Below are 72,089 nucleotides of genomic sequence, written 5' to 3' on the forward strand. Positions count from 1 at the left end.
CGTTTTATTTCGAATTAAATAAATCGCAATATATACCAAATATCAAGATTGGGTATAAACCATTAGGCTTAAAAGTAAGACGACTTAGATTTGCGAACTCTAATTGTGTAACTGTAAAACGGAACAACCATGGTGACAACATGTATCTCTCACAGCAAGCGGGCTTGACAGAAATTACATGATTTACATTTTCACCTAGAGTGTCTCTGATCGATTCAATGAACTTGAGGGGGATACATGCTTAACGATATCATTTCAGACAGAACAACTGCTTATAAATCAGAAATAGATATCAAATACACGTCTAACGTATTACGTGCAAACTTTGAACATTTAGTACGATGCCACTTAAGGTGGACGTTTCGTACAAATTATCAACAATAGTTCGTGACATTTCTTACAAATTCTTACGCTTTTTAATAGTGTTTTTACTTAGAGCAATTCGTATATTTAATAAAAAAACATCACAAGCTCTAAAACTTTTCTGCTGAGCCCCGTTTCACTAAAGGCTGTAAGGTTTAAGATAGTAACTATCTAGTCGTCACCTCGTTTCTGGAGTAAGCTGCGCTTAATATCGCATAGAGTCGCCCGTAGCTTAACGGTTGAGCCCGATCACTCTTAACGTAAGGTTTGCGACAAAGATGTCTTATTGAAACGGGGCACAGACCATGCAAACATTTACTGCTGCCTCTTTAGACAGCAAGACAGCGTAAAGATCATCTTGCAAACCGTCCCTGTGTACTTTCAGCACTTTTAACTTTTTATATACATGTATTTTAGTTGTCGAATCAGAAACTTTAAAGGTAACAAAATATATTTTTCACAATGCTGCCTTTTAAATTCCGAAAGCACCTTTAGGCTAAGCAATTTAGTTTTAACTTTTATATTAAACTCAGTATATGGCCTGAAAGAGTATTTACCATCATTCTCATGTCTTTATCTCTAGATAATCCCTACACCCGATCATTTGAAAAGTTCGTATAGGACTGTTGGCGATAAGTAGATTACGAAATACAATTAAAGACACATACAGAAATACATGTATTTTAAATAATACATCAGGAGTAATCACAAATCCCCGTGGCTTGCATTTAAAAGGCGTTGAGTATTTAGATGAGATAGATGTCGTGAGGTGCCTACAAATTTATCTTTGCAGCGATTTATATTAATCGGAATTTCCCTTGTCTAACATACATTCTAATCAAGATATATTATCCCTAAATCATCAGTGTTAACATACTGCTTTCCTAAGTGAAGTGCGGATAAGAAAAGCATCATGATTTGAGCATGAGTGTATTTAATGTGATGAAATAGCTGTGTTTTATACAGTTATTCAAACTATGAAATGTATTTGCTACATGTTGAGATTTTATATTTACTAAATAGCGATCCATCAATTTTAAATGTAGATCTGCTTTGAAATTAACTGTCACCCAAAGTCTGTTTAAGTCAATTACAAGCATGAAATAAAAAGAACAATTTTATATCAACAAAATATAATTAGCTATATTAATCCTTTTAGGTCAATATGGAATAATCAAATACTCTTTTAAAAATGCACTCTTACTCCCCAATAAGACTTAACAAAAATAATGCAATTGTTTAAATTTACCAAAAGGATGAATAAATGTCGAAAAAAAATCTTTTATGAAGGATACGGTGTTCAATTTGAATATAAGGTGCCTAAAACACGATATTTAAACCTTATGAATCGATCGTAGATCACAGTACATCTTTTAGCATTCATCAAACATTTAATATTTGTGCGTTTTCAGCTATTAATTACAATGTTACAATCTTGTTATCAGTAATTAGTATTTTCCATATGCATTTTTTATGAAGTAGTTAAAGGTTCATCACTCAAATTTTATGTTTTTCATACATGTTTATGTAGTGATTTTGAATGAGAGTGTCACTTGACTTTAATGAAAGTTATTATATGTTAACCCTTTAATATATAGATACTTACATTTGTCAAAGACCTTGCCCTCACAAATCATCATAAATCTCCCAGTGCTCTTGTCAATTCGAATGTATCTCAATACGGATGGTGTTGGCAAAGATAGTTTGTATGAGTATCTGATGTCCGTCGGTGTGTCTGGCAAAACATCCAGAGAAACAGAATCATTTCCTAATTTGATTATCAAAGGCCCATTCTGACTCTCCCAGGCCCCTGTAAATCAAGAGGAATAAGAAAATAAAACACATTAGAAATATGATAAACGCGGTTAGCATTTGTTTTTAAACTGATAGGAAGAATGTTGAACATTAATGGTAGTTATTAAATTTGTGTTTGCTTCAAACATGTAGCCATAATTTCTGTTTCAATATTTTGATAAAGGCGTTTATGCGTATTAGAAAAGCAAAACCGGAAGGAATATTTTTTAAGTTCAAACCCCGTTTATTTGTTATCGCTTTTGCTTAATTTACAAGTGTATTTCTGAAAATATAGTAGAATCATGAAAGTACTTGAAAAAATGAAAAATAAACAATTACCGTCTGTTCTTCCATAAATCTGGATTTCCTGTATCAGGTACATCTTCCCGAGATCAATCTGCCACCAGTTGTCATTATCTGTTCCACTACAGCATCCACAAGCGTCAGGAGAAGTTGAGTTATTGTTGTCGATAGCATTCATCTTCGTGTAATCAAATCCTTTGGAATCAATAGCCGCACCCATTGTTACATGAACTTCATTTTTTATACGTTGGATTAGGTTCGGTTCTGAAACTTGAAATACTGATAAAGAATCAATAAATAAACACAAGTGTACATTCTGCTTATTTCAAGGTAAAAGTTGTACCCACGGTGATTTATAAACATTATTCTTATTCTTAACTTATTAGGTACTTTACAGTCATATAACAGTACCAACACAGAGAGCTTTGCTGAGGCCCTAGTCCAAGAGATTGCGTCATCGCGGGAAATCGCGGCGATATAGAAAATTGGCAGCTACCTTAATTAGCGCTAGTTAACACTTCACATCTCAGCGTAGCGCGGTGGCCCGACGCGATGGAAGAACGCGGTGGACAGTATGCTTCATTCGCCCCTTAAAGTGAAAATAAGTTAAAAAAAAACGTCCGCGGTAAGGACAAAAAAACATGGCAATGTGTGAAATGTGCAAACAAACGCATGGTTGGTTATGCAACCGCTACTAGCATATCATAATTGTTAACACGCCATACCTGTTGTCAAGTGCATTCTCTCTTTGATAAAATAGTTCGTTAATTTTCTACAGAACAATTAATTATACAGCAAAATATGCAATACGTAATGGGTTATTGCTAAAATGACCTAGTTGTATCACAAAGGATTTATTAATTGTAACACAATGGCCCCCGCCAATATTAATTCATCGCTGTTAAGGTCATCATTCCTTTAGCTACTAAGTGGTCAAAATACCAATGCGTTTATTTTTATTGGAGCTTCATTACCGTTACCGGCAGGTGTCGTTTAGATATTCTGAGAATAGATGGAACAGTTAATCGCTTTAGCATATGCTAAGAATGGCCCTACGACTTGAATAATACTTATCAAAGGATCTGCCTTTTGCTAAACTCATACGTTACTTGGTACCATCGAAGATCAATTGGCTACGACTAAGGTCAACCGCTATTGGCTATTTTAAGTACTGTCCAGAAATAAGTTAAGTTACCCTGTTAAATCCTATTAAAGGGGTTTGGTCAAGTTAATTTTGACGTCACTGAAACTATTGATTGACAAGCTCCTTTTTGTGGCGATAGCCAGTAAAATACTTTGGTTATTGTCACATAATATCAATAAACTATATAGGGGAATTAGGAAACACTTCTGAATGTAAACTACAATTGGGGCCAATGAGGGAGACTAAAAATAAATAAGAGTATAAAACCTTAGTTTGCGAGTTCGAGAGGGGGTCTGCTTCTGGTTAGAATTCTGATAGTCTTCTTGATTAAGACCTGAGAGTCAGCTTTCTAACGTGTAATAGTACAAAATAATTGACAATAATTAATAAATAATTGCTAACAATAAACGTTGTTTCATCGGTCGAGGTTGTTTTGACACGGTTTTTGTTTTGTAAGGACGCGGTTTAGAGTAAAGGTGCTACATAATAGCTCACCTTGAACTTCGCTGTAAAATATCGCAAAATGAGAGATTAATGAACTATATTAAATTGTGAGTCAACCTTTCCGTTCCAATTATAAACAAGCATAAAATAAGGTATTTATTTTTGTGATGCTGAGGCCAGATCTGTCTATATACATCACGTTTGTCAGGGAGTATACCAGGATAATTAAAACGTAATAGACACACAGTATACCAACTATTGAAAAACCCTGATTAGACTATAGCAACGACATACTATTAATTATTGTAAAATTAAGAAATCGTATCCCGTACTTAGGAGACAATAACGTATTTCAATGTAAGTTCGCAATATAATTCAAGAAGTGAGCACGAAAAGCAATATTTGAAGATTGGCAGATAAAAGAAATGAACGATATTATTTTAAATGAGAATTTGTGGCCCTGTAGCTTCAAATGAACAAAAAATAAAATATATTATGTTTCATCTGTTCACAATCATATTCTTCTTTTGCTTTGGTCATTTGAGTCAATTGAGTGAAACGTTATCATGCATTAAAAACTATATTGTGCGCCTTGAACTGTTTAAGCGAAGTAAGTTGTGGAATAAATACACATACATACCTATGTCTGATTCTCTTGAAAACGATAAAAAATTTGAGTCGCAAAACTCACCAGCCCGATTATATGCTGTAAGAAATAAGACACATGTAAATGTGACAATATTTTATTATAAATTGTATATGAAAACACATACAACGATAATGCCTTATATAATAGCGCGACTTTACAATGATTGAAATTAGCCCGTCAGTCCTTTTTTATCGATATCTCCTAATTCAGTTATGCTTTTTACTATCAAATTCTAATTGTACAATTGAAGTTACCAAAACAGAACAGAGTAGTACTTTGCTTTGACCCAATTTTATCATCGTATTATCTAACTGCGTTTTTATATTAAGATGTTTTCTAATAGGTCAGAAATGTTCACTATCTACCGTAGAGCTCTCTGATACAACATTATACAAATTAAATAGCAACTATATAGAAAATAACTCATACCATGTAGTATATGAAATGTATTTTATGACAACATAGGAATTATTAAAATAATGCCCTTTCGGTGCAAAGAAAACACAGTTGATAAACAGTTATGTTCAAGAATTCGAGTTTAGAAAAACAATCGACACATTATATAATATTGTTTTATAAAACGGAAGAGAATATGTTTCATAAACGAAACACCTTATGACCAATATCGCGCTGTTTAAGAATTTCGCTCGGAGTATTGTACTGTTAGGAAAACGAACCTCAACTCGAACCGATTTATAATTTGGCAGAATACATAAAAGGCGGGGGAGCGAGGGGATGGCTAAAATAGTATGGCCTGTTGGGGGAGTCCACCCCTTTAATTCACAAGTGCTCATCACTTTTGTATGTTTCTTTTTAACAGCTAGTTCCTTGTTTTTCAGTTATGACCGATTAAAAGTTAATATCAAGGTTCGTATCTTTATGCATTAACCATAGTAATTGAATATTTTATGAATTTAGGAAAAGTCCATGAGGGCTTAAATGCTACTTGCATGGCTTATGTGATCATTTCCTATCCCGAGCATGTACATATGGGTAAAAGGCAACATACTGCCAGTTCATTTAGAACATTCTATGTTATTCAATGGGAGCCACCATTACGGTTATCTAACATATAACATGCAATGTGAAGATATGGGCTGGAATGATTCGAGACATATTGCCAATATCAAGGGCCATACATTGAGGCTTAGGCTTTTTCGAAAGAATCTCTTTAATATTTAACAACTATCAAAGATTGGTGTTGCAATTTCGATAGACGAAATCTAGTAATACAAGGGTGAATTGGGCTTGTTTTGGTTTAAACATATTTCCAAAAAAAATATTTTAAGGAACCACAAAGTTAAAGCAAAATCAATAATTAAGGATTTTTTCAGGTTATAATACATGAAAGATAAACAATTGATGTATGCACAAATCAAAATAATTTCGACCGAATTGAGAAGGTAACTTGTTAGCTAATAATATGTTTGCTTCTGTCACTCTTTCAAGCTATTTGTTATAGTGTAAATATCGTTAGAATTTGATGGATAATGCTAAAGGTATTTGACAAATTTATAAAGTAGTAGGTGGTAAAATGCGTAGTAGTCAAAGAGAGAAAAACATAAAGAAACGAGCAGCAACGTGGTAGGGCAAGGATAGGTCAGGTTTGTTGTCGAATTGATTTTGTTCTTATCTATTTTAAAGATATCAAGAGCGTTTAGTTTGGCTAATGTAGTCCTGAACGTGATTGAATATTGTTGATTTGTTTTTTTCAGGGACGTTTTTGGATCCAAAAACAAGTACTTAAAATGACAAAGGCCTAGTAGCGGTCAGTTGATCGAAAAGGCTATGCCTTTTTGTATGATATGGGAGTTAGTGAAAAAGGAATGGTAGGTGTTCACTATTTCACCGCATTGGCAAGTCGGCTATGAAAATGTTTTATGTTTTAATGATTATGATAATATCATTTAGATTACTACGGTGCATCCGCAACCTTGCATGGGTGACGATCATTTTGCGTTCACCCTCATAGTAGTAGAAATGAGGAACTGATTGTTTATTTTAGTCAAGGTTGAACTTGAAGGAGGGCAAGGATGGATATTCAACCATTCTAATATGCAATATGCATTTCAATTTAAGATAAAATCTCTCTGCCCTATTTACTCTATGAAACCTAAGTACCGGTTTAAATGATTTACGTTTTAAACCATTTTACAAAAAGTATCATGCCTATTGAGCTTTAGAACCATAATTTAAAACAGATAACACGTACGTGCCAAAGATATTTAACACCATAAGTTTGAAACTTAAGTGTTGAGATTTAAAGCCATGAAAGAGTGAAGAACAAGTTGTCTTTGTGTCCTGTATATAAGAACCTTCACTGGTTAATACAATTCAATAACTCAAACAGTTGTTTTGACATAGAATGATGAAATCCACCCCACCTCTGTGCTTGAGTTTCAGCATTGACATTATTTGTCTTCAATAATAACATTTTTTATCAATATGGTTATGTCACTGTCGTTATTACTAAAAGCTTATTAATAAAAAACATCAAGAACAGAAAATGTGACATAACAACGGTACATTTCGCAAAACTATATAAATAACAACACTTATTCGACACTCAGTCAAAATGTTTCAGCTTAACATTGTCATAATTGATACAATTTAATTACTCACGTTTAAACTGAGAAACATTGGACATGTAATTTGGAAAATCATCGAAAACGCACAACCACAAATGGGACACAATTTCAAATATGGTGATTATTTTTGCGAACCTTAACCAAATTTACCAAGTGAGAATCCGTTCTTTATTAATGGTGTTTTGCTCAATAAATTTATGAAATAGTTGCGCTGAAATGTGAAATACTTTCGTAATTCATATACACGCCGAACCACTTGATAAGAAAACATCAAGAACAAAAGAGAGCATTCACATAGAAATATATTTTATTCCCAAATTATGTCCTTTTTTGAAAATAGAAGACAAAATAACATCATAATGCATTTGCATTAAGGTGCAATATATTAAAACAAACATTTTAATACATTTAAATGTAAGGGTGTTGAGGTTGGGGTGACTTTTGTAAATGATGACCCAGATTTGATATAGCTATCGCAATAGTAAACATACGTAGTATACATTTGTAATACCCATGTTACTATATAAAGTAATATTTTATTGTAGAAATTAGTTTCCGGAAAAAGTATTAACGTTTCCACCGCTGAGATTATCACGGCCTGCGAGGGCGGTTATGGCATGATTCTCCGACAGAGACAAACACGTGCATCCCTTACGTCAATTTGAAATATAAATACAGCCGACAGATACCTGTCAGCCAAAGATTTACACAAGCAAAACTTGTTAAGGGTTTAAACAGAAATACCGGTGCAAGGAAGGTGAAATCTGTTTTACCGTAAGTGACATGTTCAGTGTTATAGTAACGAGTACTTCCGAAACATACCGCATGTTTATTTTAGGTGTATAGACAAGGAAGTGTTTTGTTAAAAAGTTTTGTTCAATGTATTCTGTTGAGAAATGTAATTCATTTCACCGAAAGGGCTAGGGTCTTTCAAACCCAGATTTGGATAAACTAGTCCTAGGCTTCCTCGACCCTAGCTGTGCTCACATATTGAAATGAATGTCAAAATCAGCCGATATAAAAATAAGATATATTTGATGAATTGAAATATTTCCCTTGAATTCCGAGAACAGATGAGAAAGGTTTTCTTTTGAATTTTCAATTACTCATTATTGTTATTAGCTTATGCCATTCAAAAGTATGTCGTTAAGTCTCATGTTTTTCCTTTCAGACTACTTGCTAATGAAATCCGATATTGTAATTTCAAAACCCGGTTAAAATCATTGACAAATGACTAAACATATGGATTATACAAGGTAAGGTATGTTTGACCATGGCTTTCTGTTGATAATTGCCCCTTCAGTGAACAATAATTGCCCTAAATAATTATAACATTTACTACGATAATATGCTCGTTATCTTTCTTCTATATTTTGACATTTATTTGATTTTGCAAAACATCAGATGTAATAAGCATGGATCTAATTAGTGCAAGCATGAAAACGTCGCTGATACTGATCCCGATGCAGAAAATACAGAACCTCAGTCTAAAGCGATGGAGTAAGATCATGTTTTTGTTTAATTATATCAATATTTTTTGGACATTGACATATTTCAAATAAAACGACCACACATTCAGTCAGCTCCAGTAATGCTCTTATACGAATGAAAACATTTCATCAATCTGATGAACATCGGTCAGGTTTCAGATAAGTTTTAGTCAACAATTGGGCTATAAATAATGGTCCGTTTCAGTACTACTCTTTCAAATAAAGCCGATTTATGATTTATATCATAAATTAAAAATGTAATAAAGGTGGAATAAATCTTAAGTCTATTTCATTTAAAACTGGAATTTCTTAGATACATTTAATATCGATTAGTGTTTTGATATAAAATTGAAAGAAGGAAAATGTTTTTTCTTTAATGACAAGAACACTAAACATGATGGTATGTAAAGCTATAACATGGATAAATGTAAATATATCATATTAAAGCTGAACCAAAATTTGTTAACTAAACATACTAGGTTGATTCATATTGAGAAAGACCAAGGTTCGACTATCTTCATAACTGAAAAAGTTTGTACGTACTATATCGACTACCTATCTCTAAATTTCGAATAACGTTCTTAAAATATACATTGGAGTAGAAAACGTATAAGTTATGGTTAACAATTACTATCTTTATGTTTTTCGGTTCGAAATAACAGTTGGCAATTTTGGTAGTCAAACGAAAAGTTGTCAGGTAATCGCAGTTGCTATCGCTCTCGCTTTTTACCATGAGTTCAATTTACGGCATCTGTGTTTGTGTGTGTGTAAATTTCGTGCGTAGTCACCATGAGTTGATTCACGGTATTTAATACATTCATAGTATAATTATCAATAAATGATTAATTCCCCTACAGTTTAACTAGTTATATTCAATAGGTGATTGTATACATCTTCAGATTGATTTGTGTTTAATAAGCTGTAGAAATATTCTAATTTTGTTTATTTGAATACCAATTAAATATTAAGTATTGCGTTCGTATATCATTGTATTTTTCACATGTAAATAAAGCATGGTATCCACAGACTGAATCAGAAACATTAAAGATGATCTCTTACATTCAAATATTACCATAATTAGTGCATTTGTTTAATTATAGCAAAGAGGATGACTAAATGTCGAAATCAATGGTTTTTATGAAGGATACCGAGTTTAATTTTGAAAGAAGGGTGTAGAAAACAGGGTATTTCTACCTTATGAGACTATAGGAGATCGAAATAAATCGTTTAGCACTCACCAATTATGTAATATACTTGCGTATTCAGCTATTAAATACACGGTTACAATCTTTTTATCAGTACTTATATTTTTCATAAATACAAAAGGTTTATCACTCAACATATATGTTTATAATACATGTGTATATATTGATTTTGAATAAGAGTGTCACTTTAATATTTTCTTCTCTTTGGACATGACTTTGCCTGCCAGTTTCAATTAATATTTATTATTTAAACATCGATAATTTGGGAAAGGATTGTCATAAGTTGTTCTACATTTTCCAGGCCATTCCTACATTTTGAATAGTTAAACGTGGTTGATTTTATCAAACGCCTTACGAAACTCTACGTATAATCAGTAAACTCTTGCCTTTTTGAAAGACAGCAATGTACCATTGCTCTATATATGCGGTGCATATTATCGACTGTCAAATAGTAACGACTAAACTAAGATCGACATTCATTAATCCTAACGTTGTTTGAGCCCAGTCGTATAATCTTTTATTAATAACACCCGAAAATATTTTGTGCATGGTATTAGTTATATATATTCTCTGGTAGTTCCTATGTACAGTATGAGGTCCAGATGTGTATACATGACTTATAATACTTCGCCCCCAAGACACAGGAGCAATGACAGTTGACATACAAGTCCTATTTCGATGTAGGGATATTTATAAAACTATATTGCCATTAGTATAACCTGATATGTCACCAGATTTGAAAGCAAAGTTTACCTCGGATTTGACATATCTTTTGTTCTTCATATTTGCGTCTGGTATTTTTAATGTTATTGTTTGCGTCTTTATATCTAATAAGTATAGTTTTACATTTAGGAATCGCCACGAAATTGAATGTCAAGGGCAAGAGTTTATAGATTGAAAAACTCATTTTTTAGGTTTAATCTTTAGCCGGCAAACCACATGTATTATTGCATACTAGTGCATGTTGATGTGTCTTTATAAAGTCTAGCAAAAAGTTTTAAAAAAAAACATTCAATTCGAAGATCAAATGCATTCTAACTCAAAAACACTTGTGATAAATAAATATTTTTAGGTATCATAATGCACGACGCTATCGACACAACAATAAATTTATTGCTATTTGGTGATTTCATTTTTCAAATAATGATCTAAGATTGATCATTGCAATTTTGAAACAAGAAAGTGAATTATAATTTATATTTGTAACGAGTTTTGCTTGTGATGATCAACACTTCTACCGAATTTCGATAGCGACGAAAATCGTATATGGTATACACTTGGCAAGCTCTGGATCGTGTATATAAAATACGTTTGTGGTTTTGTGTTCTGTTCCACAAGCTCTCGAAGTCAACTCTTATAATATACATTTGATATGCATCCATTATCTTTCGGAGGTTATCAGTTTATTATTTTTTAAAAAAGGAAAAAAGAAAGAAAACGCAAGTGTTTGAACTGAATATGTCATTTGATTATCATATGATTTATCAATATGTATATATAACGGATATGAGTTCAAATATCTTCCAATTCAAACAATCGTAATGAAACTAAGTTGGATATAATTAAGCGCCACTGCCATGTTATTAAAGTCATGAGTAATACAAATGATCGGTAAAATTTGAAAGGAAAATATATGGCAACACATTAGCCGAAATTTGATTTGATGCCGAGGAAAGCGCCTTCATTTGGCGACATTATTCGCCAACTGTTGTCGATATCAAAAACCAACAATAGGCGAAAGAAATAAAAACTGTTTGCAAGGAAATCGCCCACAATGGTCGCCAACCAAACGCCGACAATAGCAGGTATAAAGCACCAAGTTAAAGTTACTGATCAACATTTGTTTGATATAACGAGCTTTGGTATAATATGTACAGAATTCTGTTGGATGTTTGGTACCTTACCACTTCGCTCCTAAAACTAAGGCCAAGCTAAGCCACACTATATTATTAATTGTACAGTCTAGAACAGTGTAGCGAAATTATTTTCCATTTGAATGTAAGCGCACCTTGAAAATATTATATTGCAAAGCTACCAAACAAATATGTTTTTTAAACGTTTCGAATTTCTATTGATGTATAGTAAGCAAATGACGAATTTAATAACTATGTAGATATCCCTTGCTACAAAATGGCAAAATAAATCTTCAAGGCCTACAGTCATAATCTAAAGTTTTGATTCATGAATGTTTTCAAAAGTGGCTTACATGTGTTTATAATTTCTTCAAGTCGATTGACTAAATGTCTTTAGTTCAAGTTCAAGATATCTTTCACTGACAATGTTACTTGTCACACAAGAAGTGGCATTTCTATTGATTTTGTTTATTTTGATAGTTTTCACGTGTGGGAGTCGAATTGTTTCCACTAATTTTGATATAATGGAGAAATATTAAATAATGTGGGGTTTTTTAAAACGTAATTAGAATACAACTAACATTTTCAGCCAATATTATTGCAGATAGGCAACCAATAAGTAGTAGACTTAATCATAAAGAAATTCAACTTTCGCGCGTGTTTAAAGGCCCGCCTACTGCCAACAACCCGATACACACTCCCTGTGTCAGAGTTTGCGTTGACAATGTATCAGCCAATGAGGTTGTATTCTAAATCAGTAAGATGGCATGAAGTGAAATCCTAATGATTAAGAAGGACTCGTTAGCTGCGCTTACTCCGCGCATTATTTTTTTTTTTATATCATCTTACTATTACATAGCAGGTGAAACACTTAATTGTAAAAGCAGGGGTTATTATTAACAAAATGAGTTCTTACCAGAAGATGCGCCATTTATACACACCGGCTTCTCTAAACAATAGTCCTATTTATCCAGCAACACATATCAGACGTACCATATTCGAAAAGGAAGTTCACAAATTACCCTATCAGTCTCAAATACTCGAAGCTAAAGGTAAACATACTTATACGTATTGATAAAATCTGATATAAAATACCCTCCTTTTTTATAACCTAATATTTACGTATTGTATTTTATTATGTTTTCAAGTCATAAAACAGGATTTATAGATTAATTAAATTTGTGTAAGCTAGTAAATAGCTTTAATTAGAAAGAAATTACAAATGATGACTATAGTTTAAAAAAACATGCACGGTTTTTCGTATACGAATTAGACCGCATACGATTGCTTAGATTTTATAAACAACACTTCGGAAGAGTAAAGAAAATAGCATGTGTATTATACTCACAAAACTAAAGTATCAGCAATTCAATGCAATGTTATAATTATTGAGATAGTAAAGATACCAGGATGCGTTACAGTGATCATCGATAACGTGATCGTTGGCAGAATTTTGTACGACCAAAATTGATGATTGACAGCGTTTCAGAAACGCATCGGGCACCTGCTTTTATAGTAAACCTTCGACCGGTTAGAGGCACTAGTAAACGATTAAGACTTCGGATGAAGAAATTTGCTTTACATCAAAGCATATATACTTCGCATTTTACCAGCATGTAACGTTTAATTTTGAACGGTGTTGATTAATTATACAGCGAACTCGTTCCATCAACATGTTTTAAAGAATGATCAGATTATTGGTGCATCTTGATCTCTTGGTATTTAAGATAAAAACTAGTTCGTTGAACAATCGCGTCAAACAAACAAAACAATCGAAGAAAATTCATATGGAAAAAGTAGGCGACGAGCAGAAATTGTAATTTTGATTATTCTTTTGAGTTGTTACCCATTCAAACATAATTTACACACGCATAAAAGTTTATATATTGATTTATCTCGTTTAAGGTCTAACTTAGGTTCAACAAGGCAACGGCTATAGCATATGCATATTGATAATTGATGTTATTTTATGCCTATAACATCCTTTTCCATATCCAACAGGGAACACACAGCACACCGTATTGAACATTCCGTATCATGTTACTGTCATTTTCATAACCCAAATCAGCATAGTAGCATGTGCTGAGTTCTACCTTTTATGGACTGATGTGTATTCATGTGTTTTAGCATATAACCTTATTATTTAGTATATTGCCTTTTCAGGACCGTAGTTTATTTGTTTAAATGTTAAATCGAATGTATTCTGTTGCTAATTTGTGTATATTCACGATTATGCGCTAAGTCATTACTGCGATAAATTTAAGACGTCATTTTCAAAATGGACATTCCAGGAAATGTCGTTGAAAGTCTTATTACAATTACGTTGGTTTCTGCTCAAAGGGGTGTGTATAAACATGGAAATTATCAAAGGAGCCATAAATACTGTGGGAGAACGGACACCGGATATAGTTCAAAACTGATCAATCGATAAGCGTTTGATTTTACCATTTGTTTTTTTTATTTTTGGTGATATATTTACCACAATAGAATAGTTTCGAATAGCCTGATCCTGTATAATATACGACTATCACGGAATGTGTCTCCTCTTTGGTATGATAACACATTTCTCGCCGAAAGTTGCATTATCGATCACAAATGTCAAGTTATGTGGTACGATTTCTAACATTAAACAACAAGTTAATAGAAATAAGAATCAAAACTGAATTGAGTTATTCTGCGTTAACTGATAGTAAAAATTAAGGTAGGATCTTTAGAATAGGCCCAGAGTACCCGCATTGTAACACAGTTTACTCGCGTGTGTTTTGTTTTTCTAAGGTTTGCTTAGTTTAAGCCTGAAACTCGATACATATGTTATTTATGTGCGTACATTGTCCGTATCAGTCTGATTTCCGTTTGTTTTAGCGCAAAAAGCAGGAACATGAAACAAAAGTTTACAAAATATTGAATAAATTTTCAATTATTTACTTCGTTGTCAGTTTCAAATGATAGTTCCGTGTTTACCAAAAGTTCTGAACAATTTTCAAAGCGAGTACATTGTCCGTGCAAAATGTTTACGAGTAAATTGCCCGGACGAGTTCACGCTTAAAGCATTTCTCATTAATAATTGTATACTGGTCCCTTTTTTGTAGATTATGCTGCACTACAAATCTGTCCCTACTTAAAACGCTTTCCAGACAAGTTCTGAAGTGGGTCGGATTAAGAGTTCGTGTTAGTAAGTACTATTTTATCTGTTTATTATGAAATTTCTTGATGTGTATTTTAATAAAAATATTTCCTATTTTAATAAAGCCCTTTACTTCTTTAAACCATTTTTGATGTGCAAAGTCAACGGAGAACACTTATTGTATGATATTAAATGTACTATATGTATTTTATGTATAGCATACTATACATACAGTAAGAAAACAGTACAAAGCATACCCTAAATTCGAATTTTACTCTAGAAATGTAGTATTTTAAGTTCATTAATATATTATTCCTCTATTTAATATGTCAATGTATTGAAAAGATGCTTAATTAAGAATAATTCCACCGTCTATGATTGGCATACTCATTTGTGTTGCTAATTGAATGTATAGTACGTGTAAGTCCATGCCATCTATTAAAATGATTTGTATTAGTTCGTCTGTTTTGGGGTTGAGAATCTGGCTGTTCGTTGACTGCGTCTCCTTAAGAACCAGTTATATATTCAATCAAACTTTGGTACACATATTGCACGATAAAGTATACACATGTGCAACAACAACATTTTTACTTCTACATTGTTTTAGTTACGTTCTGTTTTCGACTTTAAAATATACGAGGGTTATCGTTCGCTTTTGTTTAGTAAAACATAAACGTAAAGCATAGGCGTTGAATGCTTGGCATTTTGTTTAAGAATGCGACAGAAATGCGATAATCAGAAGTCACAAAACAGTTTTGGAGATTAGGCTACAAATTGTTCGGCACTCAATCCACGAACTTTATGAGCGGGTACAAACACCACAGCCAAATCATTAAAAATGAAACAGTTAAGGGTTATTTTTCCCCTGATTATGTGAGGATAAGCTTTGCTGTCCCGAATGACAAAATCTTACGACAGTTTGTCATGTATGACACTTGTGGGAAACACAAGGACTGTTCGTGGATGTTTTGGTGCGATTTAGTAAAAGTTTGGAAGGAAAATCATGTTGTCTAACATTCGACGGGAAGAAGTTAAAACTGGGCCTTACGGAAAACGCAGGAGATATGGACCTGTTAGGCTTTGGACAAGGCACAACACTTAATGAGTGAAAAATGATTTTACAATTTGGACTACAAACAATTGAAAACATGTGCAAATGTCCAACTGATTCTTATGATTTGTTGATCAACAATAGACCTGAGACACAAGCTAACTTGCGACACTTTTTATTAGGGTCCTTGCAAACAGTAACACGCAGTATCATTGATAGCAGAAAATTAAGATCAAGCAAAGAGTATGCGAAAGGGAATCTGATTGAGAGGGGTGGCTGGTCTTACTGGAGAAAACGTAAATACGCGTTTTCCGCGAGTGCGATCATTGATTTTCTGTTTATTATTTACACCTTTCTGAATGAAGCTGTACTTGTCGGTGACGAAATTGATAAACGCATGGCAAACTTGTTTTATTGTATGGTGTAAAACTATGCACTTATTGAAGGAAAAACAATTCCAAAACCTGTTTTCTTTAGGTCTTATAATGAGAAAATGGTGGTTTTAATAAAAAATTTACTCAGGTTGTAACAACTTAATACCTAATGGAGATCTGACTGATGTTTTCATAGCTGTTAGGGAAAAGGAAAATGTTTATCAGTTGTAAACTTCTAAACTTCTTATAAAGAGTAGAACACAAAAACAATCTGACTGAAACATAACACTCCTCTTGGCATGTTATATTCAATTGGACGGACAGCAAACAATCAATGGCAACAAAAACTCTTTACATGCAGTTTAAGTTTATAATAATTTACACTAATAAATATGCACGAAACTCCATCCAAACTTGTATATAATGTTAATACTTTCCCATGTTTGTAATTATGTTTAACAGTATACACCAATCAAGTCATACAACACATAATGGCAGTAAACAATACACTTCAATTTTTGTTAATCGTATCAGACAGCTGCTGCTTTGTCTTAAAAAAACACAATCATGATATATATCTGAATTAAAAACAATAAAAAATATATGAGAACCGAGAGTTTTAACTAAATTCTTCTACTTATTGTAATAGTAAGCTTGATCCTAGAGGCCCCAAACACAATCCCATGAAAGTGCTCCATAAACTTGTATTATATACCAAGTTTGGTAACAATATGTCAGCTCTTACTTATGTTATTTAGTATTTATCTATTTCATTTCCTTTTTAGCAACAGTGACCTTGACAATAATCCGTAGGGCCCACTACACATTATCATGAAAGGTCCATATAAACTCTTCATATACACCAAGTTTGGTCCCAATATGTCCACCCTTATATAGTTATTCAATAACAATATCTTTTCAATCATAGTAACTTAGACATTGATTTTATCCTAGTGGCCTCAAACGTATCCCTAATAAAGGTCCCCATGAACACTTCCTTTATACCAAGTTTGGTCATTTTATGTCAAAACTAACTAAAAATATTAGATACATACGGTGACTTTGATGATGCCCTCCTACAAGTCCGTCCAAACAATGAAGCAATTCATTCTCATAACTTTTTTCCCTTTGTAAAAAGAATATAAAAATGTGCCTGTCAAAAGAAAATTAAAAAAAAGAAGTATAGCCTTCCTTATTCTTTGAAAATCGAGCCAATAAATGTAATCAAATCAATACACTTCACAAATGGTAATGATAATTTCCTTTCATCAGTTAATTCATAACACTGTATTCTTTTTTCCTTTAATTCTGGAGGTTTTTTTGTTCTCTCAGTTCACTGAATGGTGGTGGGGGCACTGCTGCAAGGTGCTTGGAAATTTGCCTCGGATCCAAAGCACCAAGCACAACTTTACTCCTCAGAGGTGTTTCTGCTTTGCATAATTCGTTTGCTATGTCCATTGACAGGTCGAAGATATAGAAGTATTTCATCGGCTCTTTTTTTGGCACAACAGTCCAGTTATTGGCGGCCTTGGAATGTAGGCGTTTACATCTGAAAACAACACGATACTATGTATGCTAAATAATTAACGGGTTATCTACAGCAAGGAGCATTTTAATTTTACTGTTGTTTTTTTTGCTGTTTTTTTCTCATACACTTCAATTGAAGGGGCCCTGACGCCTTGATTCGGGTAAACTAGTTCATATGTGACGAGTTGATGAATTGCCCAATTTTCAAAAATTTAGGATTTGAAGATAATCAATGTAGAATACATTTCTTCTCCATTTTCATCCAACAAAATTGATCTGTTTATGTGTTTCATGTAATCTATGGCAGCCAGCTGTCATCTGCACTTGTACACAGGGTAGCTAAATAGGAAGACATTGTATAACCTTAGAAACTTCAGAAGTTAATTGTTCTTATCAACAAATGTGTCGCCCTTGAAATAATCCTTATATGCACCCTAAAAAACTAATTACAATTAATTCACATTACCTTTCAGATGTATGACCTTAAAATCATTAGGAGTTCATTTTTCCTGTCAACAAAATGGTTTATAGGTCTGTGTTGCCATTAATCATTACTAATATGCACCGTCTAATAAATTCAAATTACCTAAAAGCGTTTCGCTTGGGCGCATACATCAAAATGTGATTGTTGAAGGTTTCCAATTCAGATGTTGTCCTGAAAATGTGTGAAAAGAAATATAAACTGAAGCCCATCAACAGCTTGATCTTAAAGTTGGGTGACTAATACAATTACTATCATTACAACAAAAGTAATACATTTCATGTACATATTCAGACTAATTGCCTGCATTGTTTCTATTAAAAAAAACTTATTACAGCTGTTGTAATGTACCAGATGACTATACATACTGGCAAGTGATGTAGTAAGGAAATGTCCGCAAAAGACTCTTCTCCATTACCGCTTTTCCAGTTCTTTCGTGACCTTGCTGCCAGGCTTCAACCATTCCTTTTCTCTGGCTTCCTCTTCTCCAATAGGTGCGTGATCACACTCACCAAGTGCCCATCTGTGTCGGTTTGTAATACGATTGAGAACAGATATCCACTGCGTCTAAAAATACAAACACTTGTAAGTGAGATTGTTGTGCATCTCGGCAAATTACTCTACATCAATGCAGTAAAATGTATAGTGTTTGACTGTAGGCATCCGTCTGAACAGAAAGGTTTTTACTTGATGCCAACAGGCAAAACCTACAGCCCATTGAAAGAGCCTTTGACACAGATTGACATGCTCTTCCATTCCGGAAACAGATATTCAGATAATGAATAAGAGGTCACCTTTATGTAATTTAGAGGTGAAGCGCAATATTTAGAGGAGGTTCTATAAAGTGCACCTATAGATTCAACCAATCAAAGACCTGTACCTCTGTCCAATATTTTTTATCTAAGCCTGCATGGTCAGGACAAAGTAAAATCAAGGTTCAGTACTCATTTTAACTTTTGATGTAAGCCTGACCTTTGATAAACAGACGTTTGTTCTGGACCCCTCAATATAGGGAACTTTCATAAGAAGTTTTTCGAAAATTATTCAATGTATGTTCAAAATACAGCCCAGACAAGGCTAAGTCAAGACGGATAGACTCACTGACGCACACATGTACACAGCACCACCATTGTGACAAATATTTCTCACTGTTAGCAGGCTCCACAAAAGTACTTTTTACCTATGCCATTAAGAATAATTTAATATATTGCTAAAACAACATAGTAATATTTAATTTACTAACCTTTATATGAAGGACATCACCATTACAAGACTCTGCAAAGTGGAAAAAATGGTTAGTGATATATTTCACCCAAAGCCGCAATGATTCGTATCCTTTGACGATAGCCACCTGCAAAAGTAAATTTTATGGGGAAAAAATAAGTATAATACATTTTTAGAATAGGCAAAGAGAATTTGTCAGTGAAATGGGGGAGGGTGATTTACAAATCATACCATTTTTGAAATAAATTAAAAAGGGTGAAACATGTTACATATTTTTTTTGTTTCAAAGAATTGCTCTTATGGCATTATTATCGAGTCATAAAATTATTCATAAAACATTTCAGTAGCCTAGGTACGAATTACGAAGGTGCTACTGCTATGATATTTAAATGTTAAAGCTGCATTCTCACAGATTGACCGTTTTGACAACTCTTTCTTTTTGGACTTGGAATGATCAAAACTTTGAAAAACGGTAATAGAAAACGGCTGATAATAGATCAGATCCATTTTTCAATATTTATGCTCAATTTTTCTGGAAATTTAAAACAGTCGTGCTCTACTGCAGCTGCACGTATATTTTTATAATCAAGAATTATACAGATTATTCATTCCATATTTGACTGCTATATGGTCAACTTCATAGTTTTTCACATAAATATTCATCAAGTTTAACAAAACAGCCTTTTTGTGCTATTCCTAACAGACATTTATCAGACAGGATAACCAATTATGCAACATTTAAGCTTAAGTATGTTAATTATATAACACTTACTCATCAAAGCTGAAATCTGTGGATGTGCATCTGTTACAATTTCTTCTACTTCAACACCTCCTCTAAGCATGGAATCTATTGCTCTTGAAAATGTTTTAGCTTCCATCAGCCCTGACTTCAGATTTGTTTCCCTCTTATCCACAACTTCCATGGCAATAAGTTTCTTATCTGCCTGGTTCATGACAGTGTACGTGCAATATTGAGCACAATGTCCAGGAGAGTCCATTCCGCCATCTCCTACACTTGAAAATAATTCTTACAATTATATGTATCAGTAATGCAAAGAAGTGTAGTAGGTTCTTTTTTAGATTTTTCTATAGACGAGCAAATACAGGACAGTCATTTGTTTATTTTGAATATGTTTGTTTAGGTTTCATTTAAAATTTGAAATGTTAGAAATGTTAGAATTGGAAATAACAGTTGGATATTTCATGAGCCTAGTACAACTTTGTAATCGTTGAAGTCATATGCACACACAAGCTGTGATTATCTATTTGCACATTGTACATGCAGTCCTCAGATGTTTGCAACTGGAGAATATAATATAAAACATGACCTACCAGAAACAACTAGTCGTTGCTCCTTCAGATCATTTAGAGTGTCTACCTTGAGTGAGTCATAGTAACGTTCTACAACAGGCACCACACACTTGTTTTGAACTCTATAGAAGCTGACACTACTTGAAAACTGCAGGCCCCAAAACTGGCTGAACAAGCCAATTTTTGAAAAGTTGTTTCCTGAAAGGTATACTGATGCCAATGCCTGGAAATTAACAGCACAGATACCATTCGGTAGCATTGGCGAACTGCACTATCTGTACACCATATGATCATTTCCGCAAACCTGAAATAGTCATTGGCATATTATTACACAAACCTTTCTTTTCTTCCTATGATGGTTAATTATCAAGTAGGTTCAACAGTTAGCAAATAGCAAATTCTCTAACTTTGGTGAATTCATACTGAAATAAGAAGATTCCAAAATGCTGACAACAGAGAAAAAGAGGTATACAATGTCATGTACTGAGGAAAAAAAACTTTATACTGATTGACAAGCTATTTTTATCATAAGTACCATGATGTTATGACTGCAGAGCCAATAGATTTTGTTTTGTATGAAACAGCTGCCTGGCATCTAGGGCACCTTTTCACTGGAATTTTGTCGAGCAGTTGAAGTAGACAGTTTTCAGTTATCTCAAATTTCCTCTCTTTCATAGAGTCTGCATTCACTTGTTTCATGTGTTTCACATTAGATCTACCAATATTAACATCCAAATCTTCCTCTTGAAGTTCATTTTGGATATGACCATTTGGCTGTGTGATATCAAATACATCCTCTTCTCTACCACATATGTCAGTATCCATTGTCCTATAGTCTGGATCTGGATCTCTGTACATGTACAAAATAAACATAACTTTAAAATTATCAAAAATCACAAACTAACGAGGGCATTGCAATATTACCATGTGTGACAATTCAATAGCCACAGTTTGGAATATCATTTTCATGAGCAACTCAAAGAGATCAGCTACTAGTCATGACTAATACATAAAGTAGATAAGCCATAATACTCTATCTAGGTAATTAAAAAATAGTGTTTTTAAAATTTGCATCATGTACCAATGAAAGAGTTTTGTGAACATGGAAGAGTACAGGTATGGCATTTCTACTGATAAAACAATGCTCACTTGTGTATAGTTTACATTATGATGCAAGTAATCCAAGTTTGTTTTCAACTCTTTTAAATTCTTTAGTTTATTGTGCATATGACTATAGTTCTAAATTTGTATGTCCTATAAATTATATATGCTTTTTTGTTTGACATCTACAATCAATAGAATCTGAATGAAGCTCAATTACTAACATAGAAATCAATTCAATAGCTAGCACTGTGGTAATGCAAAGAAGTGTAGTAGGTTCTTTTTTAGATTTCTCTATAGACGAGCAAATACAGGACAGTCATTTGTTTATTTTGAATATGTTTGTTTATGTTTCATTTAAAATTTGAAATGTTAGAAATGTTAGAATTGGAAATAACAGTTGGATATTTCATGAGCCTAGTACAACTTTGTAATTGTTGAAGTCATATGCACACACAAGCTGTGATTATCTATTTGCACATTGTACATGCAGTCCTCAGATGTTTGTCACAAAATTAACAAATATGTATGTTTTACAGCCAATCAAACTCATTGAAATACAAGACCATTTCCAATCAAAGAATCATATTTGTAATCAACCTGTTGGCCTTGTCGGCTGTCATATTGAGTGATACATACATAATTGACAAATCAAAGTCTTCTTCTACTTGGTATGTTGGATCTTCTGGGTAATAATCAGGATCATAAAAGTCATCAAGATCAGTTGATGACATCTCAATTTCTGTCCTGAAAATGTTTATATTAAATCTATGAAATTAATATATTTGTTAATTATTAAAAGATTTACATGCAAGGATCTTGAATAATGCATTATATGAAATAATCACGTACGAGCAAAACAATCGTAATATTTAATCAGACTTTAATCAAAAAGTAACAAGAGTTGTCACAGAGACAGCTCGTAGACCTTCCAATCGTTTTAAGTTAAAGGATTAGGAGCTTTAATGAAACGTTCAAATACCACTGTAAAATTTAATTACATGCAAAATCTAAACAGTTAAAAGATGAGGGGGCAAAATTTGCACTATATACACCATGATAGAGTTATCATACTTGATAGTTAAAGTAGACAGTAGAACAACCGCCCTACCCAATTGTGCCCTTTGCCCCCCCCCCCCTGTAAGGAATTCCTTGATCCGCAATATGTTTCATTTCATCCTGTCTTAAATGCATATACTAATTTACATCTATCTTTGTTGTCCACATGTGTTGGATCACTGTTTTATCTGTTTTAAATAAGTTTATACATTGAAATAATACCTGATTTTGAAGTTCCATTCTCTTTTGCTGGATTAAAACACTAACCATGAGCATACAACTTCTAAATTTAGCATTCTTACCTTTTAGCTGTTGCCTTCCCTGGATTTCCAGTTACTTCCATCAACCTCCTTTTCATGCCAGCTGTACCAGGATTTCTGTGAATAGCAAAAATACAATAGTAACTAATTTGTCAAAATCCTGAAATTATATAGGAAGCTCTTTTTAGTAGAAGTTTCATTTCATGTCACTGGAAATGATTACATGCTTTTGGAAATTGGTGTGCATCCATCAAATAGGTAATATGATTATAAGATTAAAGCTGCACTCTCACCTGAAATTGACTGTTTTGACATTTGTAAATAACATATTGTGTCAGAATTGTCTGATTTTGATTTCAATTATTACAATTAGAAATAGCAAAAAATAGATCTCAATTTCATTAACTGTTTTGGGTGTACTTCTAAAGCCTTTGGATATTTAAACTTTAAAACTAATTGAGGTAGTTTTACATTTTACATTACTTAGGAATTATTTCATTATCTCAAGCATTCAATTCTCAAAGAGGACACATCACTCTCTCTTACAAGCCTAGCTTCATCCCTTATTTTGTATCTAATTTGTAACAATGTATTCATTTCCACATATAATTACTTACAGCTCAAATCCTTCATTGCTGCTAACTTCTGAAACTGATGATACCCCAGGATCATATTGTGTGATTGGTACACTTTTGGTTGCTGGTGTAGAAACCACTGGAATAGTGCCGATTGGCCCAGGTGTGTCAGGCTTTGGTTCCAGTACTGCAGCCGACTTCATATTTAAATAGCTGTCATTATGAATACAAGTTTATGTTGAGAAAAATTCTCATGCACTCTTCTGCAGTATATCTGGACAGTGTTTTTGCTGTTGTTGTTGTTTTCAACACCTTTGACATCTGAATTTGGAATAAAAGAATGTTTTGACTGATTGTATGCACAAACTTTAGGTAAAATTTAGGTTTTATACATATTGTGTTGGCTGCACTCTCACACGGTTACCATTTGACATTTTCTTCATTTCTTGTCTTTATTTTTTTCTGCAGTTTTTTGTTAGCAGTCTTATATCACCGGTTTGCTGATATTTACGTTAAATTGGCTTTTCCAAGACAAAACTTGTCAAAACGTTCAATCGGTGAGAGTGCAGCTTTAAGAAATACATTGTTTTTTGTTTTGTTTTTATCTGTGAGAGTACAGCTTTAAGAAATATATATATATAATTTTTTTTTACTTTGAAACACAACTCTTGTGAGAAATAGACAACTTATGGCAAAGGATATCAGACTTCACAAGGCATTCTCTTGCACTCAAAAAATCACAGCTATCTGCAACTATACTGGGTAGGACAAAGTTCCTGACTGCAGTTTTTTAGTCAAGTATCACTATGAATAAGAGTCAGTACTTATAACTTACCAGTAGTCTTTGTAATTATTTTGTTTTTGCCTGCGACATTTTTCCACACTGTGCATGTCGATTATAATTCGTTTTTTTTTCCTTTAGTAATGTTTTTGTTTGTTTTGATAATAAGCGAAAGCATATGCTATCAAATAACAATGGAAATGCTTAAATTGTAACTTTGAAATGCTCCCTAAAATGTAAACTCACGTATCTATTAGCGTTCTTGCTACAACATCGTCTTTATGACAGCCGAAAATTGTGTTCAGTTCATTCCACCTTTCAATTTCAGCTCCAATATTCACTGTCTTAGCTTTGTGTCTTTGCTGCCGACTTATATTTGTTCTTTTTTATTTCACTGTCAGTTTTCTTTCGTTTCCGCTTCGCCATTTTCGAAGTTATGCAGTCATATGTCGGTCACATGCTATAACCACGTGATCGCGAACGTTATTTATATCCACGATTTAAATAGACGATTGCGCTTTCTTAAACCGTTAGTAACGGGTTAAGGAAAATGGGCAATTAAAGTGTTTTTTTAGGTTATTTAGGACCGGACACTTGTTCAGCAATCTTATCTCATTGGGTTAAAACAATGTTTTTGTCAATTGGCCTATATGTGAGAGTGCAGCTTTAATGGTTTAAAGTTTATAGCACGGAAAGTGTCATAGACGTCCGAACCCACAAAAAAATGTGAGTTCAAATGATCAATGTGGAACTATCGCCGATACTCGACTCATTCCACAAAGGACAGAACAATAGGCGGAATGAAGACGACTGGCACGGGTAACAGAAATTACATTGTATTCTGTGCTGGGTTTTGATGGATTAGGAAAGCAACGAAACCATTTTGACAGAGAAATTTGTCAGATTGCCGATAACGAGCCATCTTCTCAGGCCAAAGCAAATATGGAACATGGTACACTTAACGAAATCGACGCCGTTTCAACACTCCTTGGTAGAAGTTTTGCCAGTACTGGAACCGACTGATTTTGTGTGAAGAAGGTTAAGTCAAAGTTCAGTTCGACGAGCATACTGTTTTTTTGCAGTCTCCCCGGATGGTAGCTTGCGGATAGACAAAACACTTAACTCAACTCGCATTGCGATTGAGCGATTAAAATAAAGTGTCCAGTAACCAAAATACATGAAGAGTTTCCATCGCGCTATTATTTACGGTGTGTGTCTGAAATAGATGTTTTGAACGCACAATACCTGTTGTTTGTAAGTTTGACAGAAACTAAAACAAAAGTCTACAAATTAAACAGAGATGGAGACATCTTCAAGAAATCTATGAAGTTGGCGTTGTCGTTGTATGGTAATGACAAACCCAAACGACCTACCAAACTGTCTGATGAACAGAAATCTCTTAAGCAGGAAATAACGGAGGCCAGTAAGAAAGTCCATGCTCTCGGTCGATTTGTTTCTTGCAAGGCATGTACAGTCTCTGTTGCAGAGCGTGAAACACACTCACTATCCAGGGAACATTTTAACAATCTCCTTGGTGATATGTACCAACTCGAGATATCATTATACGAGTTAAAACGAGAAAAGGCATCGGAAGCGGTCGTGTTCTTGGTAGCTGATTTAGATCGTAGCTGGGAATCTGACAACATTCGGGCCGGTCTTGTAGCATGGTTTTCGAAGGGATATAGCCTGACGGTGGAAACTATGAAACGAATTGCAGTGTTTGTTTATACCGAATGCCACAGTAAAGCTATACATGCCCCATATGTTTCCTTTGATGGGCAGTGGCACAACATAGTCACACGGACGACTGCAAATAAGCCGCTTGCGGTTCATCAACTTCAAAAGGATGTGTGGAAGGCTGTAGAAAACTTAAGTAGAAAACAGATTTTGTCCAACATAAGGGAATAAACAAGCACCCACGTTGGAACACTGAAGCCATCTGTGATTGCGAAACAACGATACCTAGAAATGAACTTGTTGCAACAAACTTCGGTAACCGTCTACCAAAATTACCAAAGAATCTACCAAAGCCTGTTTCTGATAATAACGACGAAACTGAGGTTACGGGGGAAACCATCACATTAGCAGACGTAATGCCTGATCCAGTTCAGAACACATGTGACCTGAATTCAAACGTTCTATCAATGACTGGGGTTGAAGGGAATCTGGAAATTGAAGCTTATGCTGGGAATGTAAATAAAACGGAATGGGCTTTAGAATTGAGGGATAAACAAAAGGAAAGTTGATTTTGAACAGACAGCAAACACGGAAGACGATAACCATCAGACAGAGAATTGTGGAACTTTGCAATTGCCCCTCTCGGACACGACAAATCAGACTTACACAGAAAACCCTCATAACCTAGAAGCTTTACCAAAATTGTTACAAATGAAAGATTTCGTGTGTATTTTAAGCTTATTGAGAACAACAGAAAATTGTAACAAGACAGGTAAATGGGACAATATCCTGGCAGATAAGTTTGGGCAATATTTCGAGTCAAGGCAAAGTCTTGCATCTCTGACACGTAAAGACGTCTGACACGAATGCTGTCAAAATAAGAGAGAGATCACATGTATTAATCATTCCTGGAGAACTGCCACGTGTTATGACAAAAAAAACAAGAAATCTAAAATTTACCAACCTGTGTTCTTGTCAGAGATGGCCACTCAAGTCATAGCAAAATCCAAAAGGAACATTTGAATGTAATTCAAGCTGAATGAGTGGCCTAACGCATACGCTGAGTGGCATATGACAATGACAGATATTATGATTGACGGAATGGAATACGAGTGGTTTTATCATCCCAAATTCAGCGTAGAGAGTTAACAGTTTGAGGTTCGATGCATTGATTCTACTTATTTGTTAACTCGTGCAAGACGAATGGGTTGTTTTGGGGTTTAGACGGATTTTCCAATGAAGCGTGGCTTAGAGTCGCTAAATCGAAGAAGACATTACTAACGCAGATAATGATAACCGATGCCATCGATCCAATGTCAGCTGCAATGGCCAAAATGCATTTTTCAGTGCAAGTTGAATTGGGAATCTGATTGAAAGGGGTGGCGGGTCTGACTGGAGAAAAGGTAAATACGCGTTTGCCTTGAGTGCGATCATTGCTTTTCCGTTTTATATTTACACCTTTATGAATGAAGCTGTTCTTGTCAGTGACGAAATTAATATAAATGCATTGCGTCTCTTAATGGTCAAGTTTATAGCACGGAAAGTGTCATAGACGTCCGACACAAAATATGGCCCATACAGCTTTGGGAGGGAATTATAGCCAGTATTGACTCAAAGTGGTTGCAGTATGCCATGACGAAATCGAACGTATAACTAGTGTTCATACAGAAGCATGATAGGAGAAACGTTATTTTTGGAGGTTTCCTTGCACGGCAAGAGAGGGCAAGGAACCCTCACAGCAACGGAGTTCGGCATGCATATCGGCAACACGATTGAACAAATTCAGACGAGATGAAATCCTGACAGGTAATTTATCTTATGTTTGCATCTTATTTTAGTATGCCATGTCTAAGAGATTTTCACTGAAAATATTGTCTCGCTTTGATAATACTTATATGTTTTGTGCAACTGCAATGAATATATTTGACAGTACTTAACACATATTTATACTAGTGTGCCATCCTTTCATCGCTGTATTCGTAAACGGTAAAACTTTCTAAAGCCAGCCATTAGACTAATAATGCCCTTTCGGATGTTTCATTTTGATAAAAAATATAAGTCATACCATAACAGCACATTTAAATTACCATAATATAATCCCTTTTTTGAATTATACTGAATATACATTTTGGATGACCGTCAAATAGGTGTCCCATAAGCCCACTTTACCGAGGGAAAAGGAGTATAGGATCCATTTTTACCTTTTATTCAAGGATCTTTCAGCTACTGTACAAGTAAAAAGGTGGTGAATGAGATGGTTGACAAGGCAGATAAAGAGCACGAGAACTCGTTCAACAACAAATCAAATTGTGGAAAGACGAAACCATCAAACATTATCACAAAGTAATGACATGAGTGTCATCTTGCATTTTTCAATTACTTATTAAAATCAGTTGAAGGTATACCATTGTAATAAGCATTGCAAATTCACAATGCCGTTGTCGTTATTGGCACCTGTAACATCCAATAAGATTGTACTCAATCAGAAAACAGCTCCTAAGTGTATATACATTAAACTTTGCTCTTATGGTAATGCTCACACGTTACCAAAACTGCGCTTTATTATACGCAGTACTCGTAGTATTGTTTTATGATACTTGTGTTCATATATATGTTTATGTTCACCACAAATGCTACAATTCACATCTGCGTGACCCGATAAACCGTCATATCGTAGGCAGAAACCATCATTTTGACACAACAAAGCTGGCAAGAATATCTGGATTTAAAACGTTTGGGACGATTTCCACTGAAAGGAACTCCCTTCAAAAGGTTGCACTTGGTGTCCGATGGGAGAGGGCACGGTGTAACCAGGCTAAGCTGCTGCCAACTTCAACAAATGGGAATTGATTAACGTAACAGGCTAAACTTATACTAATAACAAAATCTACTTTGAAATACGTCACTTCTATCTCTTAAAGAAACTGTGCACCAGATAATCAAGTTGCAAGTAAAAAGAAAATTGTCTAAAACTGACATAAACTTGGTATTAATATGTACAATGCATTGAACTTTACTAATTAAAGTACCACATAGTTTAAATTTATTTAAGTTTAGCAGTTATTTCGTATTTTTCCATTAAAAAGATTACTGGGTATGTCTACTTAGTAGATTGTTTCCTTATGCGTGATTGGCTAGTCGATGTTATCACGTGATATTACCAAGTTAGGTATATAGCTTAAATATACCGATCGTTTAGAGTAAGCCTTCGTAGCGTAGTGGATACAGCACTCGTAGGCAATTTAGGCGACACGGGTCCGAACCCGTTATCCGAAACAATTTGTTTTACATTTTGTTACTTTTTTTACAATTATGACATCAAAGCGTAACACATTATATTAAATAATTGTCCTAAGATTCGTTACAGAAAAAAACTTTTTGTTGGTGCTAATCTTGTGTACAGTCCCTTTAAATGGTAATAAAAATGTATTTGCCCTTATTTTTTCAACTTTTAATCAAAGAAAATAATTGTTTGTATGTTTGTCTTGATACTAGCATTATAAATAACATATATAATCTTTTTCACCTGACACTACGGTACATTTTAGTTAGAAACAATACCATTAGAGCTATGCACACACAGGGTTTCATTCTGTAGCATAAAATCAAACGCATATGAAGTTGTGAACATTTAAACGGTTTTTATACTGTATTATAATTATGTAATATACATGGTGTTTTTGTTACGAACATAATTATGGTAATACCATACTATTTATTACGTATGCGCCAGATCTACTGTTCTACTACTTATTTGCTTCGCAGTATTTAACAATAAATGTCCATGTATTTATTTTCTGTAAACAGAGTATATGAATATAGCCACTTGCTATATGCAGTGCATAGTTCGATTTTGTGACTACAAATATAACTACAATTTACACTCACCGGTAGCATTTTTCATTGATATGTTTGCCATCACTGAAATGTTACATTAAAAATTGTCTGTAAGATTTATACAATTGAAATTGCCTGAACTGTAATAGTGAGAATTAGAATCAATGTATAATATGTTAGTTTTACATTTTCATTGAAGATATCGTTGTCGCTGTGTTATCACGTGTATGTAAGACATTCGAAACCGTCAAATAGTTAACGTAGGATGTCTTCTTTTAACACCACAAGAATATTAGTGTCAATGCTTGTTGATACATTCAGTTTGTGTTAACCGACGACTAGGTGAATACAAAGAAACTATTATGTATTCATTTTGATTTTATTCATTTATATTCATTGGTGTAAACACTTATAATCGAAGACAAATTATCAAAATTATATAAAGTCAAATTCATAGTTGCACATTGACAGGTCATGGCACAACACTTTTCTAGTGGGAAATTGAAAATGAGATCAAATCACAGGATGAAAATAACAATATACATACAATGAACTAATGTCAACATGCTTAAACACACTTTGAGTAATATTATTGAATATTTTCGACATTATCAAAAAAGGCTTGAACTTAAGTTAAAACAATCACGCACAATATCGGTCAAAGAGCGGTCGCAAAGCAGTTTGATTCGGCGTATTGTATATGAATGAAAATGAACATGAATCTTTAATTTAAATGAAACAAAGAATTCAAAAAGCATTAACTTTTACATGAAAATGTTGCTATTAAAACGTATTTTGATATTGATAGGCATTGGTCTGATGGATATTTGTAACTGGTTCGATATTGTTTGTTATGAAAACAGTAATAAAAAGGAAGCAAAGTAAATACAAACAATCTTCTCAATATTTAGTTAATATAGAAACAGTTAAGACATGTTTAGTCATAGCGTGTACATAGCCTAGATAGTTTAAGCAACGACAAGTACCTAACTTATAAGGAACAACATCATGTGTTCTTGCCATATTCTTACAATGTTGTTATCTTTGAAAGTAACACAATATGTTTACCTTAATAGCATCGGTTACCAAATAAACGTAAGTGCGTTTGAAATATTAGACATATAGTTTTACTCACTTCGCTCAAACATCGAACCTATATAATGCATGAGTTATGACATGAGCGTTATTGCGATGGTTTTACCATGGTGCACTTCGCTTTGAGTTAAACCCTGGCGTTAGACGTAGGATTTATTACATATGCAAACGTATTTCTTATCATCATTGTGAAGAAAAAAGTGGTCTATAAGCGCTGGCTGAAGTCTAAAATTCTTATCACAATCGTTACATTTCAACGTGAATGAATAGTGATCTGATCCTAAAATAAAAATAACAAAAATTTAGATCTGATTATGAAATTCATTTGTTTAAAGAAATAATTTCATAATGAAGAAAAAGTAATGTAAATAACACTAATAGGTTAATAATCGTCCGGGAAACGTACTCGTAAATATTTTGTACGGACAATGTACTTGCTTTTAATTTTGTCCAGAACTTTTGTTAAACATGAAAACTAATAAACAGCTAATATCACTTCTTTCTGATATTAACTAATCAGACTGATACTGACAATGTACGCACATAAATAAAATCTGTATCGAGTTTCAGGCTTAAACTAAGCAAACCTTCGAAAAACAAAACACACGCGAGTAAACTGTGAAACAATGCGGGTACTCTTCGCCTATTGTAAAGATCCTACCTAAATATTTACCATCCGTAAACGCCGAATTTATTTATTGATGCGGTCGAATTATTTGCCATCTTGTACGGCCGATGTACTAGCGATCACGTGATACTCCCATGTAAAAATTTACAGTCAACTTTGAGGTATACGTTAATGCTTTGGTACAACGGTACTATATTTATAATATATCAATATTATAAAACGATCATATCTTTCGGAAAGATCTATAATTGATAGATTTTGAAACAGAAATACGTTTATGACTTTATATCTTAACCGCTTAATGTCAATAACAGAAAAAACCCTTAAACAGTCTTTAATGTAAATTATAGGGACAGGCTGCATTTGAATCCTCACACTGACTTTGCACTGAGCGTAAGAAAAACAAAACAATGTATTATCCGTTAAGTCTTAATCTTGTTTCTGGCCTAGCAACTAAAGAACAAGGAAGCTTTAAACGTATGAGATGAGCTGAAGTACCCTTTACTTTGTCGAAAGTCGACCAAACACAATATTAAACACACGATAGAGAGGACTTAACCTGTCACTTGAATGTTTACGGCTCCCGCTGAGCATCATAAATATTTCAAGAAGTAATAAATTCTGAAGAACTCCCTTAGCGTCGATAAATAAACTGACTAAATAAAGTTTCTTTTGTGATTTATGTGATTTACTTGACAATGTTTTTTTTTTCATATTAAGCTCTATTTAATTCACAGAGGCGGGCACGAAACGAATGAATATAAATGGTTTTGAAATAATATGTTACTTGTTTTTCGTTAAGAATAACAAATGCGATCGTTTTTGGTGCCCAGTCGCATAAAAGGATTGAAATCCTTTAGTTAGTTCATGGTAGATCGATGTTAGGTCTGTCTTTTTGTTTACTTCTAAAGAGAAATTGCATAGTGTTAGACCTTATACAACTTTCATGAAAATGTGTCTACTCTTTCGTATGATAGCACATTTCTCGCCGAAAGTTGCATGATCGCCCACAAATGTCCAATAATATGGTACAATTTCAAACATAAAGCAACAAATTAATAGAAAATAAGAATAAAAACTGAATTGAGCTATTTTATTGTAATAACCGCATCTGGTAATGTGTAAGATATCAATACGATATGTTTTGTTGTTACGGAGATTTTCGTACTTTTTTTATGACCCGAAGGAGTACTGAGGATAGAAGAAGCAAATAAATTGCACAGGGGATAGCTATTAAGTAGACAGAGTATAGTAACGATGTTTTTAGAATAACGAGACTATGATAATAATTAAGGCTGTACGCAAGCTCGGGGGAAAATGTTCACCTCAGTGGGAAATTTTGTATAAGACATGCATGTATATTGTATATAAACAGTGTTACTATCAGTTTTGTCCCATTTTACATGCTATTCCCGGTACACATTTCTTAACTTTGAATCTATCCTCAGTACATAATACGGCTATTCCCCAGGTCACCTCTGTGAACATTTCTAAGGGCATATCTTTAACAGTTTAAAAGTTGTATTGCTAGTTCTTACAATAAAAATAGTTAAGCTTATGCTTGCAAAAGCCTTCGATTCAGATTTTTGTATTTTCTAAAAATAACAATACTTGTCGAAATTCTGTGAGTTTTGAGGTGATCATCTCAAATTTGAAGTCACATTTTTCAAGGTCTGCTAAATCGTAAGCATTATAAAGTACGCCATAGGCCAAATTTAGCTTTTAGCTATGTATTTAAACACTTGTTTCATTTGTGGATAAGGTATATAAACGTTAACACAGCAAGATCTTACCTCTAGAAAAGAAAAACACATGCATATTTGTTTGTTTACTTATCATTTTTGAGCCATATCCGGTGCCCGTTCCCCAACAGTGATACAATCAAAAGAATACAGGACGTCAGAAAAGCACCGTATAATACCTTCTTTTTATCTACTTGTCTGTTTTAGCTTAATACCATCGGTTATTTGTTCATCTTTCACTACTATATGCCGGCTGTAAAAAGTAGTATAAGTTTACAATAAAAAGCTTTCGCGGATTCAAACTAATAATACGTTATGATGAAGGCAGTGGAATGTTTTAACGCCATGTCCACATTAACATTGAGGAACACAAAACAAGATAGAAAGCATATATCTATAGCGGGATTTTACAGCCAACTTTGAGGTATACGTTAATGTTTTGGTACAACGGTACTGTATTGATATGAATATTTATACGTGTTCCTATACTCTTAAATTAGAATAAAAACGTAACAGTAAGTTTATAATTGAAATATTATGCTATTTATACAGGTTCATTCAATGCCATTCATGCAATTATCAAACATCCTAATTTCTATTGCTGTAAGGCTGTCGTTATCAGAATAACCTGATGTTATCGTATGAGTTAATGTTAAATGTTTGACTACTGGGATTGAACTAATAAGAAGTTAAGATTAAACTTTGGGTACTAAAACGGAAAGGAATAAATAGTTTGTACTATAAAGCAGCTGAACGGTTAATTGATGTAATCAATACTCGTTTCATGTCGACCATGGCTACATATAAACGTGTACCGTTGTTAAGGATGTGTTCGATCAATCAATTCAAACTTAATATTGCGGCAACTTTGAAGGTGACCTTTCTTAGACCGAATGACACCATTAGTAAAGCGGCAACTGTATACTACATTATTTTGTGTTCGAAAAAATAAGCGAAATCAATATCATAAAACGATCATTGTTTTCGGGAAAAACAATAATTGATAGATTTTGAAACAGAAATACGTTTTTGTCAGTATATCTTAATCGCTTAATGTCATTAATAGAAACACATTACATAGTGTTCAATGTAAGTAATAGGGACAGGCCGCAACTGTATCCTCACACGTACTTTGGACTGAGCGAAATAAACACAAAACTCATTAATCGTCTAGCCTTAATCTAGTTTCTGCCCTAGCCACTTAGAAACAAGGAAGCTTTAAACCTGTTTGATCAGCTGGAGTACCCGTCACATAATCGTAAGTCGAACAGACAAGATGTAAAACACATGCTTGAGAAGGCTTAACATGCAACTTGAATGATAACAGCTCATGTAGCAACATAAATATTTCAACTCTGAAAATCTCTCTTTGCTTTAATAGACAAACGGACTAAATCAAGTTTCTTCTGAAATCAATGTGATTGACTTGTTTTTCTGCAACATTTTAAAGATCTATTTAAATCACTGAGGCGGGCATGAAACGATTATAAATGGTTTCGAAAAATATGATAATTGTTTTTCTTTAAAGTTGCACACTAACAGATTGAACGTTTTGACATCGTTTTTATTATTGTCTTGGAACGAGCTATTTCTGGCAAAAACAGTTATAAAAGACTGCTGAAAAAATAGTTCAAAAACTATTGTTTTATGCATTTTCTTCAACCGTAAGTAACTGTTGAGGCCATAAATCACTTTTTATTTTAATTTTCGAACGGAAATATGAAAATCTACGATCTGATTTTTGTTAGCAATCTTATATGACTGGTTTGCAGATATTTACCCAAAAGATTGCTCGTTCCAAAAAAAAAATAAAAAAAAAAATGTAAAATTGGTATATTAATGCAAATTTAAGGGAAAAGAATGCGATCGTGTTAACTTTGTTGAAATCCATTATACATGATAGTTATTTCATGGCAGGTCGCTGTTGGGTTTTGTCCTTTTGTTTACATCTGAAGAGAAAATGCTTAGTATTAGACAACATGTCACTTAATATTTCATGTCAAATAATACTAAAGTACACACCAGGATATCATTTTAAGATGTTTGAATAAATGAAAGAAGTAAACTGTATACAACTGATTCCGGACTTACTGGTTTAAGGCAGAGTATGTGAAACAAGTCGAGCTACTCTGCTCTAATTCTCATAATCAATGAAGAATGTAACCACTGTGGACAATCTAATCCAGTCCAAGCCTATTCGGTTAAGATTATGATTGTCGACACTATAGAAACAATATACCTTAGAAATCAATGACAGTTTTGTTGGAAAAGTCTATGTTAATTTTCTTTATCGCTCAAAAGAAAATGGTTGCCCTTGAAAATGGAAAATGTTCTAGGACACATACCTTAATTTGAGAGAGATAAGCTGTTAAAAAAGCGCGACTTTCCACTTCAATTCTGTATCTTAAACGTTTTTTCCACCGCCTTGCCTGTCATCTATTATTCTTAAAACCACACAAATGTTCATAACATCTCGTGAAAGGAATGTATCGCCGAAAATGGATGTCCAAATGGCATGATGTGAAACGCCGATCTTATTTGCTGTAAGGCAATCAACCTTTACAAACATGTCGCGTATATCAACCTCTGTGAGCCCACGCAAAATGGTGATCCTAACAGCATTGCAGGTCTCCGCAGGCTTTTTACACATACCGTATTATATGTTTCACTGGCCGACGGATTGGACATCAATAAAAACAATATAAATACCGTTAGTTCCTTCCAATGGTGCCAGGTTGCTTGCATCACAAATACTAGTGTACGGATGGGAAATATAAAGATAATTTGTTCTATGGACAACAAGTACCTTTTGACTGCACTGAACAAACAAACACACAATCTCAAAGACGTAGGCGACGTATTTTTTCATTTGTTATGGTTTAAATGCGCTTCAAAACTATCTGGAAAACAGTGCAAGTTCCATCCCTTACCAACACAACTGCTGTCACTATGAAGGCGTCAACTTTGATATGCAATTCAATGTATTTGGCCCCACCATCGGGCACCCCATACGCTTCCTAGCTTGCGTGTCAATTAAGTTACACAAAAGTTCAATTGTACGTGGCAGCCATAAGATTCAAATGCAAAATAATGCCCTTATCAGACCTTATGAAAATGCATTGTTACCAATGTTTTAGAACGATTCCACCTCACCAAGCCGTGTTTGTCACCATATAAATTATAACTCAATAACAAGACATCCGGATTAGGTTGTCAGCAGTATAACTGTTCGAGGCGGCATTATTTTCAGTCGAATATTCATCGCCTTAATGCGAGTCCTTGGGATAGAAGTATACCTGCCTCCAAAGGAAACGACCCAATGATACAAACAAGACCATGGTTATACGATACTTATATGCTGCATGAGGTGAAAACGCCCTACTTCGTAATCTCTTCTGCTCTTAATCTAACCAACTCTTGACTTTACTGAAGGTATCGTGGTCACGGGGCAAAATCCCTTGTATCTACCCGGACACATTTCTCCAAACGCACCGGTATTAACGGCCCTGTATTTTATCAAATCATATAGATAGGTAACCTATAACCAGGCACCACTATTTGGCATTATCAAATACACAATGTCTACAAGCTACACTCTCGTTTCCTATGGATAGCAAAAACTGCTGGACAAAATTAAATAAAGGCATTTGATGCATACAAACACTATATCCAGCATCGATTCAACCATCCAACGATTATTCCAAAATTTACATTATATATTTCGTATTGCGTTTGACCTGTGGGAATATTTTGCGTGCTTGTAATTATTATTTATTATTTATTGGAAAGTGAGGTCAGTATTAAAGGGGCCATACACCGTATGATGAAATAAACTTGGTGTTCATGTGTGCAATGCATTGAAACAAACTAACTGGACTTTAATTTTTTGCAGTTTTTCTTGCATGTTTCCATTTAAAAAATGACTAGGTTTGTATACCTAGTATAATTAATTCTTACGCTTAATTGACTAGTCGATGTTATCACATGATATTACCAAGTTAGGTATATAGCTTTAATATTCCCAAGGTTTAGGGTAAGTGGATACAACACTGGACTGCAATTTTTCTTTATCTCACTGTAATGTCTCGACGAGTTAGTATTTTGAATAAGTTTAGAATAAGAATTCATCATGATAATTTTCGTATCTGCACATGGGTTGTAGGTTAATTTGTGTAATTTTGTTGTAGCCTCTGTTTGACCGCTTTTGGAATCGTAATCGGATATGATGCATAAGATATATAACGAATTATTGATTTTGTTTGTTATAGAAAATTTTATTTGCGAAAAAAACACACTCTTGGTTACAGAAATAAACTTGTTAAAAAAATACATTTCTTAATAAAGGGAATCTATCACATATTTCATGTTGTTCACAATTGTTTTAAAATTGAGTTAAAATTGTGTTATTGTAGGAATATGTATAATCACAAAACAGTTACTCATATGGACTTATGTTTGAATACTAAAATCATCATATTTGTAATGGCGTTGCTCCCCAATCTAAACAATATATATATTTCCTATATAAATCACTCTCACTTACCATTATCTTATCGTTGCTTCCAGCAGTAAATTAACATTACACATGAAATTAAGAATTTCGATGCCTGTCCCTATAGCACGTAACATTGGTAATCCTTCAAATAATATTTGATTTTATATAAACGTATTAAAACATATGCATATAATAGTATGTATTATAACAAACAAAAACGCAATCAATATAAGATTTATATGTTCATGAAAGGATAAAAATTCAAATTCATACCAAACTTTTTAAACATACTTTAGATGTTAACTTTTACATATCTTTTTTTTACTTGAACGTGTTTTCTTTTTGAAACGTTTCATTCTAACAGTTATACAAACAAATATCAACAACAAATTTAAGCACTTGATTATAATTTTTACACTATCCATAACCTTAAATGGCACATTCCTTTAGTATCATTCGAACATAAATGAATCCCAACACCAACACAATGCAATATAGGGAATAAATTCGTAAGCATCACAGGTTGATATAACAACAGAAAACAATATATTATTACATAGTAATTGTTACTGTGCATGGAACGAAATAAGTCTAAAATTGATCAATGATGATAATATGTCGTGAATCTCAATTATACAACGACTTTAAACGTTAAGCTTAAAAGAGTGCTTCCTCATTTCATGCAACAATTTTCGGAATTTTATCATGAAAATTATATTATTTTAGTTATGAGTTATAAAAGACATGTTTCGTTTTCGAATTGCACAGTTATTTAGTCCACACTGAACCTCTCTGCTTTAGCTATATATAATAATAAAATCCGTATAATAAAAGTAATAACAGCCAATGTATAGCAGGTTTCATTAAAACCATGCACAACTATTAAATGTAAACCGTTATTTGACAGTCTGTATAGATGGGTAAACACTTTTCTGCCATGACCTACAGATTTTGATAAACATCGATCTGTTTGACATGTTCTTGCATGACGTCGTAGATGTATCGGAGTTGTGCCTACAAAACAGGAAATTGATATAAATTCGTCCCTCATTAGTGACCTTTGTAGTTGCAAACCAAATGTTTTACTGCACAGTTAAAAAGGTTCACTAACAAATAAAGTATCAAATTGAGTTTGTAAGTTCGTTCTGTAATTATACATGATTGATATTTGATAAATACCGAAGTGACGTCACGAAAATTGTGTCTGTATAAGCAAGGACGGTCGAACAACTAGTTTATTCTATCACCATATAGCGTCCTTGGTATAAGTTTATTTGTGAACACTTCGTAAGTTAGACCTACCGGGTTCTGCACAATATCTTTGTTTCGTTGTTTCATCATCATCACGCTGTCCACGATATTGATCTGGCCCTTGTTGTCTTGAACCCGACGAACTTCATTCAGAAGTACAGCCACAATCCCACTGCGACGATATCCTGATCTGTAAAATTATAATAATGTATTTGTTTAATTGAATGCTTCTAGATAAGCATTAAACATGCACACATGACATCCATGATAAAGCATACCACCTATACCATTAAATGCCGATAGTTGTTCACAAAATTGAGGAATGTAAGCTGTTTGGCTTGCAAAAGTTTACCTTTTTGATATTAATCAATGCAATACAAGTATTGTTTGCAAACATTTCAAGTTTGTTCTCTAACTTCATATTTAGCTAAAATATGTATGTTCAACCAATTCAATGGAATTTATGCTAAAGAAATAGTTTCGAAGCATAAAAATAGTTCGCTGGTCTTACTCGCAATGTATGAGGATGGGTCTAGTCTCGCCGAGGTGAGGCTGCCATCTGTTGATTGCCTCCAAAATGTCTAGCATGGGCTGGACCGCCATGGGCGTGTCCTCGCCATCTCGCCAGGCCAAAAACTCAAACTGGCGGATTGTCGTTAGATAATCTTCATCCTTAAATGTATAAAAATGGCGTAGAGAATAACAGGTTCCGTTTTGCTATTGGTGTACCGTGTATTAATTAGGCTAGAAAATAATTAGTGTTTACACCAATTTCAATATGATACTTTCTCTTTCCTAATTTGGATTCTTTTTATTTCTTCAATATTTTTATTAAATACAAACGTATTTTCTAAGTCAAATAATAAATTGTTCGAATTACTTTTTGACTCTACTACTGTTAACTCTACATAAGGCATGTGTTTCTATGAAATGCCGAACCTGTCTTACGCTCTGAAATTTCAAGCCGATGTGTTCATTGAACGTCCTATCGTGTTTAAAAGTTATTATATTTGCTCATTTAAGTATTATATATTACTAACTGCTATGCCATCTTGTCGAAATGATATGTTGATATGTTTGTATTTACCTCTCAACTTACATTCCTTAAATAAACTGCCTTTTGGCAATTTTGGAGTGAGAATCACCGCATTTAAATATACGTTGGAATTGATTATCTTATGTTTTTATTGTGTCGGCAAGTCCCGTATGTAATAATCAACATTTTGGAAAGTGTTAATTTATGATATTCGAAAGGTATTGGTATCATATGAGCGCACTTGGGGTGGTTAAAGTACGCGTGTTTGTTTTGTGTAAAAGAACGTATAAACCTGTCTTTATGGTGTGTTATCTTGTCAATCGGACGTGTTGACTTGTCAAAATACTCACTTCTCTTCTCTATTCTACTTGTTATCCTATCAACAGGAAGATGTTTTGATAAAAGTAGTGAACTGCACTATCTTGTCCAGTTACAATGTTGTATTATCTAAATTTGCAACGATGTCTAACTTGTCAAAGCATATTGCGAACTTGTTCGAACTGATCGGTAAAATGTCAAAAAATAGTGTTTTCATCTTAATAAGAGTTGATATTAAACTGTCAAAGTTGTGTACTACTCTTATTATGTCAACCATGCGTTTAATCTTGTCTAAGTAATATGTGATCTTGTCAAATGAGCGTGTCAATATGTACAAACACATGTTTTTTGTCCACACGGTATTGTATCTTGTTGAATGAACGTACTGGTATGCCAAAGTGTAGTTTTATTACAATTACACGTTATATGAAGCAACCGACAATGCACCATTGCAAATTTTCATTACAAGAAGTAAAACATATAAAAACTCTTTGTAAGTCTGCCATATCATTCACCTCGTGGTTAACGTCCTTGAATGAAAAGCACTTCTCTTGGAAAGCTTTGTTCTGCTTCTCATGGATACAGTTAACTTTAAACTTGCCGATTTGTTTTCCGTCACTGCTTCCAAGGTACTGACATGTCTAAAATAATGTTTAAAAATCGTAACAATAGTGCTAACATTCTTAAATGATGGATGCTAGTGTGTTTATCTTTTGATCTTGAGATATGTGTTTCATGCTATTTGTTTATAAAAGAACACTACTGTCGTATTGCAAGGATGTATTGCAATTAGTCATACTAGTACACAATGTTATACTAACGGTATAGCAAATATATTAAACGTTAGATAATGGCTTGGGTCAAACGTCGCCTTCCAAAAGCCTGTTGTATTACAATAATGGTAACTAAATAAATTTCACAACCTTGTACGCGGCATGTGACTGCGACGTCAGCATGATGACGGTAGTGATATGTTGTTCCTCAATCAAGGACCAGAATTCTTCCAGCGTTTTTTCTGCCGGCGACATGCCCATCAGGAATGTGTTTTTATTCGCGTAGTTCTATAAAGAAAACCATACAAAGATATATTTCAAACTAGCCGTATATGTACAGTCGCACACCGTTGATTAAAATCAATTGGCTCGAATTCTTCGATGGCTCGAAATGGATGTTAAGAACCGTTTACTTTATACTAAAGTTATGCACTCCCGCTTGGCTCGAATTTTCCGAGGCTTGAGTTAATTTCACCGGTCCCTGGGTGTATGTGCCAACTGGGTTTGACTTGAATTCAGAGCATGATTTAAACAAAGAAGGTAGTTATCCAGGACGGTATTGTCCAATATAAAATGTTGTCAGTGAAACTAATAACAGTATATGTACCTCAGCATATTTGTTTCAAATTATGCCATTGACACTTATTCCAACTTAGTGGAGGACAATGATTTGAATAGAGACTACATCAGAAATACCAACACGTTGATCTATATTCATATTTACTAATAGTTAGCTGCGCATTGATACTGATTGATGTGCATTTTAACAACCAATGATTAATTCAGTTGAATTAAGTATTCTAAAAGTATAGCATATGTTGTGTTACAAAAGGGTCTTAGCATACTATTAAGTATACAAACAAAAACATAACTTGTTAATCACGTAAATGACATGCAATAATTTTCAGTAATTTGTACTCACCGGTAAGAAAATAGTTCCAAGACTTTGGACAATGTTAGATCCTCTGTTTTTCAGTTTAGGGCGATATGCATCTACTAAAGATAGAGAATACAACAAATAATTCTAGTATTATCAGATGTTATTATGTTGACATCGCATATAATGTAAGAAATAATAGGAAAGTAATTGTAAAGCAAAATTCAGTCCAGAATACACTAGCTTAACATAATTACTTTCAGATTGCAGGGATTCAAGGTTTCCATATTCATGACCACTTTCCTGTACCGTCTCTTCTGTGATTCCATTTCTAATCAGCTGTAAAGCGATAAATAAATTGTATGGTATCAACAATACATAAATGCTTGAAAATGGGTGAATTTCTATTATTATTATTAAGATATATATCTTTCTTGGAATGGTAATACGTTACAGTTTTGTAGCTTACGTCGAACTGTTCTTCCACTCTCGTCCTCGTCGATCCTAGCTCCTTGCTGACTATATGCTTGTAGAAACTATCAAACTGCTTGGAGTAGACGTGATGTGTGCCGATCAACAAAGCCTCTGCTACAGCCTCGTGAAGGTACACGTACTGTTCCTAAACAATATGTATGCATGCTCGTTTATTTGGAAGGCTTGCTGTTTATGAAATGATTTTGGTATTCACTTTATTCAGTAGGTTAAGCACATACCACATATTAGCATCACTATCGAAGTATACTGTGCTTGTCATTTTTAGTGTTCTTATGAGTTGTTATTTCGCCATGGTAACAAAAGAAGAAAATAAACTTATAAAAGAAAAAAGAAACCTTTGTCTGAACCATGTTCACCCTCTGCCTGCGCAGTGTCTGTACCATTTGTAGAGGGCGAATGCTCTTCTCTGCATTTGCCTGGTGTATCAGGTTGTCAAGGGCGATAAATGTTCCCGTCCGACCAACTCCAGCACTTTAAGGCATAAAATGATAAGTTTTTGTTCAAGTGGTAGCAGCTTATTGTTTTAATTTATTTTTCATTCATGAATGGGAACATTGGGTTGAGATGAGATGGCAATACTTGGCACTATATTGGGATATAGCAACATCAACTATAGACAATTCAGTCGCCTTACCTGCAGTGCACTACAATTGGTGATCCATACGCTGAATTGTTAGTGTCAACAGCTTTCCAGAAGTTGACAAGACACCAAGCACTGTCTGGAACGTCCTTGTCAGGCCATGCTTTGAAATGGAATTGGCGTATTCGTCGTGGTTTACTGTCAGGCTAAAAATAGTAATTTGGACATAATTTGAAATATTAATTATCACCTTCGATTATTACTGGCGCTCCAAAATGCATTTGTGTTGATTCCTTAAACTGTTTACGAAATGCTTTTGTTTTGAGGTAAACACACACAAACATAATAGTCCTTAGTCATGTTTCAAACAGTGTTGAACCTAAACTAGGATTTACTGTTTAAAATTACCCTCATTTCTGTTGATGAAAGGAACATAGAATGATTCATATAAATATATTTTTTCATAGTTTTTTTAAGCTTACAACACAAAACAATAATTTATATCGTATCGCAGTTAATATTGTATATCATGGGTAACTACACAAATCCAACAGTCATCTGTACCTGCACGGCTTCCCATGTGCGTATATTGTAGTCGTTGAATTCTTTCGTATTGATGTATGATATGTCAATGCCACCGTATGAACAACTTTCACCTTTCTCTGGCCAGTATTGTATGCACTTTATCTGTAGTGTTTATGGTTAAAAAGATTAATCGATGTTAATAAAATGTATGTATTAGCAATTAGTATGAATTCTGCGAACTCGTATAAAGAGTATGAGTTCTGTTTGAATTCCATAATGATAATACAAGTTCGAAGACGAAATATATTATAAAAAGATGAAACAATTGGTACATATTCAATATCCTCGTAAATTTTATTTTAAATATACGTCCATAATAAAGAGTTATACAGATTCATACATTGGATAGCTTTAAACACAATATAAGTGTAAGATAAACGCATCTTATATGTAAGCTTAATACAAATACCGAAGCCATTTCTATGAGATTTGTCAACATCACAATTTTGTCAGACTTTTGTTGCCAAACCATCTGCCAAAATTCATCAATCATGTTCTTCATAGGACCTGAAGCAAGGATAAAGATGTATTGAATGGTTGACCTCATAGGTCATACAGAGTTACAGAAACTTTGAATAAGAGAAACCAAAGACAAAACCCTCCGCCATATAATTTCAAGAAAAAATAAATTACTAACCTTGTGATGCGATGAATTTATTTACTTTCTCATAACCCTACAAACAAACAGGGAACTGCGAGTATCATATTGACATTTATAAAAATTCATACTTATGAAGTATTCGAAAACAAATTCATCAAAAGTGCTTTCTAAAAGGTTTAAAGATATCGACTTAAGTGAAAATTGATGATCGGAATAAATTCAGTTAGAAATACTTACATTGATGAAACAAGCATTGATATAATCTGGATCGTCTGGTTTTGCCTTTTGAAGTGGTACACGTGAATGGTCGTCTGAAAGAAGTTGTTTCAGGCGTTTATATAATAACAAAAACATTTTAACGGAATACAGTAAAATAATCAACTCGGTGGTGTAAAATGTAGAGAGAACGGCAATCGCAAATATTAGGAAATAGCCGATACTTGATAGCCCAAAAGCATTGGTTAAATACAGTCAAGTAAATTTATAATAATAATAATGATAATATAAGACAAACGTGGGCGGGGCTTACATGCATACATTTCCTTGTAACGGTTTTTGCCCTTGTACCTTTCCTGAGATGCGACTTCATGTTTATGGACAAGGCCAGTTGGTAGTGTCTGAAACATACGGTGAAATAACAAATTTTAAAATAATTAAAAAGACCAGTTGCTACACGTTTAACATTTGTGCAATCAAACATAATAAAAGTAGAACTTAACGTCTTTTTAGTTTTTGTGTGATAATGATTTTTTAAACGCAAATTAATAATATTTAATGGACTCCGGTCATTACTTACCGCAAACTCGTCATAAAGATGTTTTCTATTATTCTTCATTTTTTCTCTGACGTAACTCCATAATTCAGAAATCTTAATTCCAGGAGCACTGTCGTTAAAACTGTAGTAATCGCCCTCGTTTGCGGCTTCTGAATTGTACAGACATAATGCTAATTAGTTTATGAAAATGTAATACATAGCTACATAAAAAAGCAGTTAACTTCCACGCAAAACTTGGCAAACATATTCACCATGATCCGACCGTGAGCCGGTGGAAGACGCATACCTGTGAGGTCGCTGGTCGAAATGCATTGTAATTTGGCTTGTCCAGGCTGTAACTGGGCTATGCATTTTGGGGATGTTAAAAAATGGCACAAATGTTCACCATTAAATACGGCGTGTCGCGTGCAAATCATTGTCAGTACGTCAAAAGCTAAAGTAAAGGGACATTGGTCAATATTCCTTGTATTTGGTTGTCCGGTATGTACCATTATCATGCATCGGGTCGTTTAAGAATCGGTTGATAGCAATTTACACTGTGTAAAGCTGTTTTGTGAAACATAAGACTGATGTCAATACGTCAAAGGTCAAGGTCATATTAAAGGGGGTTTTAGTAAAAAAAATATTCTCAATTCCTGTCTTAAACTTTGTCATGAATTTGGAGATTTAAAATCGCTTGGCACAACAGTCAACCATTTGTAGCTTGTTGTTGGCCTTGACAAAGCTAATGTTACAAAATAAGTACCTTATTCATCGAAACACTTTGATATTAAATTCAGCAACCTTTCGTATAACTATTTAATGACTTCTGTTCAGCGATGGATTGACGAATTTTAACATATAATGCGCATCATGAGTTTCCCTTCTCTATCTTTATAGGTCAATAAGCCTTATTTCATCTTCAAATTGAAAAACTGCTTATCGTGGCTTTGCATTTTGGTGTGATATTACGTATACACATTAAAATAGAAGCCCAAACATTCCAATATCATAAGTCATACTAACCGTTGTTAGAATACGTAGGGTTGTTGGAAGCATTATTCCTCATTTCAAGTGCATCAGGTTTCCGCCGATTTGATCTTGCCGGTAGTTTATTCGAGAAGTCTTTGCCAGGCTTATCCTTGTTTAGCTTTCTGAAAAAAGGAAGTGTTATACAATTTTGATTTCATAGTATGATAAGTTTATTAAAAAAAACACTCAAATATTTTGTAGTATTAAAACATTGTCAAAGATTTCTCAATTAAGATTAAAATTCTTTCGAAATACCGTTGTATGAATTATCATATCTTTTACTTGTTCTACGTATATACGATACACCATGTGGCAGATTCAGAATATAACAGAATGATTCTGATCCGAGTATATTCAAGAGTGCCTGTCATGAAGGTCTTTCCTATGCAGAATTGCAAAATGCAACATGAAACGTGTTTTTGTATGGTGTACATACTTGCCGCTTTTCGTCCTAACATGGATTTCACGTTTTACTATACTTATACATACATATTCGTGTGAAATACCTTCTTCTAATAATGAAGAAAATCCCACCAGCAACTGCTCCAGCAGCAACCAAGAATGCCATGATACCTCCCACAATACCACCGACTTGTGATTTTGATTGTTTAAGTTCTAAAATAAGAGACATATAATACGTGTAATATAGTTTACTTATAAAAAACACAAACATCGGCATTAATAAGACTATAATTATTATTAAAAGAGAAATTATAAGACAATAAACACACCCACAAATAAAAAAACATATTATGTTGTTTACATCTCATGGCATCTATAGATACAGGCGTTGCTTAAAAACGATATCGTCGAATGTATGACTTTTATGATAATGATGTTTTCATCTTGAAATAATCGTTTGTGCGATTTTTCGTACTAGTATGTGATTTTTTATATATCAAATGTCAGTTAAGACAATGAAGATCTATTTCTAGCCTTACAAAACTTGAAAACTAAAATGATATTATTAAAACTGATTTAAATTAAATACCTTCACTGCAGGAATCCCCTTGGTATCCCGTGTAACATTGCTTTGAGAATAAAGAACAGGACCCATTGATGTGATGACATTCGTCACAATGGCACGCTTCCGAACAGTTCCTCCCGAATCTTTGAACTTCGCATTCTTATAGAAAAGGCAAGATAACAAAATGAGTTTACGCTTTTCCACCAATGCGTATCATATAGATTTACTGTTTAAAACAATCAACTGCATAGATAATAGTGTTTCGAATAACAAGATACACCATGCATAGTTATGCAAAGTTAAAGTCAACACAAAAACCTTTGCAATCAGTATTGTTGAAGCAAAACATATCAACGCATACATGCTTTGTGTAAATTTAAGAACGATTGAGTCCAAGTATCGCATCGTTATACGTAGTTTTGTTTCGAAGATGTTCAGTCAAGTTAGTTTGAATACAATAATGAATTATAAGCAAGCGCAAAAGCTTAAAGCTAAAGCAACTAGAAGCATAGATGTTATCTGCTCAACACAAGGTAAGAGGTATAGATATCCTCAACCGCATTGCCTAGAATAATCCAATTAAGCAGTTGATTTACATAAAATATGCCTTATCAAAGAGTGTGTGTGTACAATAATGCATTGTGGGGAGCGAAAGGGATGGGCAAAATAAATACAACAGTTAAGTGAGGATCAAGCATAAGCAGGGTTATATTTTCTGTTCTGACAGCTCGACACTGACATCCATCCGAACAGTCCTAAATTTTATATAGTCCATTTACTATCCACATGACGTTTTATTTGTACATGTGTAGCTAAACGTTTGGTCAAATTGTCTTGTGCCACACTTTTAACTTTAATAGCTTTGGTTCCGTTGTTTTGTTTGCGTTTCGTTTGCAGTCTAAATGAACATAAATCTGCATTCATGTTAAACATTCAGATGCATAAATTAAAAGAACTAATTGACTTCATGTACTACACTTATACAGGACACGAATCGTCAGTATTAACCTTTATTGCAGTTCCTTCCTTTCCAGCCAGGATCATGTTTATTAACTAGACAATTTCCATCAATATAGCTGTATCAAAATGTGTTGAAAAAATGACAATATTTCCTGTAATTCTTCAAAAACATCTGTGAAGACCGACCAATTAACTTAATATCACAGTCTGTGAATACCGACCAATTAACTCATCTACCTTACATCTTTTGAGGTATAATCTATTGTTTAAAGTTCTTGAACACTACTCAAATATCATTGTACCAATGTAGGTCGAGCTCTGATATAAAGGTTAGAAACTGTCGTGAATCAAGCAAAAATTCTTAAAGTTGACAAGAAAAGGATAGGAGGGATACAACTTATATAAACACATGTCAGTAAGAGATAGCAAAAGCAACAATAAACGCACGCAGAAGAAACTGAATGTTTTAAACAAAATTAATGTTAGCGACTTAAGTCTTATGAATAAGGATAATAATATCATAGCAAATCAAAACCAAAACTGAATTAAGTATGGACGTAATATTGTATATTAGCTTAGACCATTAAGAGTATGCCTTGAATAAAATATTTATGTGAGTACAACTGAGCTTTTGCAGACCTTTATTACATCGTTCGGTTTTCCAGCCATTTTCACAAACACCACGTGCAGGACATAGACCATTTTCTTTTTCGCAGTCGGTATCATTAAAGCAATGACAAGAAGAACTACAGTTCTGTCCGAACAGTTGGTGACCACATGCTTAAATGCAAGTAAGAGGGTATTTATTTACTGTGCAGTAGTATGTATAGGATTGATACAATTGCATTGTTACTAATATTCGAACAAAGCTACGAAAAAATAATTTGAAAAAAATATTGTACACTCTCAATACAGAGGTGTCAATTCAAATGATTTGGACATTCAAAAGTAAAATAGATCAAAACAAAACAAAGGGTACAGACACATACTACAATTGTCCCCTATCCACCCTGCGGCATAAAAGACATATGGACAGTGTCCAGTGACTTTTTTACAGGTTGAATAGGTGTTGCAGTAACAGAAACCGTTGCAGTTTTGTCCGAATGTCTCTTTGTCACATGCTAGTTTAATTTTGTAAATGTTATGACGCATGTTAAATGGGCATTTTATATTGGCAGCAATCGAAAAATAAAGCATTCACTTAGTTATGCATTAACTTTTATATGAGTAGTGATATTATATAACGTAACTATTCGAGGGGTCGGCTTATATACAAAACAAAGCATTTGGCTTCCCATACAAATATTTTTTTATTAATTATTAATCTATTTACGTTCTATTTTCAAAGTTTTCTTAACAACTATGCGTTCCAAATGCAATACGCAAACACATGCTTATTATAGCATCATCAGGAAAAGTTCATTATCAACGTAAATCATTATTGTCAGATACAGATTTTGAATATGGAATAAATCAACTGCAGTTGATATAAATCGTTGGCGTTACCTTGAACGTATCGCCGACACTTACTTTCATTGCAGCTTCTCCCTTTCCAACCAGGATCGCATTTATTAACTTGGCATGTTCCATCGATGTGGTTGCATCGCGATGCGTTGAAACAGTGACATTGTTTACTGCAATTCTTTCCGAAATATGGAAATTCACATTCTGTGAAGACCGACAAACTATTGTTACTTATTTACCTTACCTCTCTTATAAGGTATACTTCATGTGGGATAGTTCTCGATACCTACTCAAATATCAGTGTATCAATGTAAGTCTAGCTCTACTTTAAGGTTAAGAAATGGTCTTGAATCTAGCAAAATTGAGGAGGAAAGTATAGGACGAAGATCACGCATTGAAATGTATACATGGTATTATGAAATGAAATGGATACAAATAGCAAAAGTAAACGCAAGAAGAAGAAACTTTTAGCGCCGATAATACATTGCAAAACTAAGCCCAGTTGTCGAAAATTTAAAATAAAAATCATGTTTAAAGGCACGAGGCAATGGCCCTAACGACAATAAACAATGATCTTTACATTGTCAGTGGACAAGTAACACTTCTATATGCAGGACCTAACAATTGTGCATAGCTTAGACCATTAAGAGTATGGAGCAAAACATGAACAAAATGTATGATTGCCTTGATTGAAATATTTATATTAGAATGACAGAGCTTTTGCAGACCTTTATCACATCGTTCGGTTTTCCAGCCATTCTCACAAACACCACGTGCATGGCATATACCATTTTCTTTGTCGCAGTCGGTATCATTAAAGCAATGACAAGAAGAACTACAGTTCTGTCCAAACAGTTGGTGACCACATGCTTAAAAGAGTCAGATGGTATGGTTTTTTTGTTTACTAGTGTAGATACTACTAATGATATAACTACATTGTAAATATTACTCGGGTAGGATTATATTTGAACAAAGCAACGTCAAAATTTGAAAAAAGGTACACACGGCAGACAGAAGGGTCATTTTAAGTAATGTTGTACATTCACAATCATAAAACATGTCAAAACATATCAAAATATAACAAAGGGTACGGACACAAGCTGCAATTGTCTCCTATCCACCCGGAGGCACATAAGCTGTACGGACAGTGTCCAGTGACTTTTTCACATGTTGAATTCCTGTTGCAGTGACAGGTACCGCTGCAGTTTTGTCCGAATGTACCGTTGTCACATGCTAAATTAAGTGTAAAAAATGTAAACATACATGATCATTGGAACTTTTTTATTCGCGCCAATAAAAGAAAAAAAAAGAAAATAATATATTAACTATAAGTGATATGATGTTATTATCGTCTGGTCGGCCCATATCCATCAAATCCAAGCATAATGCTTAGATATGATACAGTTGGTCCCCTATACAATTTCATATATGACTTTCATAAATATGTATTGGGTATAAAAATTGTTTGCTGGAGGATTATTGCTAACCTATATCGTATCCCCATCACTAACCTTCATTGCAGTTCCTGCCTTTCCAACCAGGAGCACATTTATTTACTTCGCATGTTCCATTTATGTGATTGCATGACGATGAGTTAAAACAGTGACATTCTCTGCTGCAATTCTTCCCAAAACTCGGAAATTCACATTCTGCGAAGACCGATCAATTGTTGAAACTACCTTACCTCTTTTATTGGGTATACTTTAAATTGGGAAGTTCCCATTTACTACTAAAATATCATACAACTAATGTACGTCTAGCTCTAGCAAAATATTTATAAATGGTATTGCATCTAGCAAAATGTGATGAGGCATGTACATAAGAGGAAGACAGCGCATTGCAATGAACCCATAGTAGTATCATATGTAATGGATACGAATAGCAGTAGTAAACACATGCATAAAAAACATTACGTGTTAATAATACTATTAAAACTACAGGGAGAAGCCCAGTAGTCATAATTCACTAAATACTATGTTTAAACGCACAAGGAAAGAGCCCAAACGACACTGAACAATGACCTCTACATTGTTAGTGGACAAGTTAAACTTTTGTATGCAATAACAACATGACTGGTGAACAATGAATATCATACCAATTTTGACGTTGCGATAAATTGAATTGCTGTAAATGTTTTGAAAATTACTTTAACAGTATTGAACAAAGTCAAACAATAATTTTCTTTTATCAAAACTGACTTTAATAATTTAACCTGACTGCAATACTACTCATGTTTGTTTATTTACATATTCGGTGAGATTGACAGCAGATACACGATGGAACTTTTATTAAGAACAACAAGGCGTTTGCATACCTATATCACATTGGTCGTTTTTCCAGCCGTTCTCACATACACCGAGGGCAGGGCATAAACCACTAGACTTGTCGCAGTCAGTATTGTTTCCACAATGGCAAGAAGAGCTACAGTTCTGTCCAAACCGTTGGTGGGCACAAGCTTAAATGAAAATCAGATGTTATTAATGTATTGTTAAGCACTATATAAATTGTTATGTAATTCATTGTCAATTTTGCATGAGCGAAATAACACAAATCAAATTAAATCAGATCTTATATTATGACAAGATAAAGTCAAACAAAATACAAAAACTGCTTACATGTACAGAAAAAATATTCGTTTTGTAAATTGGACAATTCAAAAGTATACGAGTATTTACAGGGTACTTACGCAAACTACAATTGTCTCCTTTCCACCCTGAGGCACATAAGTCGTCAGGACATTCTCCATTTACTAAGTCACAGGTGGAATTTCCGCTGCAGTGACAGGTACCGCTGCAGTTTTGTCCGAATGTACCGTTGGCACATGCTATTACAAGTTATAAAAATGTTAATACACCTGTTTATATAGTATCATATGAGCAGTGACATAAAGTAACTAGTAAAGGCGTCGGCCCATATCTATGTAGTTGGATAAGTTTTATTTGGTTTTTATCAAAACACAAGTGTGGCTAAAACATGTCTAAATAATAAACATTTGAGGAACCTACACATTGTTTATTAATCACATATCTTTTAAAAATGAAATGTGTGGTGATTTCTTCCAATTTTTGTAAAACATTTTGCATTTATTGTGTTTTATTTCCCTTTCCAACAAATAAAAAAGTATTAATATCGTCAGTTTATAATCGTTGTTCCAAATACCTTCCAAGATGTACACACAATTATTTTTTTAATGCAGCGATCGTTTGCAGTACCATTTTATATGTGTGTGTGTGTGTGCGCGTGCGTGCGTGCGTGCGTGCGTGTGTGTGTGTGTGTGTTGTTCGACAGCTAGTTGTTATTGTTCTAATTCCTCAACTCTTTTATTGATTTTAACATTTAAATGACTAACCTATATTGCAACTTCGTGTTTGCCATCCAGGTGCACAAAGTCCACTCGGGCAATATCCTGTATCTTTTTCACATTCTTGATCAGCAAAGCAGTTACACTGCTCTTTGCAGTTTTCACCATATGTTCTATTGCCACAGGCTGTTCATGAAACATTCGGAAGACATGTTTTACAAGCGTGCGCATTTCCGTGAAAATTAACGTTATCTAAACATTCCAAGGAAACAACAATGACATGCCCAGAAGCTACAAACAGGCTTTGGCTTTGTCAAATTAAAGGATCAATCAGATACTCACAGAATCAGAGATAAATGCATGTTACATTAGATGTCCTTCAATAAGTGCATGGAACGGAAAGCATGTCAAATGAGATCTTACTACTAGCTTTGGTGACCTTATATCTATCTAATTGATCACAATATAATCATAATATTTATTAAACGTAGCAATTCTTTTGACAGAGAGATCCTTCGGCCGAAATGCCACATTTGAGGTATAAAATACTGTCTCATTTAGAGCATAATTCTTTCTAGAAATGGTAAGCTGCAACACTGGCCATTACTACTAACACCGATACCGTTGTATATACTCATGCCATATGTTTAAATATGCAACGACATTTGAAGAAATGTTTTCAGAAAAGCATCGCATTATGCGTTAAGCTAACTCACATATGTTACAAGCTAGTTCCTTCCATCCTGCTGAACAACCGATAGTTGAACATTCACCAGTTACACTATCACATAATCGGCCATCTTTGCAATGGCAATGGTTTACACACCTGTCTCCAAATTTTCCAACATCACAATCTAAAATAAAAATATTTTTGTATGTCTATATGCAAACTATTTATATAAAAACCATAGCATTAAGATAATTCATCATACTCTTTACACGTGATATATTATATTAAAGAGTTTTGGCACCCAAGCTTAGCATGTAAGCAGGTGTGCCATTGTTTTAAAAAGGAACAAAGGCAACTACAAAGTAAAATATTTACTTCCAGTTATTGATTTCAAAGGAAAAAAACAACACTATTCATTTAATAACGCTCATGTACCTTTGGCGTAAAGTTTCACCTCACATATTGTCATAACTGTTGTTCCATTATTGGTAATGGTCAGATACCTAAAAGCCCTTGGCGATTGCAGATCCAATAAGACTCCATTGACATTATCAGACGACATAATATCTCCTAAATTTGTCCAGTCGCTGAAAATAGCTCCTCCAGTAATCGATATATTGTTGGCATAGACTGTGAGGTTGGAACTTTGTCCTACTCCTGGTATCAAATGCATAATTAATGTATGACCGGTAAGTTATGTTTGTAATCAAGGCAGTCGTATGAGCAGATTATAGTAGCATACACTGAGTTTTTTTATCTAATGTTCGCCTTGTAACATGTTGCTGAATATAAAATAACGCAAACAAGTTCACCTTAGTTTTAAGTTACATATGTAATAATTATGGCTGCGTAAAATATCGCTGACGTTTCATTATGGAATTTTTAGAATCATTAGGGTAAAAAATGTAAAATGTGAACAAAATGACATACAGGTATTTGTTAAATAAAATTCGATCCTACAGTAGAATATATACACACTGTCTGTCTTTTACGCTTATTTTTAAAATATGCATGGAAATTGTAGTTCATTTTCTTAACATCACCTTTTTAAATATCCCTTTGCTACCCTTGGGACGTTTCTACGCCGGCTTGAGGTTAATTAGCTCTCGAAAATTGTGGTTGTTTATTTCTTCAGTACAAACACTTTAAACTGATAATGATTCATATGTTCATATGGTAGCAGTTCAAGCACAAAACAAACTACATTGAAGGGAACATGACTATTTAGACTGATCGCAATTTATTGACTGAAAAAAAAAACAAAGTTAAAGGCCTTAAGTGTAAACAACACCAAAAGTGGATTAGCATTTGAATGAAACAGATTCAAGTTTTAGAGTTTTTTAGAGATACAGAAATGTTCACTTCTCGATGGGTCGTTGTCCTGATGAAATGTTAATATCACGCTTCGTTGTTGTATTTTTATGTGTTTCAAATTATGATCTGGTATTTGTGTTTAATTGCCAATCAATTATGTTGTGATTGTTCCGGGCGGTTCGTATTACCAAGACAGACAGGTTAAAAGGATATAAAACATATGAAATTACATCGAATTGATGCTTGAAACAAACCGCAAAATGAAAAGGGAAAACGCAACTTTCCCTTTTCAGCATGGTAACATTTTACTCTAACAGAAACCCTTTGTGATCTTCTCATAGCGTTTCTGTAGGACTAGAAATATTTCTGGGAATGTTACTAAATCCTTCATAGTATAGTATAGAAGGTTATAGTGGTGTTTTCTAAAATTGTGGGAATATTCCACAAATCATCAATATCATGCGAAGTGATATCCAGATTATCTGGGAATATTACTAACTGAATCTTGAAATATTGGTAACATTACCAAAAAATTATGGGAATATTTCCAGATGAATTGAAACAAAAATATATCGTCAATATTATGCCGAGAAAAAAAGCTGGAGATGGTCACAAATATTTGGTAACATTCCCAGAGTAAATTATGAACATTTTCTGCGAACATTTTGAAATTCATCTTGAATATGATATCCAGATTTTCTGGAAATATTTCCAATTTAATCTGGAAATAGTTGGTAACATTACCAAAACTTTATGGGAATATTACCAAACACTACATAGTGAAGTAATGGAAGGTATAGTAGGATTTTCAACATTTATGGGAACATTCCCAAAGTGTTTGATATTATGTATGCGGAGAGATTTTCTAAAAAAATCTAAAACTAGGAATAGTCACCAATATTTGGTAATATTCCCAAAATAAATGATGCATTTTCTGCTAGCATTCTTAGATTCATCTTGGATATGATGTGCAGGCTTTCTGGAAATATTACCAATTTGATCTTGAAATATTTGGTAACATTCCAAAATCTTTTTGGGAATGTTACCAGATGAATTGAAACAAAATTATCCAACAGAAATCCTTTGAAATATCCACAGAGGGTTTTCAGGGACTTGTTATTTCTGGGAATGTTACTAAACAGTTCAAGGTATAGTATTGGAACCTTTAGAAGGGCTTTTCAACATTTGTGGGAATATTCCCAAAATAATCCATATTATGCCAATATTTTTTTTAAAATATTCTTAATCTTGAAATAGTCACAAACATTTAGTAATATTCCCAAATTAATTGACGAACAATTTCTGCTAGAGTTCTTAAATTCATCTGGAATATAAGGTCCAAGTTTTCTGGCAATATTACCAATCTGATCTTGAAATATTTTGTAACATTACCAAAACATTTTTAGAATATTACCAAACTCTTTATAGTATATTTTTTGACAGTTATAATGGGAATTTCAACATTTTTGGGAACATTATCCAAATTATCGATATTATGCTGAGGGATTTTTTTAATTTGCCAAACCTAGGAATAATCACAAATATTTGGTAATATTCCCAAAATAAATTATGAAAATTTTCTGCCAGCATTATAAACTTCATCTTGGATATAATGTCCAGGTTTTTTGATAATATTACCAACCTGATCTTGAAATGTTTCGTTACATTACCAAACCAACATATTGAGAATATCACCAAACTTTTCAAAAAATGCCATGGTATAGAGAGTTATAGCGGGAATTTTAACATTTTTGGGAATATTTAAAAAAAAAAATATCGTGATTAAGGCAAGAGATTTTCAAAAGATATTCAAAAACTAGAAATAGTCACAATAATTTGGTACTATTTCTCCAAAAAATGATAAACATTTTCTGCTAACGTTTTGAAAATCATCTGGAATATAATTTCCAGGTTTTCTGGGAATATTACCAATTCGGTCTTGAAAAACTGGTAACATTACCAAAACGTTTTGGGAATATTACCAGATGAATTAAAACAAATAAACCCAACAGAAAGTCAACAAAGTTGTTTTGTAGGACATGAAATAGTTCTGAGAATATAACCAAACAGTTCATAGTATAGTATTGAAAGTTATAGCCGTGTTTTTCAACATTTCTGGAAACATTCCCATATTATGCGGAGATATTTCCAGGCTTCCTGGGAATATATCCAACTGAATCTTGAAATGTTGGTAACATTACCAAAACATTATTGGAATATTTGCAGATGAGTTGAAACAAAATTATATTTATTTTGTTCAATGAGATGGTCAAAAGTGTCCTTTATTTATAATTTATACCATTCTTTTCGCAAAGATAGTGTACTATAAAATGCATCATTGTAAGTATACTTAAATATCAGTTGGTATTAGTTTTTTGTTCCAGAATATTCAACAAACATGAACATATGTTTGTTTAAGTAAAAGTAATGAAGTAATCAAGTACACTGCGCTTATTAATCGTGTATGTACTTTAGGGGTTTGAGGTTAAATTATCTCATTAAATTAAGTCTATTTGGAGGTGTTATTCAACAGACCATCCATACCTGTTAAAAAAGACAATGTAGTACATACCAACTGGATCTTTAAATGTTGTTTACATTACCATAACATTTTGGGAATATTTCTAAATCAATTGTAACAAGAACATAAATTCACAAACTCTGGTTAACGTTTCTGTTTATGACTGTTTATACTTATGGAGATATGTGTATCACAATATGACATGCTTTGAAGGCTATGCTATAACTAAGTATAGGGCCATAACTTTGTACTTAATGGCCGCAGTAAAACATAAGTCAAAAGGTGCATTACAACAATTGCTGGTTAACATTTCCACGTGGAATTTTGACTCTGGTTTGTATTCTGTTGGATATACGCGTAAAACAAGATGTGTGACAGATGAACTGACACACAGACCCGATGTGCAATTCCACACATATAGGTAAACATTCATGTAAAGCAACTCTGTATCATTAATTGTTGGAGATATGTGCGACACAATATTTCGTGACAAATGATCGGACAGATGGACAAATGGAAATCTATATGCCCCAACCTCTCAGAGTGAAGGCTCGGCATTACTGCATACGAAATTCATATGAAATTAGACAATTAATGTTTTGAATATTTTATTCACAACATGCATGATAAACAATCATTGTATGCTGTAAAACCTTCAGTATACATTTCAAAATTTGTAACTATAATACCATTTAAAAGCACAATTCCTAAAAATATAATAAACAAACAGAAAATTGACAAAAGGTTTAATCCCCTTGGCACATTCAGTTAATTATTAAGTTACACCAGGGGCTATATATCTTGTTTTAATGTGCACCAAACCTTACACTTTCCCTTGTGTCATGCTTTGGCACAGAACAGTTTATTAATAAATACACTCAATACGAGAAAGAATTTGAATTATGCAGTGTTAGCGTTTAACATTCTGTCAATCCAGAGACCCAGGTTCTATTCCATATGCATGCAGCTCCAATAATGTTCATTTTGGCCACTTGATTAAGCAATATGCACAGTTTGTTTCTTCACAAGAGGGAACTGTTAACATTGTTGCCTCTCTCCAATTTCTTTATGTATATGCACCAATCAATATATATATATATATATATATATATATATATATATATATATATATATATATATATATATATATATATATATATATATATATATATATATATATATATATATATTGATTGGTGCATTCCACGGCTGTCATCTGCAGTAGAACTAACAAATAACTATTGCACATAGTTGCAACTGCACTACATGTGCTACTTTCTGGCAGTGACATTGTAAATTGCATATAGCGAAAATAGCGCAAATACCTAAGTTTCAGTACCCAAAACTTTTGAAAATAGTGAATAGTTTGATGATGAACATATTTGCAACTAGTTTCATATTGATATGGACTATTGTTTTTGTATGTCTATATTTGTTTTGTTTTTAAATACCGTAATGAATTATGTTCTGCCTTATTGTGTGTTTCGGTTGTCTGAAATACAAGTTGAATTCTGCTATACTACAAAACAATGTTATTTTTGAAAGACATTATGAATGAATACTAAAAGGACTATGTACCAGATTGGCACAAAAAAACGAATCTCAAGACAATCATTTAATAAAATGTTTTACTCTTTGATATCATAATTTAAAAACAAAGTGTAAAAAAGTTAATGGAGTCGAAGTCTGGGTTCGAACCGGTGTCGCCAAAATAGCAGTCCAGCTTTGTATCCACTGTGCTACGAAGGCTTCCTCTAAATTTCGTTCCCGTGATAATAATTATTATCGTCTCCGCCCGTAAGATTATCACGGCACGTCAGGGCGATTATGGCATAATTGAGGAAAGACGGGAATGTGAAGACTGACTTCATTTTCACCAAAATAAAAATGGCCGTTCCGGATGTTTAGGGGCATTCAAGTCGTGATGTTTATGAAACTGCTCCTAGGCTTGATTGACCCTAGCTGTGCCCACCTATTAAAATTAACATCAAAATCAGCCGATGAAAAACAGGAAATATTTGATATAATGTTTTTGTTCCCAGCGTAATAGTGTGGCGATTTTGTTCCCAACAGTTGATCAAAGGTTCAATGAGATCAACGCATACAATCAAAGCTGTGTATCCTAAAACAGTTCAGTCAAAATCACTTTCGTTTTACATTTCATAGTCATAATAATGAGCCACATTCTGGAGTGTCGCTAATTGTCTGATAAACATCATTCAGTATTTTCTGTGCATTCTCCTCCAATCATTAAGCTCCGTTTTATGACCTACTGATGAGCAGTTATAGGCACCAGGAAATCTAGTGGAGATTTCGAGACAAACATTGATCCGATCTTGACATTAATGTGCTCCTGCAATTACAAGGGTGAACGCTGACATCAAGCTTTGGGTTTGAAGTGGTAATTTGAAATACAGTTTTGACTAAAGACCGATTTCAGCGCAAAAAAATACCTAAATGCGTTCAATATGCAGAAACACATTCGCTTAAAATGCGCTTCTCACACAGTGAAACATGCGCATTAAATGCAGAAATAATCGCGTCTAAAGCAGATAACATTTCTAGTTTTTAATTCACTTGGTAAAAAATACGCTTACAATACAGTGCAAATACCGTTGTGTTTAATGCAGATTAAATGCGCATTCAATCGCATTTTACACACATTTTTGAGGAGGGTTATGTCTAATCTTCTGAAAATAGGCTGGTGATCTTTTGACGTTCGACTAACATAAAAAGATATAAGCTTAAGATATATTGGACCATAATTCGCATAGCTTCTATTTAAGCTGACACTACAATGGCTATTGCTGACACAATGAACTTAAATAAACATTGAAAACAAAAACCTACTATGACTAAAACTGGAAATACACTGGCAATGACTTCCTTCTTCTCTTTAGCCTCACGCAAAACACTTGCCAACTGCATAATGTCAAATGTACATGCATTTTCAAAAGAAGTAACTTGTGAGTCCATTAGCATTACACAATGCTGTTTATTGTGAATATTAATGTAATTGTTCGTGTCACACACTGCCCTTATTTTTGTGTAGCACCCGCCCTGCTAGCGTAGATGGTAAGAGCAGGGTAACATCTTAATTAGTTCGTTATTCATATGGAATTCAATATTGTGCCAACTCAACTTCGATAAAAGCATAATCAGTGATCTTATTGAACAATATATGTACTTCACAATCCCTTCGCTCAAGTGCAAGAATAACATTTCTTTTAATTTAATCAACATTAATAATAGTTGTGCTGTTTACAGTAGCGTAAACCACTACCACTTAAGTGAATATCAAACGATGCATATACAAAATGCGCATGCATGAATGAATGTTCATGTGTTTGAGATTTAACACTAGTTATAATAATGATAATGATGATGAATGATGATGATGAATGATGATGATGATGAGGATGATGATGATGATGATGAGGAGGAGGAGGAGGAGGAGGATGATGATGATGATGATGATGATGATGATGATGATGATGATGATGATGATGATGATGAGGATGATGATGATGATGAGGATGTGGTGGTGATGGTGGTGGTGATGATAACAAAAAAAATGCGTCAGAATATGACTTCTTTAGTTTGCCGATATTTATTAAAAAATGATAGAGACATCGTTAAAATAAATCCTACAGATAGTGCAATTAAACAAAGCGTAGTACCATTTGAAGGCTGTAGGCCCCAAATTATGCTTACTTGTATAACCGTAAATAGGAACATTTATAACATTGAAGAATTAATGGCATTACTTAAACAGTATCAATATATAATTTCATTTAAAATTGTTCACATCTTTTACTTCAAGATTGGTCGATGTTATTGTGAACGTTTTCTATTTCATTTAGAATACCCTCATTGCCTACCACTAAATATATGTATAAACGGCATGTTCAGTATTGCATTTTTAATGTTTCATTTCGAACATTCAATGGTCAGAAAAATAATAAATTTTAAAGTCGCATCAAACGGGTGTCTATATGGACCCTTATCTTACCAAAAGTGGCTCAGTGTCATTGCATATATATATTTTAAAGGATAACGCTTTGTACATAATCAACTTTTATAGAATAGATTTAAAAAGATGATCGAAAAAACAACTATATGTTGAAGAAACACTTTTTATTTTAAAGCGAAAATTATCAGATCGCTTTTACAATACAAAAGTTTGGTGCAATCTATAATTATGAAATGATAAAATCTCCATGTATAATGTTTCAATGTGATCGCAGTAATAAAAGAAAACACTAATAATCTTAGCAAGCTTCCAAAATATAAGATTGCGCAAGCTTTAAGTATATTGTCAGGCAATACGTAATAATTGTAAAATTTGTTTGTAATTTTCATGCAATGAATTTACTGATCATAATAACAATATGTTTTCATTCAAAGGCGATAGGCGCCAATAGCGCGCTTCTATGGTTAACAGTTTATGAAGTTGTATTTTAACGGACATAATAAAAGATTTAAGGTGTTGAATCAGTAGCATGGAATTACCAGTTTTCTTTTCGCAATCAAATGTGAAAGATATATTTATTATGTACTTATGTTACTGTGAAAAGGGTCATTATGGGTACTTCCGAATAAGAAGAGAAAACAAGGCAATATCAAATATTACTGAATGAAATATTACTTAATTAAAGCTGAAACCAATAAAATAGTTTTCTTTGTTAATCAATATTACTTTATATGACATTTATCACGCTGAACCGGGGAGTAATTTTGTGTATACCTTTTCATGCGGTGAAACGGAAAACTGTTTTCTACCAATGGTAAACACTTCGAAGGAAGTGTTGTTTTGTGTAAATAGTTGTGCAAGTAGAAAACCAACCTTACGTTGAGCATTCAAGAATAGGTCTGAAAAAAATTATAGAAGGGAAAAATGAATATGCTATTAAAACAAAAAAGCATGTTCCCGATTGGAGGTCTGTCACCAGTTTAGTGATTTATATTGTTTTTGGACACGCACGCCCGCACGAAAAAAAAACACATGCACGCGCACGCACACACACATACACACACACACACACAAACACACATGAACCATTAGACATACACGCACATACACCGTCACAAACGCACAAGCACACATACACGCGCACACACAGGCGCGCATGCGCAAACGCACGCTCGCACGCACGCACATACACATACAGACACGCGCGCACACACACACTTATCAGATTGTTCTAGTTAAGGCAAGTACAGAGTTAATAACCAAACTAAAATTAAAGAAGAAAGCAATCAAATCAAGATAAAGTAGACACTTTTCTGGATGTTATTTGTTCGTGTTATAGTTCTATAGGTCTTACTGTTATTGAAATATATACCGGTTTGCACGCTGTACGCAAGAAAAAAGATGGCTATGTAGCTTACAATGCAGTATGGCCTCAATTCGGTTGCATTATAACATGTTTGTTTAACTGCCATTTGTTAACTACTTGAGAACCTTCGTGTAGCTTAAATTCGACTTTTTACACAAGAAAGTTAAGGCTAAAGCTTATATATTGCCTATGTAAAAATAATTTAAAAACAAACAAACAATGCGTACCTTATTTACACAAATTTAACCCCAATAATATAAGTCTATCCCGCTAAGCTCCGTGGCAATTTATACTGCTCTAGTGATATTTACCACATCTGAGCTCAAAAGTCAGAACATGTTTTACAGACTCTTCTTGAACAGTTCAATGTTAATGCTTGAACATTAAATGCTGTGTTATTGTCATGTCAAATGTGACATTGATCTTTGAACATTGTCAATATATATAAAAGGAATGATATAGCAATGAAATGTCCATTATGCATAATCAGTATGGCTGGTGCATTTGCAAGACCAGTCAGGGAATTATGACAAACCAATAAAGCCGGTGCATTTGCAAGACAACATGGCATTATGTCTAACCAATATGGCTGGTGCATTTATAAGACCACAGTCATGGCATAATGTATTACCAACATCAGGGGCGTAGCTTCCGATAGGCCGTGCAGGCCGCGGCCTACACAATTTTCAGGAAAAAACAACAACAAAAACAAAAATGCCAAATCCGCAATATAACTTAATTAATATATCGGAAACCAGGTATTTCAAATCTATCGTTTTCTTTTTCACTAAAATACATATTTATACGACATAAATGTTACGTATATATTTGTCGAAATTTGCATACCAGTAGTCTGCAAGACTACGTGGCATTATATCAAACCTACATGACTGGTGCATTTTCAAGACTTCATGGAATTGTGACTAACCAATATGATGGAGCACTTGTTAGACCATAGTCATGGCATTATATCTGACCAGTATGGCTGGTTCATTTGCAAGACCACAGTCAGGGTATTATGACCAACCAATAAACCAATATGGCTGGTGCAATTGTTAAACCCCAGTCAATGCATTATGTCTAACCAACATAGCTGGTGCTTTTGCAAGACTGTATGGAATTATATCTTACGAACATGACTGGTGCATTTGCAAAACTACATGGCATTGTGTCTACCAAATATGGCTGGGACATTTGTTAGACCACTGTCATGGCATTATGTTTACCAACATGAATGGTGCATTTGCAGGACTACATGACATTATGTCTAACCAACGTGGCCGGTGCATTTTTAAGATCACATGGCACTATGTCTAACCAACAACAAAGCTGGTGCATTTGCTTATCATATATCATTAAGTCTAACCAATATGGCTGTAGTCATTATTTGACCACATGCCATTACATCTAACCAATATAGCTGGTGCATATGGAAAACTACATGGCATTATGTCCAACCAACATGGCTGGTGCATTTGTAAGACTACGAGACATTATGTTTGAGCCATTGGATTGAACTTATCATATGCCTGACAACTATAAAGTGTGGGTCGTGTACATACGACTTCGCCTTTACCTGTCAAATACATACGGCAAGTTATGTCGACTTGCCTCGGTACATAAAGAATAACACCAAGATTTGCCAACCTACATTCTTATGTTCTTATATGCAGCAATCCATAGTTAATAAACACTTAGTAAGGCCTTGACCTTAGAGGTAGGGACACAGGTTTTGCGAGTGACACGTCATTTTAGTTTAGTTTAAACTATGTTCTTTTTAAAAATGATTGTGAAACTAGTTATTGCAATCAAATATTAATCACTCTCGTTGACACGATTTTACGCGTGAGTGTGGTCTTGTGTTGTGGGGGAAACCGAGGTACCCTGAGGAAACCCACTTATCCGGCTTGGTGACCGCATGTGCCCAGGCTGGAAATCGAACCCGGGTCACCAAATCATGTATATATAGGAAAAACTTACAGCCAGAACATGATAAACGATACTCTACGTCCTTATATGCATCACTTCATAGTAAATAAACACTAAGTATGACCTCTATTAGGTAAAAAGACACAGTTGTGTATGCACTGTGATGTTTGTGGAGTTTTGTGCCGTCTTCCGTGTTTCTTGTTTTTGATTATTTGTTATTGTGTTTTTAGGTATTTGGCGTTTACCCAGTGCCATGAAACCGGGTTTATTTTTAAATATTTTGCTACTGAACTTTTTTCTGAAGTTTTTCACATAAGTATTGCACGCAAAATGGCGTCTTGGTATGTGAAACACTTGTCATTTTTTTATAATCTATCCATTTGTGAGAAAGAAACAGCCCGGACACAACCGACAATGCTCTATGTCGTTATAAACATCATTCCGTTATGAATAACATTAAGCGTGACCTTCACGTTAAAAGTTGCATTCCATAGTAATCAAACCCTACTGTAATCTTGACCTAAGACGTAGGGACAATTGTTATGCAAGCGACACTTGTCTTGGTATGTCAAACGCATTTGGCAAGTTATTTTAGATTATTTCCATACAAAAAGGTCAAGCCCGGACACGACAAGTTGAGCAGGACGGACGGGCAAAGGACGGACGGAAGGTTCGATTTTGAACTGCCTACCTTCGGGGAAATACAATTGAATTGATAAATGGTAATGCTAGATGCCTTAATATTGGATTTGTTTGTGTATTTAAAGTATTGTTGATAACACTATTACAATAGTACGATTTACCATGATAAAGCCATAAATACCTGGGAATATGCAAAGTATACATTGGTACACTTTAAAATTATCAGTCTTGGGAATAAACGTCAGTTTAACCAGAAAATTATATATTGGCTAACCTTGCTGGTCACAACATTTGCACTTACTTGTTCCTACATATATATTGTTTTTATTATACCGAGCACTTTATATTAAATTTGGTATGTTTAAAATCTTTTGGTGTGTTTTCATGAATAAAACTTGTAGTGTTTACTTTCGAATTGTTTTCGCCTGTTTGACCCTCACCGGTTTTTTACGTCAGCGGTCCATATAGTATGTCGTCAGCGGTCCATTTTATATTTTGGGCGAGGTCCGGACGTCAAAGCATATCACGTTTCCAGAAGTTTTGATTTAAAAAAACAACAAAAAACAACAGTTTGTTTATCAGAATGTTACGTGAAACGTTTTATACTAATAATATATTTATTCCATCTCTCTATTATAGCCTTGAAAATGAATACTAGTTAATTTGTTTTGACGTCACCTAAAAGACATTTGCTTATCTGCCAAAAAATGAAAAATGTACAAAGAATCCTTTTATGACATTTATAAAATGTTTGAATCTTGGACACGTTTGAACATACATTGTATTTTTTTTACATTCGCAAATAAATTTCAAACGAATCCGTATTTCAGTCAACGCGTTGATAACATTTCGAAATATGTTTCAGTTTGAGTCCATTCTATTGATGTTGAATATATTTTCCTTTACATGTTTCTTATTGTTTAAAGTTTAATAATTACCAATGACATTAGAACATTAAGCTTAATTCAATTACAAAAAAGTAAACATTTTAAATTTTGAGCAAACACTTTTTATCCATGGCAGTTCAATGTAAATCTTTTATTTAATAGGTTGCCGTAATATTTAAATGTAAGAATTGCTGAGGCTAGCCAGAATTTGTGTTTTATTACGTGTTGATATCTTTTTTTATGTAAACGAATATTATTTGGAATTTATCCGTATGTTTTACAACTAAATCATGTTCACCACTTAATGAAAATAGATATAAATCTTTAAACAGTGTTGAATTAAAATTCATTCGTTCGGTGTTTTAATATTTGGCGATTCCTCTGTCTAAAACCAGGCATGAGTATTTAAACATTAATGATAACGCTTGATATTGAAAAACTATAGATATATTATATAAGTGTCAGGTACTCATTGCTGAGTCTTTATTTGTGTACTGTTTCTGTAAAGGCTGTATCTTTTCAACGTGTAGATTACAAAACGTTCAATAAATTGATAAATGAAAACAATAAATACTTAGAAATACGGGTAAATAATTTGATTAGATAGAAATCATACATGTACATCAAATACAGTCGAATCCTGTTGGCTCGAACTCCCAGGGACCGGCGAAAATACTTCAAGCGTCGGAAAAATCGGGCCAAGCGGGATCATTAAGCCTTCAGTAAAAAGAAATCGGTCCTCTAAATCTAGTTCGAGCCAACGGGGAATTCGAGCCAAGCGAGTTCGAGCCAACGGGTTTTGACTGTATCACTTGTAAATAAAAAATAAATAAGTATGTTTTTAATGTTTCTTAATTTTGGATACCAAACTATATTAATTGAAAATACATATATAGTAATGTTGATTATAAGAACTCATAATTTCATCATGTAATTAAAACGTAATAATAAAAACATTAACATATGGAACTTTTTGACAGAAATCCGCCTCTAATATTTCATGAATCACTGTCCAAGAAATATTTAAACATGTGTTTCTAATAAGGGTCAGTTTCCGCTAGTGTCTGCTTTATCATATTACACGGGTTAATTAGCGCTGTTTGCAGGTTTATAGTAGTAATGGTCTAACTGTTGGAATACTGACACCAGTTTGTTGTAGCTTCTATCCCCAGGACTGTCCAAGGCAGATTTCGTTATTGATAAGAAACCGTGCACCCGGTTAAGTCGTGCAGCGTCGGGAACGGGCCAAGATATATACTCCTGTACAGTAGGGGTGATCATCCAAGCCACACTGTCTAAGGGACACGTGCAGTTGGCCATTAAATTGGGGAATTAGCTAGCACAACTGCGAGTCGCGGTTTTATTTCAGTTCACGTTTAAACTTTGAATTTGATTAACAACTCAAGTCCATTTAAGATGTTAAAATGTTGGTCCTTATTTAAATTAAATAGTTACCAAAGATAGATCCAAAGACTTATTCAACTAGAAACATCCAACAATCCATATGATATATCAAGTTATGAAAGTGAGTGAATTAATTTTACAGTCACAAATAAAGTAGTTGAAAGATATTTCCTTAGTAAAAGAAATATAATAATGTTCCTAGTTAATTTTCTCTCTATATCTCTCTCTGTCTCTCTCTCTCTCTATATATATGTGTCTCTGTCTACAAGAATACATGTACAGATCTATGTACTAACCTCAAGAGTAGAAGTTACCAATGAGAATTAAGTGATAAAAGGATAATGAAGATTTTAGGAAGTGTCACTCAAAAAAAGTTATTGTCAAAAAGTAAAATGTACAATTAGATTAAATCAGAGATAATTTAGAAGTGTCAAAGGCTCAAAGTAAGGTTTTTGATTAACTGATAATAATTAAGAAGATGACGCAGTCAAAATCTTATCAGAAATGTCAAAACACTCAATTGCAATTAGAATGACTGACAAAAGTCATTGTAGGAAATTATGAAAGTAAATATTATAGAAAATAAGATGTAACCAAAAAAAAAAGAACAATAAATTTTCTAACAGAATTTGTTAGAGAACACGGTGACAGATATCCCGCTAACTAAATTGGCCATCTCAATTACACGCATAATAAACACCTATATTCTCTAATGCTTCAGTTTTTTTTACTGAAAATGATATGAAGGAGCAACAGTTGTAGTCGGCGTATTGAATGCTACTTCTCTTCATTGACCGACATTGGTTTACTTGGAGATTGACTTTTAAATGACACCATTGACCTGTGTTTAACTTTGAGTGATAAGCTCTAATGCCCATTAACTGTTTGAATTTTCTCTAGAGACTATTTATTTCCAAGAAATCTGTGAAATCCTGATTTTTTTGTTTGAATGACCAGGTATTACTGCAATGTTAGATTATAAGTATCTTCCATGTCCGAGAGTGTAAAATAGGTTCATTTCGACCCGAGCGTAGGGTGTTTTGCGGAAACGAGGTTTACCGGGTTTTCGCAAAACACCCTGCGCGAGGGTCGGGATGAACCTATCTTACACGAGCGGCTATGGTAGATGCTTTTTCTCCCACCTCAGTTAAACAAAATTAAGTAAAAATGTAATTTTTTGCCGGAACTCTTTTGTGCTTAGTGAAAATAATTGCGTACGGATATGCATTAATTTGTGGTTGTCATGGATATTCGCGCGGTGATTCAGAGTATGTAAATGGTCTGATCGGTCTTTAAATAGTTCTAAGAAGAGTGAAGCATTATTTCTTGAAAGGTGCGTGAACACTGTTTTCTGGTGACATTTGAAGCGAGAAATAATTAACTCGCGTTCTAAATATTGCCACCAGACAAGGTTTCCATGATGCGCTACAGACGACAGTCTTCAACAAGGGAGGTAATTACAATGTGGTGACCATTAAAAGAAGTTCCATACGGGCATTTTATCTTCGCCCGTGGGCAAGATAAGAATTTCTAGCATGGTTAAATTAATGGATCTTCTTATCTGAGGTGGGAGAAATAACCTTCTGGTTAGACTTGAAGAGATGCCAAGTATTGTAAGGTGTTGCTTGAAATGGATATATTGTGACATTGGCCAGTGCACGTTAACACCATCTGTTTATCTGTTAATATATTGAAGTTCCTAAAGTAACTCAGTTTATATTTATAGCAGTATTCAATGGAAGAACATTCTTAAAACATTGAACTTGGTTACGCTGAAACTTTAACTTGAATTAATCGTATCATATCTATTCCACATAATTTTATGTTTTACAAATATTGAATAATTAAAATGTTCCCTTGATTACAAAACTCGATGTTGGTTATAGTTTTGAGGGCAGTGATAACATTTTAAATCCTACGTTAAATTACAAAACAAATGAATCTTATAGACTATTTGGTTTGAAAAAAATGAGAAGAGGTTATACAAATTATTGTTGTTATCTATTTATTATTATTATTATTATTATTATTATTATTATTATTATTATTATTATTTATTATTATTATTATTATTATTATTATTATTATTATTATTATTTGAAATTATATTTGAAATTAATATATTTGAAAATATATTTTGAATAACATTAATTATGATAGAAAAGTAATAAACGTGAATTTTGATTAAGGGGCATTCAAAAGGCATGAACAAACTAAATTTACAAGGATAGAATCTGTATAATCCAATCTGGCCACATTCTCATAACAGTCTATAGTTTAGCCCCACATATATCCACAGAATTCCTAGTATTAAGAAAGCCGTTTATCTAGTTGATAGCTCTTCTGCTGTTTGTATTTATAACCGTGGTATGATCCTTAAAAACCCTCATTCCTTCATGGTACGTTACTGATATTACTCTTATCTGATCAGAAACATGTAATTGTGCCTCGCTGGAAGTGATCAATATATCTGGATAAAAAACAAGGAAAGTTGAATAGTTTTCAAGGCATATTTAAAAATTATTGCCTATCATTTAAGCTTCTTTTTTCTGTTAATGCTGTGTTATTGTATGTATAAAACTTGCTTAAAGAAAACACCATCGAGATATTAATAGGTCCTAAATATTGGAAAAAAAACTCTTGTAAATGTTGGACATTTCAACCCAGGCATCGTTTTTAAAGCTCAAGGCATGTTTTATTGGTATGGTATATAAGTATTACATACTAAAAGCTGTTGTGAAATTCAGTAATCAAAACTCACAAGCAAATATATCAACTTCTATATACAATAAACATTCCAGATTTATATATATCTAAGTCTGTTATCACTTGTTTTGGATTAAGGAGTTGACGTTAGCATTCTCTTTCTTCGAGCCCCGTGTTGTGGTGTTTCATCAAGAGTTGTTTTTGTTTTACTTTCACAGATATTCTGGAAGTTTATCTAATGTTTCAAAGTGTGCTTCCGGACCAATACTTCTGTGAACATCTACAGAAACAAGCTCAGTAGCAAAAGGTTTAAACATTAACCCGGTCGAATAGAAAATAGAAATAAGACATAGAACACAAAAACAAATCACAAACAAGAAACATGGAATCAACTCCATTTCAACATCGATTATGGTGTATAGTCTGTGTTTGAAGTGAGCGTTTTGAATTACATATTTCCTTACAATGTGATATAGCATATATTTTTGGTTTAACGTCATTTCCACCATAATGTTAATGCAGTTTTATACCGATGTCTTCATCCTTAAATGGACGTAAAAACAAATATAACATTGCAGTTATATTAAATAACTCAACTTTCCGACCAGCCTTTTTAAAACAACGTACATTTCGTTTTTAAAGGTTCCACATTTGCAAACATATAATTGATGTCCTTCAAATTTTGTTCCAAATATAAAAATACAATCAATTTTATACTCATAAGATGTTAAACGTGGTTATATTGATCTGCGAAATAATTTGGTATTGACACAGGAAAACAGAATACATTTATAACCCACTGCCAAGAAAACCAAAACCTCTTCAGTTGTTGACTGTTTTTTTTTTTTTTATTCAAACATATACAAAAAGCACTTCATACAGCTACTCTAAATTATGACTTTTCTTATGTGTGTGTTGGCTCCTTCTTTTTAAACATGTTCCAAGATGTAAGGATGTTTTGAAAAAATGTTTTGATCACATGAAATTTTGATATCGTTTTCATACAGATTACAGTCAAATATGATATTTCCACCCTTTTTGTAAAGTATTTTATCAAAAAATATTTTCCATTTCCCATGATTACTATCATCAATTAATCTTTTAATCCAGCTTGATTTTATAGCTTGTACAAATATTTTTAAATTCGGGAGCCCTAATCCCCTATTTTCACGGGAGAGGTATAATTGTTTCCTTTTAATTTTGTCAAGTTTATTATCCCATATAAAAGCAAAAATAGATTTTGTTATCTCATTTATCAGTTGATCAGGAGGATTTGGTAACACAGTAAAAGGAAAAAATAGTTTTGGTAGGGCGAATGTCTTAAGTACATTAACTTTTCCAAGAAGGGTCAACTTTCTATGTTGCCATTGTTTAAGACATTTGTTAAATTCTTGCACTTTTGATAAAATATTGTTGGTAAAAAAGAATCTCTAGTATTGGAAAATATGATTCCAAGTGCTTTTGCAGATCTTGAGGTCCAAGTAAAACGACTTCCCTTACTAGAATGT

At 33.6% G+C, this 72,089-nt stretch overlaps 2 protein-coding genes and 1 pseudogene across 2 annotated transcripts; all 3 read right to left on the minus strand.

Moving 5' to 3' along the window:
* Positions 1–17,684: 17,684 nt before the first annotated feature.
* On the minus strand, positions 17,685–25,835 carry LOC128225812 (uncharacterized; annotated as a pseudogene).
* A 12,140-nt stretch (positions 25,836–37,975) lies between these two features.
* Positions 37,976–47,567, minus strand: LOC128228011 (receptor-type tyrosine-protein phosphatase alpha-like). The gene is made up of 19 exons (XM_052939024.1): positions 47,469–47,567; positions 46,984–47,092; positions 46,472–46,599; positions 45,488–45,615; positions 45,221–45,308; positions 44,929–45,002; positions 44,728–44,764; positions 44,500–44,597; positions 44,070–44,192; positions 43,560–43,711; positions 43,261–43,396; positions 42,900–43,049; positions 42,688–42,769; positions 42,476–42,546; positions 41,704–41,841; positions 41,296–41,421; positions 39,938–40,098; positions 39,478–39,616; positions 37,976–39,189 (listed from the first exon to the last, which is right to left on the minus strand). Exons 2-19 carry the CDS (start codon positions 47,043–47,045, stop codon positions 39,118–39,120), a joined length of 1,965 nt encoding a protein of 654 aa, XP_052794984.1. The 5' UTR covers positions 47,046–47,092; positions 47,469–47,567; the 3' UTR covers positions 37,976–39,117.
* A 392-nt stretch (positions 47,568–47,959) lies between these two features.
* Positions 47,960–54,512, minus strand: LOC128225814 (multiple epidermal growth factor-like domains protein 10). Its single transcript, XM_052935710.1, has 5 exons — positions 54,275–54,512; positions 53,886–54,023; positions 52,183–52,323; positions 49,053–49,184; positions 47,960–48,009 (listed from the first exon to the last, which is right to left on the minus strand). Exons 1-5 carry the CDS (start codon positions 54,510–54,512, stop codon positions 47,960–47,962), a joined length of 699 nt encoding a protein of 232 aa, XP_052791670.1.
* Positions 54,513–72,089: the final 17,577 nt, after the last annotated feature.

The sequence above is a fragment of the Mya arenaria genome, chromosome 3 (genome assembly GCF_026914265.1).
Source record: "Mya arenaria isolate MELC-2E11 chromosome 3, ASM2691426v1".
Classification (NCBI taxonomy): domain Eukaryota; kingdom Metazoa; phylum Mollusca; class Bivalvia; order Myida; family Myidae; genus Mya; species Mya arenaria.

Excerpts from the sequence above, each read along its gene's own strand:
- LOC128225814 (XM_052935710.1), bottom strand. The coding sequence starts at position 54,512 with ATGCATTTGATACCAGGAGTAGGACAAAGTTCCAACCTCACAGTCTAT. Across the intron at positions 54,024-54,274 it reads GGTGAAACTTTACGCCAAAG|ATTGTGATGTTGGAAAATTT; the intron begins GTACATGAGCGT and ends TTTTTATTTTAG. Across the intron at positions 52,324-53,885 it reads GGAACTAGCTTGTAACATAT|CTTGTGCCCACCAACGGTTT; the intron begins GTGAGTTAGCTT and ends TTTTCATTTAAG.
- LOC128228011 (XM_052939024.1), bottom strand. The coding sequence starts at position 47,045 with ATGGCATTCTTGGTTGCTGCTGGAGCAGTTGCTGGTGGGATTTTCTTC. Across the intron at positions 46,600-46,983 it reads TTCTTCATTATTAGAAGAAG|AAAGCTAAACAAGGATAAGC; the intron begins GTATTTCACACG and ends TCCTTTTTTCAG. Across the intron at positions 44,765-44,928 it reads TCAATGCTTGTTTCATCAAT|GGTTATGAGAAAGTAAATAA; the intron begins GTAAGTATTTCT and ends GTTTGTTTGTAG.